The 72089-nt window shown below is 37.2% G+C and overlaps 1 protein-coding gene across 1 annotated transcript; it reads right to left on the reverse strand.

Annotated features, from left to right (window-relative positions):
• Window positions 1-24064: 24064 nt before the first annotated feature.
• On the reverse strand, window positions 24065-54509 carry LOC141505765 (lipopolysaccharide-binding protein-like). The gene is made up of 15 exons (XM_074211905.1): window positions 54203-54509; window positions 50837-50951; window positions 49776-49904; window positions 47795-47950; window positions 46306-46369; window positions 43924-43987; window positions 42782-42873; window positions 38967-39143; window positions 36619-36678; window positions 35182-35349; window positions 33715-33782; window positions 30440-30485; window positions 27012-27075; window positions 26480-26556; window positions 24065-24521 (listed from the first exon to the last, which is right to left on the reverse strand). The coding sequence occupies exons 1-15, from the start codon at window positions 54327-54329 to the stop codon at window positions 24477-24479; spliced, it is 1452 nt and encodes a 483-aa protein (XP_074068006.1). The 5' UTR covers window positions 54330-54509; the 3' UTR covers window positions 24065-24476.
• Between the last annotated feature and the right edge of the window lie 17580 nt (window positions 54510-72089).

The raw sequence follows: 72089 nt of genomic DNA on the forward strand, positions 1-72089 counted from the left end.
CTCCCAATTTAGTGTATGTGTGACTTGAATCTAAGGACCACATGGTATAAGGCTAACAGTGAAAAGGCTTATAAGCTCTTGACCTGACCTCAAGAGTTGATTATAATAGGCCATAAGTTTGCCAAATATATAGTTTTTATTATCTATTTATATATTCATTTATTTGTTTGTTTGTGTTTTGGTCTCAAGAAGAGAACATTCTTAGAATTGGCACCATATGTTAAAAGTCAATCAGTAACCAGAACTTAAGAGATAGATAATTCTTGCTCCTGCCAACTTATCCATGGAGGGAGCACTCCCTAAGGAGATTAGCAAGAATCCTCTCCTTTTTTCCCCTATGATTGGTGTGGTTATAAAAAGATTCTTTTATTGATTAAGAAATCTGGGTTTTTAAGGAGTTTGGTTTGTTTTCTAGTCTCTCCCCTTATCTCTGGAATAAGAACCACTTATCTATTATATTCCCTGTCTTCATTTGGCTAATCTGTTCTGCCTTCCTTTTCCTCCCCTCAAAGAAGTGACTTCTTAGAATCTCTCTCAGAAGCAGAAAGTCTAGGTGCCATGGATTACATCAATTCAGTGACTGCAGTCTTAAGGGGAAGGAGTCTTTGGCCACACTGTCACTCTCTGTCTCCTATCTCTCTCCTTTTTTCTCCTCTCTCTCTCTCTCTCTCTCTCTCTCTCTCTCTCTCTCTCTCAGGAGAAATGGAACGTTTCTTTTTACAAAACTCTCTCCCCCTCCATTGCATTGATCCCATCCTGGAACTGTGGTAAAGAGAAGGAGGGTCCATGCCCTAGGACACCAGAGGCTCTAATCTTTGCCCCAACTGAAATGACATCCTGGTAGCACTTCTCCAATACCTAGAGTAAGGTCTTCAAGCCTTCCCTAAGCTACATGGCTGTCTGAGGGAACATACCCCTTAATTACCCATGGTCAAAAGGTATTGATCTTTTCCCTGGTTTGGGGGTGCAACCTTTCCCAGGTCTACCCACATGGTCACTCAACCCCCCACTGCCCATCTCTGTGGACTTACAGTAAGCCTACTCACATGATTAGGAATTCAAGTTGGATGAGAATACCATCCTTGGGGAAGGGGGTATAGTCAACCTAATGGTAAAACCTATGAATGTCAGAAAGGTTTTCTACGAGTTACCAGTTTATCATTTGACAACAGAATTTGACTAAAAGCATAAATTCTGTTTTGAAAGCCTTCTAACTTTATTTTTTAAATAAATGAAAAGGACAATATGGGAACTGATAATCTATGGACTCATTCTAGGACTGGGGGATTCAAGTTTGAACTCAATTAAATTGTATTCTATTATGAATTGAGGCAAAGCTAAATCCTAACATCAGACTGCTATATTTGCAAATTCTATCAGTGAATAAGAATAATGAAATAAATGTTTTAAAATGTGAAGCATGAAAGCATTTGTTATATGAGTGTTAATATTTTTATATTTTCTCTGCAATTAGATAACTGGGTTTGATATTCTATGAAAGGCAACTTAAGAGTACATTTAACTACATCAAGGATTTTTAAAATTACTGATTGGCTATTTAAAATCTTAATATACAATATGAGGTACCTCAAGAAATTATTTTTCTGATTGTTCTTAATTAGCATGATTCAAAATAAGAAAAATTACATATATATTATAAACACATGTGTATGTGTGTGTGTCTATTTTTTAAATCAGGGATCTCTGTGTGTTGCTTCCAGCAGCCCTTCTCTTCTTTTCACTAGCCTGAAGAATTAAGAAGAGGTCACTAGACTTTTCTTAGGTTTAAGGGGCTGGTCTGAACTCCTAGATCTCATAGTAAACCAATGCGCAATCTTTTGTTTTACTGAGTATTGTGTCTGCGTGTGTGTGTACATGTATGTAAATCAAAAGATAAGTAACAAAACCTTCTGGGTATCTTTTGACGTTCACAAGTTTTTGCTGGTTATTCTATCTACTCTTGTAACTGCCTTAATTTCCTTAATTTACCTAAGGTTCAGAGCTATTGCACCTACAATTAATTATTTGGCTATCATTTGTGAAAATGTAAGTAATTTGGAGTTACTGTAATAATTTTGAATCCTGAAATTAGTAATTGGTTACATTGTAGAGGCAATGAAGGGTATCAAAGGTCATGACCCCTCTTTGGGTCCCTGAAATTTCTAAACAATGAACTTAACTTGCTGTACATCTTTAGGTCTATGTATAAGATCCTAATGAAAAGATTATGTTTAGCATAATCTAATCATTCTAAAATTCTGAGATCATCTAAGTATGGACAATAAAGTAAAGTAAGGGAATTCATGTGAGATTAGGATCTCTTTCACAGGGAAGAAGCTGAAACAAATGATCAAAATGAAGAAGGGGAGGAAAGGTCATCTATAGAACATGAAAGCCCTGTAGAGAAAAACTTAACTGGGAAAGAATGAGAATCCAAGTCCCTAAATCAGGAGTCTTTAGCAAATATTCCCATTCCCCAAGTGCATCATGTCATCTCATCCAGAATCTCCATTTAGATTCCTCTTCTAGTCTTGCTTTCTTGAGAAATAAAAGGACTTTATTCTACCCATCTTTGATAGTAAGGAAATTTGGGCTCTGTTCTCTTCCCTTCCATTGACTGACTATACTCCCTTGGATTAGTCACTTTCTTTATCTCTGCCTCAGCTTTTCTTCTCTATGAAATAAAGGGTTGAAGTAGATGACCAATGCTCCTGAACATTTTAAGCAAATGATTTCAAAACTATTACTGACTAATTTTCAAATGGAAGAATTTTAAGTATGAGAGTAGGCCAGTATGAGAGAGATTTTTGAAGTCAATGGAGTTTTTCATCAGATCACATTGAATAGGCAACAATCTTTTCCTCCCTAAAACCAAGAAAATCTTGCATACTAAATTGATTAGGAACACACTCCTCTGGGGTGTCTAGAAATTGTATTTCCATAGGGGTGGTGGAAGGTCCATTTTTTTTATCAAAGGTAAATGACTGACACACTGTTCTAAGATTTAATAGAAAAACCAATGGATTTATAGTTAATTAAAAATGATTTAGAACTGGAAGAGATCTTAGAAGGCATATAGTCCAATAAGTGGCTTGTCCAAAGTCGTCAAAGTCAAATTCTGACTTACTATTTATGTAACCTTAGACTTAAATAACATCTCTGGATCTTAGTTTTCTGCCTCCCCCTTCTGTAAATTGAGGGTATTGGATTAGACAATCTCCCAGTTTTGAAATTTATAAATACAGATGAAAAGCCTGGGGAGGACCTCTTTAGTTGGCCTGAATAACTGATCTCCCCGCCACAGTCTCTCCTTCCACTCATTGACCAAAGTGATTTTCTTAAAGTTCCAGTTCAAATTTGTCACATACATACACAAACACACACACACACACACACACACACACACACACACATATTCTCAATAAGTAATAATGACTCCAGGATAAAATATATAAATCCTCCATTTTTCTCTTTCTAATCTGCCCCCTACAATATTTCCAGTTTTCTTATATTTTACTCCCTATGTACACTTCAGTGACATGGGCCTCTTTTCTGTTTCCCAAACAAGAAATTCTATCTCTGGTTTCATTATTTTCACTGGCTATTCCCCATGCTGGAATGCTTTCCCTTCTTATCTCTGCCCTCCTTGACTCATTCCATGTCCCAAGTAAAATTCCATTTTCTACAAAAAGTCTTTCCCAATTCTTCTATAATATAGCTAATTTGTATTTATTTGTTTGCATTTTATCTCCTCCCATTAGATTGTGGGTTCCTTGAGTACAAGGACTGGTTTTTTTGCCTCTTTTTGTATTCCCAGCACTAAGAGCAGTATTTAGCACATAATGAATGCTAGATGCCTTCTAAGGTCCCTCTAGTTCTATATATTTGACTCTATATATAAATGTAAATCCAGTCTCAAATGGTATGGGACTCTTTCCTTATTGGTGGAGATGAATGCCCTACCCTACATGAGGATGGAGCAGAGTTGACAAGAGAGAGAGAGAAGACTACAATTTTTCTTCCATTCTTTTAAATTTTTTTGATGCTTCAAGCACTTCTGGTTTTCAACTTGAGAGAGAATATGGAAAAGGTCCTTCAAGTGGCTGAAGGAAAAGTCACTGGAAAGAAGCTGATGGGAGAGAGTCAAGCAGTCTCCATCATGTTCCTATTCCTAGTTACTCCATAAAGATTTCAAGGAACTTTCCCTTGAATGATATCTGGGACTCTTTCTTTGTTGAACTGAGTTACCTCTCTTCCAATGAAAGGTTACTTTTATTATTTTGCCTGATATGTATTTTCTCCAAGATATACCTTCTGATTTCTGTTCTGATTTGGGTTTTCTTTGATAATTGCTCTGTGTGTTCATTGTGGACAAGTATTGAATGACAAAGGGATCGAGTATTTAGATGGAGAGCTTGGAGTTTTCTTTCTCTCCAGTAATGAATCAGCAATCAGAAATTAGCTTGAACCTTATCACATCCCCTAAAGTCTAACAATATTTAGGGAAGCAAATGGATATAATTCTAGGTAAATCCTTAGAAGAGAGTAAAGTGGTGAGCTTGGGCCCCAATTTCCTACATCCTGCCATCCACATCTAAGGAAAAACCTGTGGAGTCTGAATGCAGAGCAGACCACTATGTTCACTTTTTAAAACTTCTTTTATATATTTTTTTCTTTTTCTTTTTGTCTTTTCCCCCTTTAGTTCTAGTTCTTCTTTCACAACATGTGCATGGGTATGTTTGTGGCTCAGAGGGAGGCAGGACATGAATCTCCACCATCTTCTCCCCTCACCCCCTTTCTCTAAGGGAGGCTTCCATCCTGTCAGGAGCAGATGTTGGAAATTGGGGCCCAAGGTCACAACTCTGCTCTCTTCAAAGGACTTACAAGCTAGAATTGTATCTATTTGCTCCCTTAATTTGGAAATATGTTAAACATGATTGTACATGACCAGCCTTGAACATGGGGAGCGGGGAGGGAAAAGACAGTGGTAGAAAACTGTGAAACTCAAAAGCTTGCAAAAGGATGAGTGTTGAAAACTATCTTTGCAGGCAATTGGTAACAAAGTAAAAATAAAAATAACAAAAATAAGACTGTGAGTTCTTACTGAATTGTCTAAATTTTGTTCCTTTCTTACCTTCCAGAACATACCCTGCATACAATAAATGTTTCTGTTGTTCAGTTGTTTCAGTTAAAGAAGTATCTGAGCTCAGATTTGAACTCAAGTCTTCCTAACTCCATGCCTGGCCATCTATCCCCTATGCCACCTAGATGTTCCTGATACAAAATTACTTAATAAATACACAGGTAACTAAACAGCACAGAGGGAGGGACTTGAAGTCAGGAAGACCTGAATTCAAAATCCTGTTACACTGTGTGACTGTGAATGTCTAAATTCTCTCAGTTTCCCTCTCTCATTTTTCTCACCTGTAAAATAAGGACACTAGTAACCCTACTTCACTGGGTTATTGTCAAGACAAAATAGGACAGTATACATTGAGTGCTTTGTAAATCTTAAAATACTATATAGATAGCTATTATTAATCACAAATAAATTCTGAATAAACAAACCTATCCTTCCCAATCAGTCAATCATGATACTATACATAGGCACTATGTTAGACAACATATAACTATTTTAAAAATGGAGCAATCCCTATTAACAATGAACATACCTTTTAATGGAGGAGACATTAATTTTGCCCCCTGGGATAAGCAGCACAAAAAGGGTTTTCAAATTCACTTTGTAACTGAAAATAATTCAAGTAATTAGGATAAATTCAGTTGAACATAAAGAAAAAGTGTTCACTGTTGTAGCCTTAGATAGATTATTAGCAAATTAAACCATCTGGTAGCTTACCATTTTAACTAATTATTCTTGGTAATTAGATGGTATTCTTAGTTGCTAAAGAAATGTGCTGTCAACATGTAAATGTAGCAAAATTTTTAATCAAACAATGATTTTAATTTTTTTGTAAACTCTGAATTTCAGAGCCCTGGGTGCCTGATTATAACTTTAATCTTTTTGCTCTGTATCCCTTTCAAAAAGATGTCACTCAAAAAAAAACTTAAAAAAAAAGATGCCACTGTCTAGGGTCGGGGAGAAGAAGGGAGACAAATAGAGACAGACCAACAGTTGAGGTTTTTCCCCCTCCCCACCTAGAAGAGCCAAACCAGCTGTCAAATGCTACTCTAACATAAGATCTTTTCTGATCTGCACCAGTTAGTGTCTCTACCCCAAATTACATTTCATAGCTTTTATTCTTCTTTCAGTGAGCAGCTAGGTGGCACAGGGGATAGAGGAAAGGATCTGGAGTCCAGAAAACTCATCTTCCTGAGTCCTTACTTACAAACTGTGTGACCCTAGACAAGTCATGAATCCTGTGTGCCTAGGTTTTCTCATCTATAATATGAGCTGGAGAAGGAATGTCAAATCAATCCAGTATCTTTGTCAAGAAAACCCCAGAAGTGAGGGGAGAGAATCATAAAGAGTCAGATATGACTGAACAACACAAGAAATTATTATCACCATTTTACACATAAGGAAACTGAGCTGAGAATGATTAAGAGACAAGCCCAGGGTCGCATAAAGATCTGAGGTAGGGGGCGGCTAGGTAGCACAGTGGATAGAGCACTGGCCCTGGAGTCAGGGGTACCTGAGTTCAAATCTGGCCTCAGATACTTAATAATTACCTAGATGTGTGACCTTGGGCAAGCCACTTAACCCCATTGGTCTTGCAAAAACCGAGAGAGAGAGAGAGAGAGAGAGAGAGAGAGAGAGAGAGAGAGAGAGAGATCTGAGGTAGGATTCATATTCATTTCTTACTAACTCTAAAGTCATCTATCCTACCCATTATTCCATCTAAAGGCAAAAGTTATGTTTATCATGATGTTTGTCCTTTGTTCTCAAAGAAGACCATGGCATCAGGAGAGATGATTCCATAACAAGCAAATGAATTGGATCTAAATGAGAGAGTGCTACGCTAAGTCACCAGTCTCACTCTCCTCCAGAGTCATCTGGGTCCAGTGGCCAGATATGAATCAGGGCCACTGCAGATGCAAAGCAATAAGAGTTAAGTGACTTGCCCAAAGTAGCACAGCTTGTAAGTATCTGAGGCTGGATTAGAACTCCAACCTTTTGACTCCAAGGTCAATGCTCTATCCACTGTATTACCTATGTTTATCAAATTTGTAGATGAGAGATACCTGGGAGCAGGCAGCATGATGACCTGAATAGAGACAGCCGGTCTCAAAAACCAGGAAGCTCTAAGTTCAAGCCCTGCCTCTAAGCCCTATTGATTGTGAGACCTTGTGTGTTGTAGTGAAGATGTCCACTTGCATTTAGTGGAGGGAGTTTCCTCATATGGGAGTTCCCTATTCCACTTAAAACAAAGGTATTGTCTCTGTACCTAACAAAGCCAGGAGGGATAGATAGCTGACACATTAAATGATGGGATGCTTGTGGTACTGTTTGGAAGGCAAAGAAATAACAGATTTCTCCTTAGCTAGGAAAAAAGTAAACTGAAGAGCTCTAAGGGATTATTAAAAACTCATATGCTATTTCTAAATTCCCTTACAGTTCTGGTAGTCTCTGTTCTATGACCCTCTAAGTATCCCTACCCTGGAATAATTTAAGCAATAACAAAAACATTTTAAAAAGGAACTTTGAAAGACCTAAGATTTGATTAATTCAACAACCAACCATGGTTCCAGGGGACTGATGGTGAAGAATACTCCCTTCCTCTTGACTGAGCAGAAATGAACTCAAAAAGCAGAATGAGACATGTTTTGGAGCATGGACAATTTTGAGAATTTGTTTCACTGAACGACACATATTTTGATTTTTATTTTCCTTTTTTCAATAGTGTTGGGGGAGGAAGAGAAAATAAATGATTATTAATTGAGAGGATTAAAAAAAAAGATATTTGTCTGCAGGAGCTTATACAATAAACTGGAGAAAGCAGGTACTCAGAGCCAACACTTGGCCATCTAAGGCCAGGATTCTTTATCCAGGATCCAGATATTTGAGATTTTTTTTAAAAAATATTTTGATAATTATAATTGATCCCCTTATAATCCTATGCATTTTATTTGTACATCTTAAAAACATTATTCTGAGAAAGGTTCCATAGGTTCAATAGACTGCCAAAGATGTCTATGACATAAGAGAAGTTAAGAATACCTAACCTAAGGCATTAACATAACTAAGTAGTATATCCTATTGACTCCTCTTGCCAAAGCACCAGCTAGATGATACAATGGTTAGAGTACTGAGACTAGAGACAGAAAAGCTTATCTCACTGAGTTCAAATCTATCTTAGATACTTGCTAGCTGGTAGCTCTAGGTAAGTCAGATAATCCTGTCTGCCCCAGTCTCCTCATCTGCAAAATAAACTGGAGAAGGAAATGGCAAACCACTACAGTATTTTTTTCTGGGAAAACTCTCATGAAGAGTTCAACTCAACTAAAACAATTCCTTCAGAGGGGTCACCTTGCAATACTCTCATAAGGCTCAAGATAATCATTTTGAATCCATCCCAAGGAAGTGATAGTGCTAGGAAAATAAACTGTGTGATCAATCATGAAAGGAAATGCTACATGGATGAACACAGATCATAGGAGAGCAGAATAAGAGTTCTTCCTACAACTAGAAAGTCTATGGCGTAACTAATAGAACTTGGGTGATTAGGGTGATGAGTGTAATAACAATCACTCACATTTCTATGGTATCTTAGTTATTATAATAGCTTAGCAATTGATCTCTGCCATAAGTCTCTACCTACTCAAAATATCTCCCATATAGGTCTTAAAGCAATTTTCCTAAAGTATACATCTACTAATGTCACTGCCACCTTCACTCAGTTAACTCCATTGGTTCCCTATTACTGTCAGGATCAAGCATGTGAAATCCTTTGTTTGATATTTAAAGTTCTTCCAAAAAAAGTCCCTTCCCACCTTTTCAGTCATCTTATATTAGCTCCTCTCCACATACTCTATGTTCCAGTCATGCTGATCTACTTGCTATTCCCCATGTTCCATCACAGTATCTGATCTAGCTCTTCCCCATGCCTGGGATATTGTCTATTTTCACCTTCACCTGATTTCTCTGGTTTTCCTCAAGAATCATCTCAAACAATACCTTCTTTAGGAAAGTAGGATATTTTTCAAACATTCTCCCCTAATCTTTCCTTTCTAATATTACCTTTCTTCCATCTACTCTGTATGTATCTATATAATTTTCATATAATCTATATCTTGCATGTAACTTTTTATATCAGAATTGTCTCCTCTATTAGAACATAAGTTTTTTGAGGAAAGATATTGCTTTTGCCTTGCTTTACCCTCTCTAGTTTACATAGCACCTGACAATAGTTAGTACTAAACAAATACTAATGGATTGCTTTCCAAGTTACAAAATGCTTTCACAACAACAAAATGTGGTGTAAGTAGTATATTATTGTCCCCATTTTATAGATGAGGAAACCCTACTCAGAGTAGGGTAGTAGCTTGATGATGACAAAGTCAGTACTGGGACTAAAACCCAGTTCTCTCAGACTCCATGTCTATTTCTTCTTCCATGAATGGTACCATTTTGCCTTAGAATAAGGGCAGTGAGCAACTACAGGAGAAAAGGAAGAACTTTCACACTTGTTTGCTCCCTACTTATCCCAGTGATCCTGAATTCCTGCGAGTCATCATTAAAGTCCTATTACTTATTCCTCCTCTACTTGATTCCTTATCCTTTTGTCTCAACCTTCATAGCCCACTTCCTGCAGAATACCTGTTCCTTAGGCACCTGTTCCTTTCATCCTAAGAGGTTTTTCCTTCTACTCCCTCCATCTTCTAGCTATTACTGAAATCTAATTTCCTCTGATGATACATTCTCCCAAACCATCCCTTCCAATACTAGTTGAATCTTTGTTCATTCCCCTCAGATCACCAGTTGAGACAAGGAAATCGAAATTCTCTGTTTCCCATTACAGCTTCTAGGTTCTCCCCTACTTCCATCACTCAGTAACCTTTTCTCCTTTGGAATTTATGCAATTCATACTTACCACACAATGGGAATGTTGGTAACTATTGTCTATAGACCTCTAGGTCACTTCTTTTTCTTCCTCATTGAATTTAGTATCTGGTTAAAATTTTCCTCTCTTCTCCAACTTCTGCCCTCATACATAAGGACTTCAACATACATATTGACTCACAGTTTCTCAGCTTACTTCCAATTACCTGCTCCTCTACCTCATCTCAGCCACATACAAAGATTGACATTTTCTTGATCTTGCCATCACTTGTAAATACACCACTTCCTTGTTCAAGAATTTTGAAATTCTCATCTCTGACAATAATTTATTATCTTTCCACCTCTTCCTCTACTTTCCTTTACTAAACCCTACACTTTGTCCATAGCATGACCTCCAATAACTAATCTCTTCACTTCTCTCCCAGGCCATCCCTTATACTAGTCACACTCTCTTCTTTTATCTATCTTAATCTCTTAATGAACCATTTCAACTCTATACTATTTTCTTCTCTTGAGTCTCTGGCCTCCTTATCATATCACCCATTGCTCCCTGCCAAACCTCAGCTTTAGAGATCTTCTACCATCCACTGCTTTCACCTTTTCACACATGATTGGATTCACAACAAATTTATGTTAGACAATCTTGACTGAACTCTTATTCCTGCTATAGTATATCCTATATAGTATACTATATCCTACTATGCCTTCCAAAATAAATTATTATCCCATTCTCCATAGTGACTCTCCAACTTTTTTATCCCTTCTCATATCTCCCCATCCTTTTACTCAGTTAATAAAACAGAAAAATTCTGGCCATTTAATGTGAACTTCTACTTCTCTCTCCCTTATCTTCAATCACTTATATGCTTTCTTTTTTTAGTATTTTACAAGACAGTGGGGTTAAGTGACTTACCCAAGGTCACACAAGTAGGTAATTATTATATGTCTGAGATCAGATTTGAACTCAGGTCCTCCTGACTCCAGGGCCAGTGCTCTATCCACTGCTTCACCTAGCTGCCCCACTTATATGCTTTCTACCACTATTCACTCCTTCATTTCTGTCTCACATGAAAAGGTGGCCTTACTCCTTTACCAAGGTTAATTCTTCTACCTACACAAACAATTCCATTTCATGTCTACTCTAACAGATTTCTCCAACTGCCATCCTATTCTATCATTCATTTCCAACTTCTCATCTATTGGCTCCTTTCTTATTGCCTACAGACTTAATATCTCTCCCTACTTCTCCCTCTATTAATTCTTTCATCAATATCTCTTCTGTCCTTTGTGGATATGTTCCTTAAAAAATCCATCTACAAGAGTGCCTCATCTTTCTCTCCTCTTACTCTCTTTTAAACCCATGGCTAGGTGGCACAATGCATAAGCAATGGAGTCAGAAGGACCTTAGTTCAAATCCAACCCCAGCCACTTGACACATACTGTGTGACCTCAGGCAAATCCCTTAACCCTGATTTCCTTGCATTCAGGGCCTTCTCCAGTAGTTTTGATCCATATCTGGGCAATGAATCCAGATGGCTCTGGGGGAGAAAGTGAGGCTGGTGACTTGGCACAACACCCAGTCACTCAAATTCAATTCACATGAATGTCATTACATCACCTCCTTGATGTCATGATTTTCTTCAAGAACAAAGGACAATCAACAACAAACCTCTTACTCCAGTTTCTGAGCTCATCATTCCATTAAAGTTGGTCTCTCCAGAAGTACCAATGGATCTCCTAAATGTAAACCCAATAGTGGACCTTTTTAAAATCATTGTTCTCCTTGAACTTTGAAGCCTTTAACAACATTGACCAAACTAGTCTCTTTGATCATCTCTTCTCTCACGGGTTTCAGGACATTACTCTCTTTTGATTCTTTTCCTGACTGCTTCTTTTTTGCTGGGTCTTCATTCAGAGATCCCTTCTCATCTCCCTCTAAACTAAATCTTAGTGATCTTATTGGCGTCCATAGATTTAATTATACCTTTAAGCTGCTGATTTCAAATCTACCATCCTGTCCCAACCTCTCTGCTGACCTTTAATTTCACATCTCCAATTCCCTTTCAGTTATCCCAAACTGGATATTTGACAGATATCTTAAACAAAATATGTTCAAAATAGAACTCATAATCTTTTCCTTTGAAGCTTCCCCTTCTCCTATCTTTCCTATTACTGTAGAAGGTAACAGCATCCCTAGACTTGTGTACTAGTTATCTTCTTCAAATCCTCATTATCTCTCAGCTTTCACATATCCAATCTATTACCAAGGGCTGTCAACTTCACATTTGTATTATCTCTCTAATTAAAGTCCCTTTCTCTCTTCTAACACTACCTAGTGCAGTCCCTCAATTACCTCACACCACACCTCCAAGTCATCTGCAAATAATACTGTCTCAAGGTCCTTGTCCTTCTTAGCAGTGCTTGTTTAGACACTCTTCACTTTGCTGATGACCTTCCCAAATGTAAAAACCAGAATGAACACATATTCTAGAAGTGAGCTGACCAGAGTAGAGTACAATATAGTAGACCCCAGGATGATGAGTCCCTCAGAAGCTGAAATGCCTGCTTTCAATGTAAAGACAAAGGTGTGTTCAATCTCTTACTAGAGAAATACCACCAGGAAAAAAAAATGTCTCCTTCAAAGTGAAGGGCATGGAAGGAAAGAAAAGAAATTACAACTCAGCTTTATGCCAGTTGAGCAACAACTTGTCACATAACTGGGAACTCATGTGTGCTTTACTTTTCCCATGAGGAAGCTGGTTTGTTCCCTGGAAAAGAGCTGTCTAGCCAGCAGACAAGTCCATCTGCTCCTCAGTCTAGTTCCACAATTGATTCCCTACATGCCTTCACATTCTAGTTCCCTGGGGATCCAAATGGACCTTGGAAATGATGTCTTAGTGTATATGAGATGGAATGAATCCTCTGCTTGATAATTAGCAAATTAGTCTCATCTCAGAGACTTCAAGGCCCATAAATGTCCCTAGGGATCAGCACTGTTTTTCAGTAATGCTCTGCAAATGAAACTCCAAAACCAAACATCTCCTAATTTATTCCCCAGAAACTCCTAATTTTCAGGGTATTCAATCAGAGAACACTAGATTTATATCTTACTCCAAGAAACTCATTTGTTCTCATTTTGGTAGCTATTGAGAAGGGAAAGGATAAGAATCCTTCACTATAATATTATTAACTCCCTATTCAATAATGCTTTAAAGAATTATTTTTAAAAAGTGCTTTCCTCATAACTATCTCAACAATCATCTTTATTTTACAAATAGGATGGAGGTTATAGTTAAAAAAGACCTTAGTGATCGAGCCTAACACCCACATTTTACAGATGAGGAAACTAAATTCAGAGGTAGTAAATAGATTGCTTAAAATCACAAAAATAGTTGGGTAGAAGAGTCAACATTTAACCTCAGGTCCTCTGAGTGCCACAGGAAGCAGCATCGTACTTTAGAAATGAACCTTGGCTCTTGTCCTGGCTTCAAATCTTACTGATGTTAAGTATGATAACATTTGAAAAGTGCTTAGCATGATATCTTGAATATAAAAAGTGCTTAATAAATGCCTATTCCTTTCCCTTGTTTCATACTACCTGTATAACTTTAGCCAAGTCTCTTTACTTTCATGTACCTCTACAAAAAAAAAGAGAACTGAAGCAGCTGACTCATTTTCAGATCCATTTTTTTCATCCACCATTCTCCTTGGTCCTCCTTTTATTATCACCAGATATATAGTCCCTCCCATTATATCAACAGTCTTCCTCTGCTGCTCCTTATAATCTTTTAGGTTGTCACAACAAGACACCAAAAGATCACTTTCCTTTCAATAGGAAGCCTCTTATGACACTTCTCCCCCTTATTCAATTGATTAGTTGCTGTATTGATTAGTTTTGCTGAATTACTTTTTCTTCTATTTCTTTTTTTAAAAAACTTATTTGTTATTAAGTGCTGGCTGTTTGGGTAAAGAAAAAGGGGCTGATATGTTAAGGCATGAAGGTAATATTTTTTAAAAGTTTGATTGAAGAAAATGCCTTGTAAAAGAACCATAGGCACTCAGTTGTAACCCTTGGAAAGCTGGCCTTGGCTCTCCTTTTTGTCTGCTTTGAAGACTCAAAGGGAAAAATGATGAGTCAAAAGAGTTTTTCTACAGTCTCTGTGATTAATAACTTTAGGGAAAAGAGAAGGGAAATGAACAAAGATGGTAGGGAATTGGGATGAGGAAATAAAGATAGTGAGAGGAAGGAGTGAGGAAGGAACGAGAATGGATGGAGAGAGAACAGGAAGAGAACAAAGAGAGGGAAAGAAGAGAAGAATAAAGGAGAAGTAGGAGGAAGAAAAGAATAGAACAAGATTAAGGACATTGAAATCCTTTTAGTAACCTTGGGTTAAAAATAATCATCTTTTACTTTTTCTCTCCTTTACTATCCCTCCCATCCAACTTGTTAATGAAATCAAGTCAATGAAGCTTCCCTTCACAGTTTCTATCATGACAGTCCTTTCATCTCTATTCACACAGCCACCAGCCTAGTTTAAGTCCCAATCACTTTTATATAGACTACTGATGTAGACAGCTGGATGGCACAATGAAACCCCAAACCCAAACATCTGCTAATTTATTCCCCAGCAACTCCTAATTTGCAGGAATAGAGTGCCAGACCTGAGGTCAAATCCAACTTTAAACATTTAGTGGCTCTTTGACCCTGAGTAAGACACTTAACCCTGTTTGCCTCAGTTCCTCATCTGTAAAATGAACTGGAGAAGGAAATAGCAAACCATTCCAGTAGCTTTGTCAAGGAAACCCCAAATAGTCTCTCAAAGAATAACTAAATATGACTGAGAAACAACTAAACAGTAACAAATTGATTGCAATGGATTCCTTATGAATTATATTCCTCCAATTTTTTTTCTGCTAATTCATTTTCACACAGATGCCATCAAATTCTTTCCAAAGCACAAGTCTAATGAAACTTCTTAATCGACTCCCTGCTGTTGCTAGGATGAAATACTCTATATGCCAAGCTAAATTAACTTATTTTTACTCCAACTCCCCAGGCCATCTCTTGCACCTGTACATGATTACAAGCCATTTCCCCCTTTCCCCATCCTACAAGTAAACACCTTTCTTATCTCAGATTTTTTAAGTTATTTTCCAAAAAAGAGCATTTCCAAATACATAATACATTTTCCAAACAATTCTTTAAGAAATGTAAATCTCATTTCATATCACTAATTTTTTAAGTATATATTAAATTCTACTTGTTACTTTCTTTTTTTAACTTGTTACTTTCAAAACTGCCCTATTGGTTGGTGCTTCCTTCTGGACTTTCTTCTGTTCTCTGCCCTTATTTTAATAAATGTTGTAAATGACTTTAAAAATGCATTTCCCCTCATTCCACAAAAAATCCCTCAATTAACAGATTAAAAAGTGAGGGAAAAAGGCATGGTGTAATAATATTCTATTCATATAACACCTTATATTTGGTCTGGGATTGAAGACCTTCCTTGCTCTGGTTTCAACTATCTTTCTTTTTCTAACTAAAACGACCCAATACACATATTTTTACAGGACCTCTGCACAAAAGACTGATGTCATTAAAGTCACAGAGCATCATACATTGAGATATAGTATTCAAATGGAACCATTGCGCTAAGTATCATCTGGTAAAGATACTAATGCCCTTCATTTCTGTATTATGGAGGCAATGTTTCAGAACCAATTACTTCTAGATTAGATACTTAACTCCTAACAAAATAGCACTTAGTGTAGTAAAAAAACACATTGAATTTGGAGTCAAAGAACCTGGAACCAAATCCCAACTGTCTTTTACAGCCTGTGTGATCTTGAATAAATCATTTAACTTCTCCCAGACTCATCAGTCAATGAAGGGGCTAGACCAGATGACCTCAAAGGTCAACTCTAACTACGATTCTGTCATTCTTGAGAACAGCTAGCTCAAGTTCAAGGGGGGGAAAAGATGTGAAATTAGACTTCAAACTGTGCATTAGCTAGGGTAGATTAACAGGCTACCTATTTCTTTGAAAAAATGTATCAACAAATATTTTACTTTTTTCTTTTTTTTGCAGGGCAGTGGGGTTAAGTGACTTGCCCAAAGTCACACAGCTAGGTAATTATTAAGTGTCTGAGGTTGGATTTGAACTCAGGTCCTCCTGACTCCAGAGCTATGCTCTAACCACTGTGCCACCTAGCTGCCCTTACAATAAACATTTTAAATACATGTTGGAGTGCCATCTAGCTGCCCCTACAACAAACATTTTAAATACATGTTGTATGGTTGGTAGCTCAGACTTACAAATTAACATTTTGGTCTGTTTTAAATATGCTGAAATTTTCATTGACAGAGGACTTTCTTCTATATTCTCTTCATAACTGAAATCACACTACTAGTTGTTAGGGATTCAAAGTCAAAGACTAAAAAAATGAAGATTGCATCCTTCTGTTCCCTATCTGCCAGTCAAAATCAGTCACTTGCTATTGTCCCAATTCCACATGCCATCTTTTTGCAATTGTACATGATTATAAACCACCCCCCCTCATAATAGGAATTGAACACCTTCCTTATATCAGATATTTTAACAGTATTTTCTTAGCATAACATAAAAAGTGAATTCTTTAAGAAATCTAAATCTCACCACCTCACACCTCTCAGACTGGTTGATATGATCAGAAAGGGCAATGATCAATGTTGGAAGGGATGCAGGAAATCTGGGACACTAATACATTGTTGGTGGAGCTGTGAACTCATCCAACCTTTCTGGAGAGCAATTTGGGATTATGCCCAAAGGGCAACAAAAATATGCATACCCTTTGACCCAGCAATACTACTACTGGGTCTATACCCTGAAGAGATTATGAAAAAGGGTAAAAACATCACTTGTACAAAAATATTTATAGCAGCCCTGTTTGCGGTGGCAAAAAATTGGAAATTAAGTAAATATCCTTCAAATGGGGAATGGCTTAATATACTGTGTTATATGTATGTCATGGAACACTATTGTTCTATTAGAAACCAGGAGGGATGGGAATTCAGGGAAGCCTGGAGGGATTTGCATGAACTGATGCTGAGTGAGATGAGCAGAACCAGAAAAATATTGTACACCCTAACAGCAACATGAGGGTGATGATCAACACTGATGGACTTGCTCATCCCTTCAGTGCAACAACCAGGGACAATTTGGGGCTATCTGCAATGGAGAATACCATCTGTATACAGAAAAATAATTATGGACTTTGAACAAAGACCAAAGACTATTACCGTCACATTAGAAAAAAAAGCATTTATATTATTATTATGTAATTTTACTATCTCATACTTTATTTTTCTTCCTTAAGGATATGATTTCTCTATCAACACATTCATCTAAGATCAATATATAACATGGAACCAATGTAAACACTAACAGAATGCCTTCTGTGGGGGGTGGAGGAGGGAAGCAAGAATGGGGGAGAAATTGTAAAACTCAAAATAAATAAAAATCTTTCTTTAAAAAAAGAAATCTAAATCTCCATTTTATATCATTTGCTTCTTGAAACAAAAATTACATAGTATTTTCTATTTGTTACTTTCAAAAGTTGATCTTTGCTTCCTTTTGAACTTCCACCTTTTCTCTGCACTCATTAAAAAAAAGCTGAATGTTTTTTTTAATACCCTTCTCTCATTCCCACAAAGAATTCTTAATTACCAGAGAAAAAGTGTAGGGAAATAGAATCTTGAAACAAATAAGCACAACAAGGCAAAATTAATCCAATACCCAATTTTTCCTTCTGCATCTGGAGTTCATTAACTTTTTATTAGGAGACAGGTAACATACTTCACCAAAAGTCGTCTTCTAGTCAGAAGAATTTTATCTTTACACTATTGTAAAATTGTACTCATGGTTCTGCATTCTTCACTCTGCTTTAATTCATCTGTCTAGGAGTCTCTGAAATTATTTCTTTTTTTATTTCTTATGTAGAAATAATATTCTATTCACATACCACAATTTGTTCAGTCATTCCCTAATTGTCTAAGAGGTAATATCCAGGGACAGCTAGGAGGTGCAGTGGATGGAGTACCAGCCCTGGAGTCAAGAGAACCTGAGTGCAAATGTAGCCTCAGACACTTAATACTAAGTTAGCTGTGTGACCTTGGGCAAGTCACTTAACCCCATTGCTTTGCAAAAACAAAACAAAAAAGAGATAATATCCACTTAGCTTCTACTTCTTTTTTTATGCTTTCCCTTGTTCCCACTTTCAACTTTTTCCCCCCAAGACCAGACTATTCCCTTTCTGGTATTGTTTTTCCTATCAAAAAAAAAAACCCTCCTTTCTATCTTTGATTGTTTCGTTTTTGAAATTCAATGTATTTCTTCATCATACTCTTGATGTGTTGTTGTTGATGTTATTGTTTGTCTTTCATTCTTGAAAAAAAACACGATATCATAGAGGTGATATCATGACATGCACCTGAAGTAGATTTGAGTGAGAGAAAGGAGCTATGCTAAGTCACCAACCTCACTTTCTCTTCCAGAATCATCTGAATCCAGAGGCCAGATATGAATCAGGATGACTGAGTTGACCCTTAATGCCAGGCAATTGTGTTTAAATGATTTGCCCAGGGTCACACAACTAGTAAGATTCAAGTGTCTGAGGCCAGTTTTGATCTCAGTTCCTCCTGATTCCAGGGCTGATTGCTCTACCCACTGGAGCACATATACAATAGACATATAACTTCTTCATATATTTCAGACAAGATTGAGGTTCATCTGATGTCCATTCATGCCCCTTCCTCCATGCTTGTATGAACCCCAAATATGAGAAATATTCATCCTCTTCTTCCTCCTTATGATACCAGTATATTCCTTCCTCTGCTTTCCTTTCATCAAACCCTCAGAACAAAAACAATCTAGCCCTTGAGACCTTTGCTTTTTTTATTTAACTCTCCTGGTATCCTGTACATTAAGGTTTTGTAAGTACACATTTTATTTTCCCCTATTAAAATGTTAGCACTAATTATCACATAGATCCTTCTCATTTGTCAAATAAATTTGCTTTTCTAGATTTCTTTAGACTCTTATGTTTGTATTGGTTTTTTTGATCAAATATAACTGAAAATCTTTTCTTTAAGTTCTATTTTTTCCTTGTTATGGCTAATTTCAGCTTAAGTTTTCTTTGGTTGTAAACTATACCTTTTGCATTTTAAAAATAGTATATTCTAAGATCTTTTCTCATTTAATAAAAGCAGGCATATCAGTTTCTCTTGAGATGAACTGAATCTTTTTGAATACTTAAGTATTTTTTACTTAGGGAATTAGATATACTATGTTTTCTTCTATTTTTCCATCTTTTATTTTTGTTCTAATATTTCTTATTATTTCATAGAATCATTGATTTCTGTTTGGTCCTTGGATAAAGTTTGCTACTTTTTATTCTGTAGTAAGTTACTCTGACTCTCTTTCCCAGATTCAGGCTTTCACACTTAGCCTTTTGAGGTTCTAGAGGAGTCTGAGTAGTTTATGAAATGTCTTTTCTCTAATACTACAACTTCAAGCTCCCACTTGACTCTAGTCGATAGAAACAACAGTTCCATTAAACCTAATATTAATTAATTTTTGTCAAGGAATACTTACTTCAAAGATACAGAAAAAACAGGGGGTGGCTAGGTGGCACAGTAGATAGAGCACTGGCCTTGGAGTCAGGAGTACCTGGGTTCAAATCCGGTCTCAGACACTTAATAATTACCTAGCTGTGTGGCCTTGGGCAAACCACTTAACCCCATTTGCCTTAAAAAACCCAAAAAACATATAAATATTTTTCCATAACACCTTGGAAAGGTACTCTCCCCTACACTTCCTTGGTCTCTGGACAGAGAACATTTGAAACTTAGCTCACTTCTCACACTTCCCACCAAGTCCATGTCCAAGATAAGGGCCAAGATTATAGAGTTAAATTTGCAATAGTTTTTTTATTTAATACTAGTTAACTCTTTTTTTTTTTAATTGCTCATTTTTCCTGTTTTAGTTTCTAATTTGACCCTTTGTAGCAAGTCCAGAATTTTTCTTTGACTGATTTGTCTTTGTTAATCTCTTATATGGTACAGTAAGCACTGATTAGTTTCTCTCTAAATTCTCTGAATTTTTTGTGCTGATCTCCCACTTCCATTTTTTATTCTAAATTTTATTTAAGGCAATGGGATTAAGTGACTTTCCCAAGGTCACACAGCTAGGCAATTATTAAGTGTCTGAGGTCAGATTTGAACTCAGGTTCTCCTCACTCCAGGACCAGGATTCTGAGCTCTACTGAACCACCTAGCTGCCCCTCCCACTCCCATTCTTAATCCCATCCCTTTGTCCTTACCTTCCACCTCCTGGTTACTGTTGAGATTGAAAACACTCGATTTTCAGGAACTTTTCTGAAGTCTCATTTCAATATCAGTAAAATCAGAGTACCTAGATCTCGACTTTTGAACTCTAAGCCCTGAGCCAATTTCAGCCACACTGGTCACTGACCAATACAACTTCTAAGGTCTTCATTCTGGTCTTTTCTCACCTCATACATATAGAAAATAGGTAATCCAGCACTTCATCTTAGTAGAAAGTTCAGTTTACAGATTTCTTATCTTATTTTTAAGACTCAATTCAATTTCTGCTTCTTTGCTATAGCCTTCTCTGATTATGACAGCTGTTATTCCTAAAGACCTATATCTGATTCTAAATAGGATAATAATTCCAGAACTGGAAGAACTTCAGGAGTTATAACCTACAACTCCTTCATTTTTCACATGAATAAACTGAGGGAAAGAAAAGAAAAGAAAAGAAAAGAAAAGAAAAGAAAAGAAAAGAAAAGAAAAGAAAAGAAGAGAAGAGAAGAGAAGAGAAGAGAAGAGAAGAGAAGAGAAGAGAAGAGAAGAGAAGAGAAGAGAAGAGAAGAGAAGAGAAGAGAAGAGACGAGACGAGACGAGAAGAGAAGAGAAGAGAAGAGAAGAGAAGAGAAAAGAAAAGAAAAGAAAAGAAAAGAAAAGAAAAGAAAAGAAAAGAAAAGAAAAGAAAAAGGGGTGGCTAGGTGGTGTAGTGGATAAAGCACCAGCCTTGGAGTCAGGAGTACCTGGGTTCAAATCCGGTCTCAGACACTTAATAATTACCTAGCTGTGTGGCCTTGGGCAAGCCACTTAACCCCATTTGCCTTGCAAAAAAAAAAAAAGAAAAGAAGAACATATTAATTAGTTTCTTATTGTGGGTTGATGGTGATTACTCAATTAGATGGGGAAAAGTCATCACTTGGCATATATAAAAATATTAGAAGCTGTTGATAAGATTATGAGAGATTAGTAAGTAAATACTAAATTAGCAAGTAAATACTAAAAGTCTTTAAGTGGATTGTGTATATATCTTGGGAACGTCTGGCAATTTGGGGGTGAGTTTTAGGATGTCTTAGAATATTGGTTATTCCCCTAGGACAAATCTTCCTTTAGAGAAAGTAAGCAGAGTGAGATTAAGATGCTTCCAAAGACAATAAATACTCTAATTTGTCAGCTAGCCAGAAAAGTTGAGTATGGTTCAAGTTAGTTAATCAATAAACAAGTATTTATGAATTAATTACTATATTCCAGGGACTTTGCTACACTGAAGCTACAATGAAAAGTAAGAGTCCCTACCCTCAAGAAACTCACAATCTAATAGAGGAGACAATATGTAAATACTTATGAGCATCCAAGAGATAGAGGCTAATATGTACAGGTAAATTGGAGGTCATTTCAAAAGGGAGTCCACTCAGAACCAAGATGGACTAAGAAAGACTTCTGGTAGAAAATGAGATTTTAGCTGAGACTTGAAAGAAGCCAAGGAATCCAGAGGTGAAAATGGAAGAGCAGAACAGGTATGAGAAAGATTCAGTGAAAATTCTTAGAAACAGGAAACAGAGGGTCTTGTGTAAGGAAGAAGGTCCATGTCACACTATTGTAGAATATGTGGAAAGGAGCAAAATATAAGACTAGGAAGGTATAAAGAAGCCAGATTGTGGAGAGTTAAAAGTCAGAGGATTTCATATTTTATCCTGGAGTTATTAAGGAATACTGAATCTGATTGCCCTTCCCATAAAGACATTTAGTGTTCTAGGCTCAGTGATAAAAATGACATGAAGTGGGACCCTGCTATTAATGCCACCAACTAAAACTTTGGTAGGTAAGATGGATGATTCTGAGTAATTGATTCAACCAAGAAGTGTACTGCCATCCAATATCATATGTGAATTATAAAACCTACACAAAGCATAGAAATTTCAAAAGAATTAAATATTTTTTACTTACAGTAAAGAAGACCTTTTTTCCTCCCACCAAAAATGTTACTTTTTTTAGTGAAAGCAACATTATTGAGTATGCTTCATCATTTAAAAATATCATATATAATATTACCTGGGTATAATAAAAACTTATATATAATAATTTTGTTAGTATATTGAAGGTTGGATTGGAGTACAGCACATGAAGCATGAACTCTGATCACTTCCAGGGAGAAATGTCCTTAATGATGAGACAGTGGAGTTTTGAGAAAATGAAGCAACCCCTGGTCCCTGGGCTTAAAACAAAAAGATGTATCAAAAATAATAATCATTGACTGAGAAAAAACTGCCCACTTTAGCCACTGAATTTTAAAGGGAAGAATAAATTTTGCTCTTGTTTTCTTTCTTTCTGTCTGGACTTCTCTGGGCTTCCCAAGAAGGAGAGGAAAGAGGCTCAAACTGAATTACTGAGTATAGAAAAGAGGATGGATGTGACTTGTTTTAATTTTCGAGACAGAAATAACCTAATTTGGCCATAGGTAAAATATGAGGATGAAAGTGAAAAGTTGAAGTTGACTCCAAAGTTATGAATCTAGGTGACTGAAAGGTTAACAGTGGTCCAAAGAAAAATGAAGATGTTTGGAAGGAGTTATATTGGGGAAGGAGAAAGGGGGAAGATTAGATCTCTTATATAGATTTCAATTTATCCATGTGTGTTCATCCTGATGGAATAAGAAGTGTGGGACAAATGTGTATGTACAATATTCACCTGACTGTTCGCTGCTAAGAGGAAGAGGGTGGGAAGAGTGGAAGGAAATTATGTAACTGAAAAATATGTGGATGCATGTGGATGAATATTGAAAAACTTTCATAACATGTAATTGGAAAAATCAAATATCAATTAAAAAATAAGAAGTGTGGGAGAAGGTAATTGTCTTAGCAATAACTTTCCTTGAGATCAGATGCACCTTCCCCTTCCAAATTGGGACAACTATAGCTAGAAGGTGGTCCTATAGAGTGGAGTGGAAAGGGGCAGTATTTCCCAATGGCACCTGCATAAATGTAGGTGGTGCATAGGTACCAATTTCCTTATAGTTTCCCTGAGGGGACAACAAATCCCCATGCAGAAGGGATATTGGAAATTTGTTGTTGCTATTGTTTGTCCTTCATTCTTAAAGAGAACCATTATATCAGGGAGGTGATGCCATGATATGCACATAAATTGGATTTAAGTAAGAGACAGCTGTGCAAAGTCACTATATTCACTTCATCCAGAGTCATTTAGGTCTAGTCACCAGGTGAGGATCAGTACAACTAGAGATGGCCCTGGATGCAGTGGGAGAGCTGGACCTTTTTAAGCTAAAGTCTTTAACAAGTCTCACTTTGAGTGCCTAGAAGCTTGAACAGCAGCATGAGAGGGAGGGGTAGGAAAATGTTGACCAAGAATGGAAGAAGGAGATGTAGGGTTATGTTCTCAACATGAATCTCTGATTCGGTAATCACACACCTGTGGGGTCATAACAGAGCTCCCTTTGGAGGATACTGCTCTAATACAACCCCTTCATTTTCTGGATAAAGGAATAGAAGCCCAGAGGTTGTTCTAGGTCATAAGGGATCAAGTAACAGAGTAGGATTCAAACTCAGCATCCTCCAACTCCAAATCTAGTATTCCCTCTGTGATGCATCAAATCAAGAAACAGGCATACTTGAAATGTGTTTTCTAAGGACAAGGTGGACCAAGACAAAGGTGACAAAGTCATTCAGTCTTTTGGGAGTGGTGTGTGTGGGGGGGGAGTATTTATTGGATATACACAAGGAAAGAAGAAGAATACATGGGGTTTGGAGAAGAGGAAGGAGTGGAACCAAAATATAAGCAACAGTATGCAAACTCCAAGAAAAGATGGTAGTCACAGAGATCAATGGGTATTATCAAAAAAGTCAATTCATACAGAGAAGGGCATACCAGTCCTATGGGGGAGTTTGGAATTCACAGGCTGTGCTCCATAGTGACACACTGGTCTTCAGCAGATCCAAGCCATAGAACAGAACCAGAGAGTTTCAGACATTGGGAGAGAAAGTCCAGAGATATTCTTTAACTCTCCTCTGAAATGAAATCTTGCCTGCAGAAAATAGCCATCCAATCTCCAGATGACTTTACAGTCAGTTCTCTCCCTCTTCAGTTTTTAGCATACAGGACATTGGCTCCCAGAAGCAGAAAGTTCTAGAGATAAAAGTACAAAGAAGACAGGAACGATCATCCTCTGCTTTCCAAAAAGACAACTTTAATTTAAGGAGAGACAAGTCATTTCCTTTGGGAACCCTCAGAAAATGGAAAGTTCCATTTTAAATAAAATAAAATCAACCCACAGCAGTCATAAATATTTCCTAGACCCTGTGATCTTAGTAAAACACAACCTGTGTCAGCTGCTTCTCGATCATTTCACAATCAGATGCCTTTCTGGAGGACCAATATAAATGTCATTTTCTGTCATCTAAATTTTCTTTCTGAAGTGCACAATAGCAAAATGGTGAGCTGCCTGGCATGACATTACCCTTCACCCAGAAGAGAATCTATTTCTAAAACTCAAGAACAATGTCAGCTGTGATTCACGGTTGCCCTGTGGTGACCATTTTCATCTTCATCAGCTTCATCATCATAAATATCATTATCATGATGATTTGGTTCTATGGAAAGAATTTTGGCTCTAGAAATCAGAGAACCAGTTTTTAAAGCTGTATGACCTTGGATAATCAATCAACAAGCATTTATCAAGTACCAGTTATATGACAGAGTGAGGTATTGTCATAAAGAAAAAAAGTGATAATCTCTGCTTCCAAGGTTTTTGTAGTCCATCAGAAAACCTTCTTGGGCTCAGCATTAATAACATGAAGGCTTTGGACTAATTGGTCTACAAGATCTCTTCAGCTTTAATATCATCACCACCCTGAGTATGCATCCTAAGATTCTATAAATATCATCCTTCCAAGTAGTGTTTCTAACACAAGAGAAAAATGCCAGTGTTACCTGACTTTTGCAGATAAGAAGTGAGAAAGATTTTTGCTGAATTTTCTTTGGGTACTGGGCTCATATTGCCATTTCTCCATAGTGAGTCAGACTATTTTAATAGTGGTTACATGGCATGGAGAATCAGTATTTTAATTCTTTTTTGGAACTGAATTATATGGACTGGTTGTTTATATGTTCCACATTCTTCATATCACTTCTTGTTCATTCTGACAGTAGAAGAATCCAGATAGTAAAAAAAAAGCTGAAAAAATGCACTTCCCTCCCTTCTTTGCAGAACTGACAGATTATGAGTATAGGATGTTTTATATATAAACTATATATACATATATATATATATATATATATATATATACATATAAAATATGGTCAGATTCAAGTTACGTCTTTGGTTTGCTGAAGTGCCTTTATTTCCTTTACCATTTGTAATGATAAATAGGGGAGGAATATTCTGAAAAATAAAGTGAAAATAAAAAATTAAAGAAACATTTTATTTGACTCCCAGGTACCTCCTCTGAATCTTTTATACAGAATAGAATAGGAATATGGAATGTTGTATAGAATATTGTATATAATGGGGCCTTCCTTTGCTGTCTATCCTTCCTCCTTGTCCCTCCCTTTTTTATTCTTTACTATAAGGGATAGTTCACCAGGAGAGAGAAGAGAGAGGGAAACACAGGTGATGTTAACAACAACTACAAAAGATGCTGGTAAGTTTTAAGAGTCCAAGGACCCTGCTTTACAATGAATTTCTGAAGGGATTTCAGTTTCTATTCCTGTTTTTACTTACTGGCCCAATTCAGTTTTGGATTCTTTTGCTAGTCCAGAATTTTCATCAACTAAATTCTTGTTACCCGTGGGAGCTCAAGGAAAATATGTCTCTGAATCTGAACCATTTGCTAGCTTCCAAAAGACAAACAACATAATGGGACATGACTATGCAAATGCAATCAGATCAGTTCCATAATCTCTCTTAACAGCAGCCTAAACATCTGAACCTAATTCTTCTTTGAGATGTCTTTTGTGGACATCCCTGTCACCATCAGACACCTGTTTTTCATTCTCATGACTCAGCCCATAGCCCTGGAAAGGGACCCCATAAACCATATCCCTACACATTTTTCCTTCTTAGGGTCCAGCATCTTCTTACTGACCTTAGAAGGTTGGACAATTAGGTCTTTCAGTTGAATATCTCTTGGCAACGGGAGAGGAAAACCTATCTCCAGATTTTCTGAAAATTATCACAGAAGAGAGAGAGCTGTTAAACAGAGAATTCAGGAAGGGTAGAGAGATAATCAAGTGTTACATTTGTTTATAAGGTAAATAGAGTCAACCTCCCACCCACTTCCTTAGTTCAATATTTAAGAAGTTGTAAGATTTTTATAAATGTAGATATTAGTCCTTCTACCAGTGCTGATCACAACCCCTCCAAATTAGACATTAGGTCCCTTCCCCATTTCCCTTGTGGCTCTTAGTACTTCTCAAAAGCATTCAATATTCATAGTTGTGACAGTCACAAATTTTCTGAGGGGAAAGCAAGGCAGGAAGGGTTCCTAAATGCATTTTACAGATGGAGAAAGTGATGCTTTGTTCAGAGTAAAATAAGAAGCAGAACAGGGAATCCCCTTTCCACTTCCTTCACCCAAAAGCAATGAATGAAAAGATGTCTTCTCATCTGTCTCTTACCATTGACTGCAGGTAACAGTGTGTTCAGAGCATAGTAATTCAGGATTGCTTGGATTAAAGGTACCTGGGGGTGGCAGGGGATATAGAATGAGCACATATACAGTGTATGAATTGAGGCAAAGGGAATAAGAAATTTGGAAAATGATATCAACAATGATAATAAAAACATAAACAAAAATAAACAAAAAACCCAAAATGGAACACAATGAAATTACAATAATTAAATTTGGTCATGAAAAAGGGATGATAAAATTTTCCTCCCTCCATTGTAGAGCTGTGATATGAAACATAGTCTCAGTTAATATGTTGGTTAGTTTTGCTGAACTTCTTTTCTTCTCTTTTGTTTTTCTTATTCCAGAGTTCAAATCTGACCTCAGATATGTATTATCTATATGACCTGGGTAAGTCACTTAATGTCTGTTTGCTTCAGTTTCCTTAATGGCACTTATCACCCAAAATTATTTTGAGAATCACATAAGATAATTATGAGTAAAGGGCTTAGTACAATGTGGGGCACTTTGTAGGAACTATATAAATGTTAGCTATAATTATCACCATCATCATCATCATTATTCTTTCTTACAATTTTCTCTGGTAACAGAAAAAAGTTCATACAAGTGGCCCAAAAACAAAAGATAACAAAAAAGTCAAAAAGAAAAGTTGTTTTAAAGAAAACACAAATAAAAAAATAAAATCATAATCCATAATGCAAGAACTTCATAATTAGCTGGAATGACTTTTGGATATCTTCTCATCCAGAGGCGTTAAACTCAGAAATGTGGGTCAACAAACAATACATAAGTATCCCTGCCATTGAACACTGACCTAGAAAACCACATATTAATATATCTAGGTTCTGTTGTGTTTTTATTTATTTTATTAAGTATTTTCTGATTATATTTTTCCTAAATTTAGTATCATATTTTCCCCAATTACATATAAAAAATTTTCAACATTAATTTTTAAAATTGATTTCCAAATTTTTTCCCTTCCCTTCTCATACCCCTCATTGAGAAGGCAGGCAATTTGGTATAGATTATACATATATAGTCATGTAAAACAACCCAATATTAATCTGGTTCTAGGAACATTCTGAAGTGTTGCAGACACATTGGCCCAGATCAATAAGTTGATCACCTCTGCTCTAGTCTAACCCTTTCATTTTACAGAAAGAGGGAACTGATGACCAGAGTGGGAAAATGACCCTTATGAATGCCATATTATCTATATCAGTGGAAGGGATATCCCCACCTACCAAATCACTTATTTTTAATTATTGAATTCTTGGAAATATTCACGTCATTTTGGGGGGGGAAGGAAAAGAAAAATGACTTGCAAAACTTCTCTTTTTGGAAGGCACTCACCCCTTCTGGGGCAGCTAGGTGGCAGAGTGAACTGAGCCTAGAGTCATGAAGACCTGAGTTCAAATCCAGTCTCAGTCATTTAATAGCTTTGTGACCTTGGGAAAGTCACTTAACCTTGCTTGCCTCAGTTTCCTGACCTGCAAAATAAGTAGGAAAAGGAAATGGCAAACCATTCCAATATTTTTGCCAAGAAAACCCCAAAAGGGTTACAAAGAATCAGACATGACTGAAACTCAATAACAACAGCAAGGCCTCTGACCACTCCAAAACCTTCTGATTACTTTCTCCTCTGTATCAGGCTGCCCTTCTCTCCTTCTCCCTCTAGGGATCTGGGGCAATGACAGCATGGCCAGGCAAAGAATAATAGGGAGCTGAGAGCTTGGATTTGCTTAAAGTTGAGAATGTGTAGGGTGCCATAGGTTTTCATTGAGCATGCATACATACATACATACATCAGTGGTTTCTTTTTGACCTGATTTCCTCACTTGGATGAAACCCTTGGCATCCTTCAATAGTTGGCAAACTACTCTATGCTTCTGGAACATTATTCTTTGCCCTGAGGGATCTCAGAATTTTGTTTCAGTTGATTTTTAGTCATGCCTCTTTGTGGCCCCATTTGGAGTTTTCTTAGCAAAGAGACTGGAGTGGTTTGCCATTCCCTTCTCCAACTCATTTTGCAGTTAGGGAAACTGAGGATTAAGTGACTTGGCCAGGTTCCCACAGTTATTAATAAGTGACTGAGGCCAGATTTGAATTCAAGAAGATGTCTTCCTGACTCCAGGCCCATTCACCATGCCACCTAACTGTCTCAATATAGTGAAGATTTAATTTGTTGACAATGCAAGATTGATTAGGCTTCTGCTCCAGAGCCATCACTTGGGTCTTGGAATTTGTTTATCTCTCCTTCCTCTTCTACTTTGTTTTCCTTTATTTCCATTACCTGGGTAGAATTCATATGGGAAGAGGAGGCTTTGTACCTTACAAAGCATACCAGCCCAGAACAGGCAGCAAGCTGCAGTTTGTTACAGAGGCTTATGGATGTAGAATTTTCTGGGTGTGGGGTGCTGTAGTATATTCTTTTGAGAACCACTAATATTGTTTAATCAAAAATAACTTATCAAGTTACTCGTGACCAAGAATGTTCTAGAACCAACTTGAATTTATTAAATTTTAGGTATGAGCAACAAAATCAGTAAACCCCACAAATTAGGCTTGATTGTTTTGTTGATTGTCTAGACTTAAAAATTGATAGAGTTTAGCTATGTGGCAAAATGGATAATGCACAAGCCTTGCAGTCAGGAGAATCTGAATTCAAATTCTGCCTCAGATACTTACTAGCTGTGTGACCTTGGACAACTCACTTAACAACAATTGCTTCCCCTCCCCCCCAAAAAATGTTAATAGAACAGATGCTGATGTGGACATTTTTTATATAGTCAGTTGATAAATAGCCACCAGCAAAATCCTGCTTATGACCCATTCAAGCCCTGCCCTCTCCCACAAGCCTTCCGAAATTCCTCCACCACATTCTAATTTACTTTGAGCTCCCAAAATATTGATTATCTGCTCCTTCACAAGGCCTTTCCTAGTCTCTTTAATCAGCAATGACTACCTTCCAACCCCAGACCTCCCACAGCAATTTGTTCCCATATTTCTAAGATTTATTACTAATGTTGTATATTGTAGTTCTCTGCATTTATATTTTGTACCTGCTTAAACTGAGAAGCTCACTGTGAGCAGGGACCAAACATGTCCTAAATTCGTCCCCACCCTTTTGTATTAATGTGCATGCAGCAAGCATTTATAAATGTTTACTGAATAATTATATGTGTTCATCTATTCATTTTTATCTCTCTACTCTATACTAATTTATGCTATTACTTAACTTCTTCTCACTTGTATATATTCTATCTCCCCAAACAGAACAAAAAGTTGTGGACCAAGAAAAAAGAGTAAACCTCTTCCTTCTGGCTTCCCCCTCCCATAACCCAGAACAGAAGGAGGCACTGAAGGGAGTTCAAGAAAGAAGGATAGAGTGAATGACAAAGAAAGAAAATAACTTACATTAATTGGACCAATGTATGAGTGTTTTAGTTCCATGGTCAATGAACTATGTGAGGAAAGAGAAAACGAAATGAGTTCCTTCACAATGTAGGTTTTGCTACTATGTGGACAGCAGTAGCTATCCAAGGTAATCTCCCTGCCTCCACCCCATCCCATCTCTGTCTAGTGCCTGGTAGGGTTATGTCTGACATGACCAGATCCGAATGAGTAGAGTCCTAGGAATAAAACTTTCTTGCTTATGTTAATTCCAGACTGTAGGACTCTCTGTTTTTGAGAGTCGACTCACCAACATTTGAGGATAGAGCAAAATAAGAAATGCATCAAGCAAAATTAATGTTTACTTAGAAAAACCTAAAGAGAACTAAAAATTAATTGAAACAAACATCTTCAGCAAAGTTGTAGGATATAAAATAAACTTATACAAATCATCTACATTTCTGTATGTTACCAATAAAATCCCACATGAAGAATGATAAATTCCATTTAAAATAACAACAGATGGCTTAAAATACTTGAAATTCTACTGCCAAGACAAACATAGGCATTATATGAACATAATTACAAACACTCTTTATGTTAATAGAGACAGATCTAAATAACTGGAAAAATATTTATTTCTCACGAGTAGGGCCAAGTCAATATAGTTAAAATTGAAATATTACCTAGATTAATTTACTTATTTAGTGCTATGACAATAAAACTATTAAAAAGCACTTCATAGAGAAAAAAATTCTTTTAGAAGAACAAAAGGTCAAGAATCTGGAGGGAACCCATGAAAACAAAAGTGCAAAGTAGACCTAGTAGTACAAGGTTTCAAACTATGATACAAAGCTGTAATTATCAAAATGATTTGAAACTCAGTAAGAAATAGAGAGGTTGATAAGTGGAGGACATTAGTACACAAGGAATGAGCACAGTAACCTAGTCCTTGATAAACCCAAAGATTCTAGCTATTGGGACAAATACTATTTGACAAACAAAAAACCCTTCTAGGAAAACTGGAAAGTAAACTGGCAGAAACTAGGCAGACTAACATCTCAGACCATATACCAAAGATAAGTTTAAAATGGTTACAAGATTTATATATAAAGAGTGATCACATAAGCAAATTGGTGTAGAACAGAAGACATTTTCTGTCAAATCTATGAACAGGAGAAAAATTAATAACCAAATATGGGTGAGCTTATCTGAGCAACTCCTAACTATACAATGTCCTATATCAGGGAGCAAAATTCGAAGGTAATGAGACATAGCACGTTGGATAGGATGAAGGTTGAGAAAAAGCTAAATAAGTCATGGTACTTTCAAAATATTGCCATGGAGTATTTGTGGCAAATTACAGGGCTATTAAAAAACAATGGCTACAATGTATATAGAAAAACATGAAGAAACGTTTAAGAACTGATATAAAATGAAGTAACAGAATCAGAAAAATAATGTACACAATGACATAAATTGTAATGTAAATTTATTATGATTAAATTGAAAAAAGAACAACAAAAATCAAAATTGAATACTGTGAAATTACAATAAGTAGACTCAGACCCAAAGAAAAGTTATGAAAAATCTATCCCCCTCTGATTTGGTTGATTGCATTGCTTATTTTGATAAATTGTTATTTTCTCTTTTTAAAAAAAATCTTTATTATAGGCTCTCTGGGGAGGAATACTATTTGAAAAGAAGATATAATATAAAGAGTTGCCATTAAAAACATTTTGATGTAGATCAAGGTCAAGAAGAGTCAAAGGATGAGGGAGGAAAAGCAAGTTCTACCCCTGCATCAAAAGATCAAACAAGGTAAGAAGCCATAGTAATGGCCACCCTGATGAAGGTTCTAAGTATCATGACATATATGGATGGGTTAGAAAAACTGGAAACTGATCCAGCCAATCTTAAAAGAGATAAAAGAAATAAAAGGAAAAGAATGCAAATGTACAAAATATTTATAGCATCTCTTTTTGTGCTGTCAATGAAAAGGAAACTAAAGAGTTGCCCAACAAATGGGAAATGACTGAATAGTTTATGCCATTGAATTTGATGGAATACTCTTCCTTCAAAGAAACCAGGAAATACTTGGATGAACTGATGTAGAGTGAAGAGAGCAAAAATAAAAATAACATTGTGGAAACAATTCTGAAAAACTTAAGAACTTTGATCAATCAATGACTAACCAGTAGACCCAGTTTGAAACAAGCCACCCACTTTTTGACAGAGTGATAATAGATTCATGGTATAAAATGAGACATATATTTGGGAGTATGGAATGCTATGCATATTTGATAATACAGTTTTATTTTTATTTTTCTCCCAAATGAAATGAAAAGGGGGAGGGAGATAAAATAGATTTTTGTTCATTGGAAAAATTCAGTTAATTTTTTGTTAAAGCACTTAAAAGAATAAGAGATGTTTACTCCAAAATATAACCTAGGAGAAAAGGAAGTTAACCTATATATTTGAAGGCCTGTCAGATGGGAGAAATTGAGCTTGTTTTTTAGTACTAGAGGATAAAATTAGGAGCACAGGGTAAAATTATAGATAGACAAACAGATTTATACTCAATAAAAGGAAAAACTTTCTAACAATCATTTCTGTCAAAAAATAGAATGGTTACCTCATAATATTCATAATACTTTTCTTTTTCTTATTTGTATCTTCAAAGCTCAATCTACCTCATAGTAGGTACTAATAAATGTTCCCTGATTATTGACTAGCTTCTCCTTGCTAGGGGTCCTCAAAAGGAGGTCTAGTAGCCACTTATCAAGAATGCTATAAAGGAGATTCCTGTACAGGTACAGCTTGGATTGGTTGCCATGTGAGGTCCCTTACAAACTAAAATTAGGATTTAGAGTGGTGGAATGAACCCAAATAACTTAAATTTAATTAAGCTTTTGCAGGGACTGAACTTGTCCATTCCCCCAGAGCAAATTTTGCCTGTTATGAAGTCTTATTGAAAATACACTTTTTTTTAATAGGACTGTCCCAGAAAATCTAGTATTTATGATTGGTAAACCTTCCTCTTACTGTCCATCTAACCCATTAATACTAGAAGAGATTGAGTTTGAAAATCCCAGAAAGAGCACAGAGGCTGGTAAGAGAGAAGGAAAGAAGGAAGATTACACTTCTGAAGGGATCAGAAAGATGCAACTTTTTCTTTCCTACAATGGGTTGACAACAATAACAAAATGGAACTATTTATACTGTCAAGTCGCCAATTGAAATAACAAAATTAGGAATAAAACAAGAGTACCTTGAACAAACCAGGTCTTGTTTCTTACCTTCCTGCATTTACAGACGAGACAAGTCTACTGCCATTCACGCCCATAGTAGCCCAAACAGTGGTTTCCTAGGAATGAGGAGCAATATCATTAGCACTTACATTTAGCTGGTGATAAGAAAGGTGGAACAAGGATCTGGTGAGTACTCTGGAAATTGAACTTGGAAAATAAGTGAAGAGGATGAGGGGCAGATAGTAAAGTAACATCCATATAAATCTAGAAGGTTGGAACTGAAAGGAACCTTAGAATATATCAGATATATAATAGAAATAAATAGCTCTATAGACACAAATGATATAGATATATAGAAAAATGGATTTTGCTGATCTTGGAACATAGAAAATCAGGCTAAAAAGGATAATAGAACATGAAGTTCATTTTTTATTTATTTTTCACTAATCTTTAACTGAAATTTAGTATTTTCTTCAATTTCTAATTTTTTTTAAAAAAGCATGATTCTGAGAAAAGGTCCATAGCCTTCACACACTGCCAAAGGGATCCATAGCACAAAATAAGTTAAGAACACACAATCTAGTGTTTTCACATTTTATAATGTTTATCTTACAATATGTTTTATAATATCTTCAGAGACTACCTTGCTTGAGGTGTCAGAGTAAATTAGAGTTGGAGTTTGGAACTTAAACCTAGGTCGGAAGCACTAGATTAGGAATGATGGGAAATGGGTTAGAATACTGGTTTGGCAACTTCAGATAGGATCTTGGACAAATAACTTGACTTCCTTGAAATTCAATTTCTTCATTTTTTGGGGAATGCTGAATTAGATGATTTATAATGTCCCTTAACATTCTAAATCTTGCCAGTAGAAGTCTTGGATACCTATCTTCTCTGCTGTTTGGGGAGGCTAAGGCTGCTGAATCACAGAAGCAGAGGAGTTCTGAACTTCAGGAAGGCTAAAATTGATGAGGTGCCCACTATAAGGCTGTTTCTAATATGTTGACCCTGACTGGGCATCTCCTCCTGTGTCCAAGGAGCATTGAACTAACCCCAGTAAAAAAAAAAATGAGCAGGTTAAAGGCTCCACATTAATCAATAGTGATGGTATTCCATTAGTGGCTACTACACTTTCAGACTTAGATAAGGAAAGCCAATTTCAAAACAGACAAAAATTCCTCTAAATTCCATGATCTTATATATACCAGACCAATGTCTTTTTTTCCTCTATCAAGCTATATGCATATTAGTAATTGTGGAAAAACTCTTTTTAATACAGAAATATTTTGAGACTTTTTCAACAAATCATAATTGCTTTTAACTACATGTACGGAAACCAGATAATTTAGACAATAAGGATAAAAATTAGGTGGCAGCTTCCCAAACCAAAGGAGAGATGTCTAGAAGAAAACCTTCTCTAGTCAGCAACTTTGCAAACTCAAATCAGAGACAGCTGTCCTCCATCTAAGAGATTTTTGAACCAACCCTTCCCATGTTAACTAGTCCCAGACTGACCACACTAAGCGAGAAAAGAGGTGCCCGGAGGGAATTGGGTAGGATGACAAAGGCCTGGAGGTCCATCACTGGTGAGAGGGTCACTTTCCCTGGATTGAAGACCATGATGGGAGGAGAAGAAGTTGATAGCTGAAGTTCCATTTGCATATTGGGATACAGTTTGCCCAACTGTAGAGGTAAGAAGATACATTAAGAGTGGATAAGATCAAGCATAAAGGGAAAGGGATGCATTGCATACCTCAGACAGATTCAAGTTCTCTAGACAAGTAAGTCTTCATTTTTCACAGTCTTTTTTAAATTAATTAATTTATTTGTTTGTTTGTTGGGTGAGGCAATGGTATTAAATGACTTGCCCAAGGTCACACAGCTAGGCAATTATTAAATGTCTGAGGTCAGATTTGAACTCAGGTTCTCCTGACTACAGGACCAATGCTCCATCTACTGTGCCACCTTAGCTGCCCTCTCATTTTTCATAATCTTTTAAAGCAAAATAATAATAATAACATACCTTTAACTATATCAGCCCATATCCCAGGATTAAGCTACTGGTATTGGGAAGGTAAAGAAAAAGGCAATTGACATTTATATAGTGACTACTTTGTGTCAGATACTTTACTAGATGCTTTATAAATATTATTTCAATAAATCCTTTTAAAATAAACAGTTATTTTCATCATTTTACAATTGAGTAAACTGAGGCAGACATTGAGTGACTTGCCAAGGGCCACACAACTGAATTTGAATTCAGAATTTCCTTCTTCCAGGCCCAGCTCTCTATCTACTCTAGCACCTGCCTGCTTGTTCTTAGTAGTAGACAGTGAGAAACATTTAGAATTAAGATTTTCATAATACTGTTAATGTCTATCTATTCCTAAAGTCAGCCTTCACCACATTACTGGAGAGAAATTATTAAGTTTGCTCTTGACTAAAGCTCTGCATTCAGATCCCAGCTCTGCTCTTTACTATCTAGGTGATCTTAGGTAAGCCACTTAATTTCCCAGGTCCTCATGTTCCTCATGTGAATGAAAGGTTGTTTCTAGCTCTATCTCTCTAAACTTTTCTACTGGAAATGAATTCTTTTCAACAATAGCTGATTCCCACAGAATTATAATGCTCAAGAGGCACTAGATCATCATGAGACTTGGAATCAGGAAGACTCATATTCTGACCTCAGACACTTGCTAGCTGTGTGACCATGGGTAGGTCACTTAACTCTGCCTCAGTTCCTTATCTATAAAAAGGGGCAAACCCCTCTAGTATCTCTGTTAAGGAAAAACCCCAAATTATGGTCTGAAGAGTCAGAACATGACTGAAAATGGAGGCTAAAGGCATTTCTTAGAGTTTCTGGATCACCAAAGGGTTGAGAGGAAATGTAATTGTTTTGAGATTGCATGAGTTAGTCTCACTCTTTCTGAAAGCTGGGAGAAGGGGTCTTACCTGAGGGACCAGTGCTCGGAAGGAGGAGGTGAACAGTCGAATGTGAAAATCCGATGGTATCTGGACCAAAAGAAGCATAAATGAATTTAGAATTGATGCAGAAATCAGAACACTTCTGCTAAGAAGAAGGGACTGTCAGTTGGCTAGAATAGAAGGAGTTGGAATGGGCTGATGGTTATCAGTCTTCCTGTCTCCCCCAACCAGTGAGTGTTGCTATGATAACTGGAGAAGAGCACTGAGATTACTACTGGGCTAAGAGAAGGGACTTGCCACCAAAATCCAACACATTTCTACTTCTACCTTGGCCTTCTGGTTGACTTTCTTAAAAGGGATAGATGATCCAGATTAGAGAGAGACATCTTTCCATAAGTATATAGGCACTTTCTTTTGCCATTGACATATGGCTCTGGAATTTATTGTAAACAATAAAACCTTAGAGGGAGTCTTTATCAGACCCTGCTTCCAAGAATCCCTAAAGCCAAGACACCAGAGGTATTCCTCTAGTCTATCATCCTCTAGTCTATTTCATCCTTGGGAAGCAGGATATGGTCTTATTTTTTTGTGTGGAAAAAAATAGAAGTCCCTTAGGCTACTACCGCATTCTTAGGAAAATGTTGGGAATAATTTCCTAGAGATAAAGAATCTATTCTAGTATTTTGACAAGCCAGGTTCAACACATCTTGAGGGTTCCCATAGCCCCTACCCCAACTCAAATTCTTCTTACCCCTACTAATAATAATCACAGAATCCTAGAAACTCTAGGAGATAAAGGAATTTCATTAACTTTAACCCATACCTGATACATGCATTTATGTACATACAGGTATCTATTTATCTCTCTGTCTTCTCTCCCCCCATTTCTCTACTTTTCTCTCTTCTTTTCTCTTTCTTTGTTTTCTATCTGTTCCTCTCTGTTTCTCCCCTTTCTCTCTCTCTTCTTTCCATCCCTCTCCCTTCTCTACCACTTTCTTCTTCTTCTTCTTCTTCTTCTTCTTCTTCTTCTTCTTCTTCTTCTTCTTCTTCTTCTTCTTCTTCTTCTTCTTCTTCTTCTCTCTCTCTCTCTCTCTCTCTCTCTCTCTCTCTCTCTCTCTCTCTCTCTCTCTCTCTCTCTCTCTCTCTCCTAAGACAGTATGCAAGATTTAAGATCCAATTCACCCACAGTATAGAAATCATGAACCTAGATAAAGGGAAGAACTATCTTACCCTTTTTAAGTCACATGACCCTTAAAACTAGAACTGTGGTTTTGTTTAATTTAATTTGTCCTTTTCAATTCTAGCTGCAGGTTCCTAGGTCTATACTCAAGTCTTGGAGACAGGACATCAGAATGAGTATTGAAGCTGACCCAACAAGGAAGCCTGAAAAGCCAGGATTACAGGCCCAGGGAAAGTTTTAGAAATAGAATGTGGTGGGATTATGCTAGGTAGGAAATGAGGTTGAATTAGGTTAAATTGTTAACCTAATCTCTATCCCTGCTCAGAGTGAGGCAAGGTATACCCCCCACCATGTTGGGAGGGAAGTATGTGCATATTTGTTTTTATAATACTTTTGAAGTCAATATTCCTTTGTAAAAGTTAATCATATTGTTATGTGGTTAAATAGGGGCTTGGGACAATAGCAGAGAGACACTAGACTCCTTCCACCTCTTTAACAATCTAAGAGAACCACAGGGAAGGAGTGAAAGGTAATATACCTGGTCTTCAGGAGGGAGGTCCACCATTATTTATATTTCGCATGTTGTTTACTTATTATCTTCTCCATTAGAATGGGAGTGCTTCATGGGCTCTATCCCTCCAGAACTTAGGAAAATGACTCATAAGTGCTTATTGACCAATTGATTTTTATACCTTCCTTTCCCCCTTAAACTATAAGCTCCTTGTACAATTTATACTACAACATTAAGATTATAAAAAATGAGCAATCTTGAAAGACTTAAAGGACTCTGGACAAGGCAATGACCAACCATGATTCCAGAGAGTTAGTGATGGAGAATGCTAACCACCTTCTGACACAGAGGTGATGGACTCAAGTTTAAAAATGTTGCCGTTTTTCATGGTTAATATAGGGATATGTTTTCCTTGGATTGGAAAAGGAGGGCAAGTGGGAGGGAGAAAATATAAATTCCTAATAACTGGAAAAGAAAAAAAACCAGAAACTAAGAATATCAAGTACTTAAAAAGCAATGTCCTAGCTATTTTTGTTCCTTCCAGATCTGGAACTCTAGGAATTCTATGTATATGCTGTCTTCTGGTCTTAGGGGATATATAACTAGACTTTAATCCCAATACAATCAAGCTCTGATTGTACTTTCTGACCCCAGAGGTCACTTCCTCCAAACCTCCTTCCTTACCATGTCATCTGTGATGGTATAATTCATGATGCCTGCCTCCCAGTAAACCTGGCTGGCTGTATTGAAGACACTATCAGAAATTCCAAAGTAAACCATGAGGTAATTGTCATCAGGGAGATTTATGGCAAGAGGTTCAAAGGGAGCAAGAGATTGATGACTTTGCCTGAAAAACTCACCCTGCAAAGAGAAAGAAATATCATTAGTCAAGGACTCTCACCTTAAAACAGAATGTACCTAAATCAAGTCCAAGGATTAGTTTTCTAAGATCCTCGGAATACCCAGAGAAGGGTGTGATACAAACGTTGCCTTAAATGATTGCCAATCTCTCCATACTCCAAAATCTCCCTTCCCAGTAGTTTAGAACTCCATCCATTAGAGATTCATTAAAGAAAATACATTAAAGTGTAGTTTTTCTGATTCAAAGCCTCAGCTTTCTAAAAAATGGAATTTGAACTGTCTAATTCACAGAGTTGCAGCAAGAAAAAAATGTTCATAAAGTGCTACAGAAATGTGAGTTATATTGCTCTACCCTGTATGAATGAATGCAACCATCCCTAGTGATCATTATATGCACAGAGATAGACACTTTCTCATACTATCTGGAAAATAATTCATTTATATAGTGCTTTGAGACTTATAAAGCCTTTTTTTACAACAATCCTTTGAAACAAATAGTGTTAGAATTCTTATAATCTTTTGTACATATGAGGAAACTGAGGCTAGCAGAAACTGATTTCCTTTCTCATCCCATAGCTAGTAAGTTCTAGAGCTAGGACAAAACCAGTCTTCCAACAACACTTCCAGTGCCGTTTCCACAACACCTCAGCTTCTGAGACCCTGAAGATGAGAAAAGCCTGGGGTTACAAATGATAACTAAGTGGCCACCAAGGATCTTGATCTTTTCTGATCTCATGATCATGGAAGAAGTCAGTGAGAAAGCAAGTAAGTCTATAATTAAGGTCTCCTGACATTTAAGGTGGTTCTACACTTCAAAGGTTCTGATATACCCTGAGGCAGAACCAATGAGAGATACTCTTTTTTTTTTTTTTTGCTTGCCCAAGACCACACAGCTAGGTAATTATTAAGTGTCTGAGACAGGATTTGAACCCAGGTACTCCTGACTCCAGGGCCAGTGCTTTATCCACTTCACCACCTGACTGCCCCCCTTCATCATTCCTAACAGACATATGATTTGCAAAACTTATTCTATTTCTTTTGTTTTGATTCAACTGACATTAAAGGTTACATGTAAATATAAAAAATTCAATTCAAAAAACATTTTAAATTCAATGTAAACATGTAAATTTCAATTCAACAATTATTTGTGTGCAAGATTTCCTTGTGAGATGTTGGGGATAAATCAAAAACTTATTGGTCCTTGCCTTCAAGGAACTTATTTTTTATTGGGGGATGGGAGAGAAAAGATGCCACATAAACATAGGTAAATACGTGAGTGAAAGAGACACCCAGGTGGCACAATGAATAGAATACTGGTTTTGGAATCAACAACACTCCTTTTCAGGAGTTCAAATCCACTTAATGCACTTAATAGCTGTATGACCCTAGACAAGTCACTTAATACTATTTGCCTAGGTTTCCTCATCTGTAAAATGAGCTGTAGAAAACAATTGACAAATCACTCCAGTATCTTTTCTAAGAAAACCCCCAAAATGGAATCACAGATAGTCAGCCGAAATTGAAATGCTTGAATAACAATAATGAGAGAGTGGTTAGATCAAGAGCCCTAGGAATATTTAAGAGCACCAAAGGTCAGGTGGAATAATAAAGGTTTTATATGCATGTGTACACAAGCACACACAAGCACATAAAATATTTCTGAGTTTTGACTTTAAGGAAAATGCTATGATTTAAAGCAGCAATAATAAAAGAAGGAAGGCATTATAAGAAGAAAGAATGGCTTATATAAATACATTTGGAGAGAAGATGAAATGGTTTGGGCAATAGCCAAGAGTCTAGTTTGGCTAAAGTGTAGAATGTATGAAAAGGAATAATAATATAAAGTAAAGCTGGAGGACCAGTTTGTGTCTAAATTTCAGAGATTCTTATATGCCAAGTTAAAAATTTTATATTTATTGTGGGATAATAGAACCTGAACTAAAAGGGACCCCAGATGTTATCTTGTGCAAAGCCTTAATTTTACAGATCAGGAAACAGATCCAGGGAGGTTAAGTGCTTTGTCCAAGGTCACAAAGCTAGTAAGCATCAGATGAGGGTTTTTGAATCCAGAGTCTCTGACTTCAAAGTTCAGGATTTTTTTTTTTTACATTGTAATTTTGTTAATTGAATACTTAAATCTCTAACTTTAAAATGGGTTTATTTTATAGACAAAGACATTTCTGACTCATTTCTTATTTATTCACATCTGAGAACACAAAAACAAAAATAGTCATAGCTAACATTTATATATTGTCAAAATGCTTCATATACATTATCTCATTTGAGTCTTACCCCAATCTTAAGAGGAAAGTAGTACAGATACTATTAAGCCCATTTTATAGATGAGGAAACAGAACAATTAAGTGACTTGATTATGATCACATAGCAAGGGAGGATAAAGAATAAAATTCAAACTTTAAGCTATTTTTATTTTTTTATTCCAAATCCAGCATGTATAGATCTTGTGCTACCCTACTCAGACACCACTGTCTGCCTATTTGGCAGAAAATTAGAACTGAATTTGAACTCCAGCTACCTATTAATTATATTGTATAACTTGGACAAGTCACTTACTGGCAACTAGATTGTTACCCCCATGTCTTGAACAGGTTTTTCCTCCATCACCATCCTGCTGTTCTCCTTAACATCTTCTCCAAGTCCTTCTTATGTTTGTACTAGGTGTAGGTGTCACCTCTTCCATACCTTCCCCAACTCACCTCGTTTGACCTTTCTTATGTATGTATGTAATCACCATCTGCTGTATTCTGGTTATATAGGTCTCATCTCCCTACTAGTCAAGTTGTGGGCTAGTTTCCAGTTTTCCAAGCCTAACTCACATCCTGGGAGCTCCCCAACACCTGCTTGTGCCTGCTCTAGGCTCATAGTAGATATCTGTGTGTGTTCTCTAGGAAAAAGACTCACAGTGAAGCAAGTCTCTGATCCCCTCAGTATTATGGGCATAGAATGAAGGATACTTTTAAAGCCCTGACAACTGTTCTTATTTCTTATGAGATGGGTGGCACAATGGACCTGCTGTCAAGAAGATCTGAATTCAAATCCAGGTCCCCTTACTATCTAGGTACTAAATTTGCTCAAATGAGCTAATATTTGTAAAGTGTTCAGCATAGTGTCTGCCACACACATAGTGTTTTTGCCCTTTCATTATTCATTGTGTGACCCTGGACAAGTCATTTATCCTCTGTCTAACTTTCCATAAAATAGGAATAATAATAGCACCTACTTTCCATGGTTATTATGATTATTAAATGAGATAATATTTACAGTGTTTTATAAATCTTAAGTACTATATAAATGCTACCATCTTCATTTTGGAGAGTGTGGTAAATTGTTAAGATGTAAAAAAACGTATATCAATAAAATCTTTTTAAAGAAAGTGGGAAACAGTAAAGAGATCTTGAAAAGTATGGTGGTGAGGCATGAAGACTGTGTCTCATGTTTCCCCAGGCTCTGCATACTGTAAGTCCTTGGTCAATGATTCAAACTAAGGGATAGATGGCAAGACAGCCTAGTAACTGGGAATTTCCCCAGACATGCTCTTTGAGGAGAAGAGATTCAATCTTTAGGAGGATTCTACCTCCACTTTAACTTCAGAAAGTCTGCTAAATGAGATTCCTCACCTTAAAGGGTGTATCCAAGCTGTGAGATGTGGCCTGGGGTGATCCAGACAAGCTGTAATCCATGCCAGCAATTGAGTCAATTTTGGCTATGACTAGAAACCAAGAAAGAAAAACATAATTAGGGTCTTTCTCATTCTCTCAATATTCCAGAGAGCTGTATCTGACCTGTGTGTACAAGAAGTTTCACCTAGAACTTAGATGATACCTGTTGGACCAAAAATCTCCAATGCATCATCAACATTCTACTCCCTCATTCTATATGTTACCCCTGGAAACTTTGTAAGCCTGATAGATTTGTATGTTGTCTAAACTAGTCACCTCAAAATATCTGCTCCTCCAGGCCTAGTTGCTCAGGAGATGATGATTCTGTCTGAGGCCATATGATGGAGGAGTCCCTCCTTGAAGCCTTCCCTGACTCCTCTTGGGAAAAGTGACTTTGCTACCAGAATTGAGGGTATGCCTTTCTATCCCTTCAATGAAAGTTTGGGGAACTATGGCTATGGAATATTGCATATGCTGTCAAATGTGGTCAATTTTGCCAAACTATTTTTTCTTTATTTTTTCTTTTTAAATTTTTATATATTTGTATAGAGAAGAAATATAGAAAATTTGACAGGCATCTAGTCTTGAAGCCAAGAAAGTCTAGGTGTGAGTCTTGCCTCTTATACATACTGGTTATGTGTCTCCAAGAAAGTCACTTAACCTGTCATTGATCTAGGCAATTCTCTAACCCTAAGTTTTAAAGAAGATGCTGACCTTCACTGAGAGAGGGAGTTTCTTCATTCAGGAGTCTCCTAGAAGAATGAAATCATAGGTCCAATTCTTGTCTCTATTTTAGAGGCCTAGATCCCATGAAGCATAACCATTTACAAGAACCTCCCTTCCTACATCAAAAGATGTAATCAGTGAGTTTTCAATCAATGAGCTGGAGAATTGAGCTCATTATTTAAGCCAAACATAAGTAGAGAAATCTGGTATAATTTAATTCTCAAATCCTTTACAAATGAGATCTGGTATCCTTCATGATTTGTTTCTTCTGTTACCCAACTTCCATTGCTATGGAGAAATTGAAGCTTGGAACGTAACTTCCACCTCTCACACAAAATTCAAATATTAGTCATGGAACTAAGTGGGATCCATACCTGGGAGAGTTTGAAGATAGGGTTGAAGGTCTGAAGCAAGTGACTTCTTGACTATCTCACAGATCTAAGGAAAGGAAAATAGGTTACAGAGTCATAAGCAGCTGTGGAGAAGCATTTTGAGGACTTGCTTGGGGGACAGTGGATCAGACACATGTTGACTATGTGCCCTATAAGTTAGACAACCTCTCAGAATTCCACCATAAATTGAAGAGAAGGGGCCAGCCTGCATCAGTAGAGGGACTTTCCTCTTCTAGGTCTTCCATATAACAATGAAATCAAAGATCCAAGTCTGAGTCATAGAGTCAAAGAAGAAAGGACATTAGTCCATTGGACCTAGTCCAAATTCTTCACTTTATAAATATGGTAAATGAGACTCAGAGAGGAAAGGAATTTACCCAAGTTCATTCACATAGCATCTTATCTGCATAACCGGTACTGGAATTCGAGTTTTCTTACTTCTTTTTCAAAATTCTTTTACAACTCTGATCCACCCTTTTCAACCCTTTGATCTTCCTAGTGGTATTTTCTTTCTTCTTTTGAAAATAGTATTTTTTTTCTTTAGATAGTATTTTTCTTTTCAACATTCATTTTTTAAAATTTTGGTTATTTTCTTAAATGTTGAGGACACAATGATGGAGGATTAGTCCCCAGTCCTATTGGGTGGATTAAAGAATTTTGGCCTGATCCCACTCATAACCCTGCTCATCTCTGTCCTTTCCAGTAGTGGAGAGGAGAGCTTGTAGCAAATGTGGAGGAAGAGGGTTCAAAGGTCATCAGCACCATCAAGACACGGAATAGTACAGGGAAAAGAACAATGACTTGGGTGTTGGGAGACCTCGATTCAAATCTCAGTTGTGACATTTACTACCTGGGCAACTTTGGGCAACTCACAGACTTGAGCAAGGTAGACAAGACTGTGCCTGAGGTCCCTTCCTGTACTGGGACTGTGATCCTCTGACCTTGATATTTTGCCATCCTATCCTGGTCACAGTTTGGGTCATCTCAGTGTACATGGACAGTAAGACAAAGAATCCCTGCTCTTTCAATACAAGTGTGTTCCTAGAAACTACATCATAAAGGATACTGTCTTAAGATAAAATGTCAGTCAGTGGTACCAGTGATGATAAAATGAGATGTTATTTGCAAAATACAATCTTTTTCTCCTTGATGCAGTCTCCTGGCTTCCTTTAAGTCCCAGCCTTCGTAAGAAGTCTTTCCTGATATCCCTTCACATGAAACCTTCCCTCTGTAGGTTTTCTCCAATTTATCTTGCTTTTATCTTGTTTGTACGTAGTTGCTTGGATACTGTCTGCCCAGTTAGATAGTAAGCTCCTTGGGAGCAGGAACTGTTCTTGCTTTTCTTGCTATCCCCAACTCTTAAGTACATTATCTGGCAGGTCTTGTTCCTTGGTCATTTCAAGCATATCTGACTCTTCAAGACCCCTTTGGGGTTTTCTTGGCTGAGATACTGGAGTGGTTTGACAAATCCTTCTCCAGCTCATTTTAAAGATGAGGAAATTGAGGTAAACAGGGTTAAATGACTTCCCTGGGGACTCTCTGCTAAAAAGTGTCTGAGCCCAGATTTGAATTCAGGGAGAAGTCTTACTCATTCCAGGCCCAGTGCACTGTGGCATATGGTACTATCTAGTGCATATCTGACATGGTAAGCACACACAATGAAAGACTGTTGACTTTACATGATTTTACCCTATTAGGAAAAGCTCAGCAAATGCCAAAGGAAAGGATTCTACCTCCTTTCCATAGATGGGGTCTTGAATCTAGGCTTCAGAGTATCAAAGAGAGTAAAAACATATATCACTTCAAGCACTACAAGTTATGCTAGCATGATTGCTCCATTTTATAAATGAGGAAAGTGAGGTTCAGAGGGAATAATAGAAAAGTATATTTTACTTAGCCTCTTAAAGATTGCAAAAACTGTAATGGAGACAATATGAGAATCCTTCTGAAGCTTTGCCCATATTCATAAACAATGGCACAGATGGAACCTCAGCCCAGTTCTGTCCTTTGTTCTTTCCACCTCAGCTCAGTAGATAGAGTGCTGAGTCTAGAGTCAGGAAGATCCAAATTCAGATGCCACCTTGGCAAGTCACTTAAGCTCTGCCACAGTTTTCTCAACTATACACTGGGGAAAATAGCACCTACCTCCCAGCATTGTTGTGAGACACTTTGCAAACTTTAAGGTACTAAATATATATATAATTGCTAGGTGTTTCCATGAGGCAATGAGGGAGATCGGAAAAACCTAGCACTCATTTGTAATTATAGTGCCCTGAGGTACAATTTTGTAATTGCAACAATGGACTATGTAAGAAAGGGTTTGAAAGAGCCTTATTATGGTCCAGAGCTTATACTTCTTGTTACCTTATCTCCCAAGACCCTTCTGAATTTGGACTCAATTTGGCTTTGGAAAAGGTTCAGCAACCACCTGAGGTGATGAAAACAAAGAACATCTAGTCAAACACAGATCAAAAAGACCTACCTTGACTGGAGCTGTCTTGGGTACCAAACCATCCCCTAGCGTGACCAAGACCTCTCTGAAGGAGAAGGGCATCTAAAACAGTTTCCCCAAATGAGACAAGGATTTGGAGAGGTACACAACAGTTCAAATAGAACTCTTTAGTTATTCAGAACTTCCTGTAGAATATAGCAGTGACAGTTGAATTAGCTTGTAATACCTGAAGAGGAGGAGGAGAAGGAGGAGGAGTTCTACAGGCATAGGCAGGGTAATAAAAGAGCACTAAAAACTACAACTGCAGGCCAAAGACAGTCCCTTCTACCCTGGAAATCTAACTGACATTTTTCTGAGAAGTCCAAAGTGACTGTGTGATCCCAACCCTGGCCTAGACAGAAGCTACATTAGTTCCCAGAGGGGTCATTCTGATGCTATGGATCCACATAGGATTTAGAGTCAGAGAAGATCTTGGAGAGCATCTAATTCAATCTTCTTACTTTTCTTAAATGGAAATTGAAACCCACAGAGAATAATTAACAGAATAGGGGAAGATCCATATAGACTTTAATTGGCAGTGTCCAGAGGATTGCAACCCAGGCCCTCTAATTCCAAACCTAACATTTTTTTCCACTAGAAGGTTCTAAAAAATCATTCTTAATTTTTTCTTTTCTTTGAGGAGATGAAAAAAAAAATCTGTGAATTGATTTCCCACTGATTCAATTCCCACAAACCTTCAAGGAACACAATACTGGTCAGCCTATACAACCATACCCCTCTTCAACACCATCAATAAATGACCATTCAGCCTTTGTGTGGAGAGCCTCCCACATCACAAGGTAGTTCAATTTTAAACAGCATTCAGGAGGTTCCCCCACCCCAGACATTCAATCTCAATTTGATTCCTTGAAACTTCATCATCCTGGTTGCTCTCCTTTTGAGCCTAACATTATTCTTAAAATGGCATGCTCAGAATAGAGCACAGTACTCCAGATGTAATCTGAATAGGGCAGAATACAAATGGACTACCATCCCCAGCAGCTTTGCCTCTGTTAATGCAATAAATTCATTTTATTTTGAGTTAGTCTATCAAAACTTCCATACCTTTTCCAAAAAAATTACTATCCAGCTATGCTATTTCAGTCTTTTATATATGAGGTTGATTTTTTGGAAACCAAATTTAATACTTTAAATTTATATTCAATTTACCGTTTTAAAATTGGTTCAATATTTTATTCTATCGAGATCTTTTTGGATTCTAACAGCTATTATCTTAGCCAACAATATCAAAGAGGAGAATCAGAGTTGACCTTTATACCCCATTAGAGGAAGAATTATTAAGTGATTAGACCATGGCATTGACCCAAAGAATAATTTTAGAAAATCTTAAGAATTACCTACCCATCTCTTCCAGAAATGTCGATATCAACATCATCAATCTCGCTGCTACATTGTGTGTTGGTGACTGTGGGTCTCCCAGCACTATCACTGCTCAATCCCAGAGATACTGAAATGGAAATACCTTTAACTCTGCAGTCAAAGGAACCACTTAGTCTCCTAGTAGGAAAAAAAAGAACTAATGATTGGTACCAGGAATGGTTCTGCCTAGAGAGAGAGAGAGAATATACTTGTGCATATTATGTTTTGAGCCTTGCCCAAGAAAAGAAAATACCTTTTAATGGTAAAATTTTACTAAATTCTTCAGGGCATGGAAATAACTGTTGGATTTTCAAAAGTCATTCTAGTGAAATGCAAGGAAGACTTCTGACAGGACCTATCAAACTGGAAATTAAGTGCAAGCCCAGCAATGATCTTTTATAAGTTTGGAGGTATTCTTTGCCAGCTTTGTCACCCCAGAATGATTTTTAAGTATAGAGGGATTGATATCTTCATTAGTAGAGATATCATGCAGCCTTGAAATATTCCCAGGGGCAAAATTATAATAGACCCACTGGCACTTTAGCCAGGATATCATCAAAGATATCCTTCTTCATTACTGAAGACAAGCCAGGCAATATGGCGATGATTAATAAAGGATCTCCCTGAGAGAGAGCCATTGGTTACTCCCTAATCACCACCTCCAGCTTCACTAATCCTAAGGGTCCTTTCATCATTTTGTTTGTCTTCCATAATCACCTTTCCCCATTGCCATGGCAGTGTAATGCACCCTGAGAATATTGATGATGGTAGGGTGCTTTAAAGTTTCTGCTCTTTCCTATTCTTTTTCCCTCCAAGATAAATTTGACTGAGATGCCGCGAATTTTTAGTTTTGGATTAGTATAGAAAGCTTCTTTGTTACCCCATTCTTTATTTTTTGCTTTTTGAGGGTTTTTTTTGGCTTTTTGCAAGGCAATGTGTTTAAGTGACTTTGCCTAAGGTCGCACAGTTAAGTTAGTATTAAGTGTCTGAGGTCCGATTTGAACTCAGGTCCTCCTGACTCCAGGGCTAGTGCTCTATCCACTGCACCACCAAGCTGTGTTTCCCAATTTCTGTTTCAGAAAATATGGTTATTATAAAATCTAGCAATTCCACATACTTCCCTACCTTGGCAGTCTGCCATAATTGCTTTTCCTCTCTTCCTTGGTTTGAAAGTACTAGGTTGCAAGGGGTAAAAGGTTGGTAGGGGAATGAGAGGGGGGTTATGGGCAGGAGGAAGAAAAGGAGAGAACTGGTCTTGTAGGCATAGAAAAAGTGAGTTGATGACTGAGATAAACTCCATTGATGAGTATTTTGAGGGCCTAAGATGCCAATCCTGAAGCAAAGGCCTAGAGAAATAAATGGTAAACTGAAGGTAAGCTACAAGGCCAGGAGGAAAATAAGATGGAAGAGAAGGGGACATAATGAAGATCAATTTTATGGTTTTGCTGTGGGTAGGCCCTAACTGCAATCTGACAATTTGTAGCCATAGCACCCCATCAGGAATAATGGATCTTATTCAGGAAAGCATTAACCCTAGGAAATGGAGTTGGGCCTGAGCATTTTTAGGGTTGGGAGCATGCTAAGTGCTCATGTGATATTTTTTTGGTTCTTTTTCCATCCTGAGAAGAGAAAATTATTATAGTATAATAAAGTTGAGAGTTCAGAATTCTGGTCCAAGCTCTGTAGTTTGTTGAATGATCTTGGAGATTTTTTTTGCATCTATTTTCTTAGCTATTAAATAAGGGAACTATAAAATGTGCTCAAAGTTCACTTCCAATTCTGACATTCTGTTCCTAGATCCCTTCCAACTCTGATGTTCTCTGTTCTATTTTCTAAAGTTGTTACCAGCTCTGACATATTAGAATTCTGTGGCTATGAATCCTTACCTCAGAGAAGAAAGAAAGGATGACTAGAATAGAAAAACCACTGTGAAATTAGAAGCTTGCAACAACATCCAACTTACACAAAATACTTGCGTGCTCCCCAGTTCCCATCTACATGGATAAAGGCATCGGAGATAGATGCCTTTAAGCCTTCACCAGGCTCCAGGTCCAATATGGAGTTCTTTATCTCAACACTTAGTATCCTAAGCCTAGAAAAGAAAATTACATGTGGTAAAGTTGAGGAAACCAAGTACCTGAACATGGGGTCTGAGCAGGAATATCAAGATCCTGATCTGGAGATTCATTCTGATGGTCTTTTTTCCTTACAGGGCTTTCCTTAAGGGTTATAGAGCCACAGCTAAGTTAGCTTAAATTTTTTAATAGTTTTAAAGTTTATGAAATGAATTCTATCTTAAACGGTATTATCATTATCATTACCATTTGACTCATGAGGAAAATTAGGTTAGGTGATGGGAAATGACTTTCCCATTGTGCAATGAAGGTCAGAGCCAAGAATGAACCCGGGTCAACTAAATCCAAGGTCCATCCTGACCAATTTTCCCTTCATTTGCCTCCATTGTTATCTCTTTGAAATCAGGTATGAATGAACATCTCTTAATGTAAGAAATAAGAAAATAACTCATAATAGTAATGAGGACAGTTCACATTTCTATAGCATTCTAATACTACAATACTTAAAATTGTAATCCCCTTGAGTAAAAGTAAAAGGGGAATCATCTCATTTCATTAACTCTGGTTCTAGACCTGTAATTAATAGGAGGTATCTGAGCTGAATACTTTTTATAAAACCCTTCCATCCACTATTTTTTAGATTCTTCTTATTCTTCAGTAACTGCTTTATAAATCTCTATTTTGCTACCAGTAGAACTCTTGAAATGAGGGCAGATGATTATTCTCATTCACCATATCTAAGGATGACTCTGCAGTTCAGACCCCAACCTCCCTGAGTTGGGAATTAGTTACTCTGGAAAGATAAGCACTCAGACAGTAACTCTAGAGAACTCACTGCTCTATCGCAGCAGAATCTTTAGAACGCTCTTCCCATAGCTTCCTATGACTGTCCAATACTAGTCCCACAGGTCTGTATTCTCAACTCCAGGTTCCAGGCTTACCACCTCACCTCTTGAAATTATACTCTCCACGTCCTAAGTGCTTAATCTTAAAATTCCCTTTGAAATCAGGCAGATTGATTGTCAGCAGTTCCTTTTCCAAGGTGACCACTAGTTCAGAAATAGCTGCAGAAAGAAAGAAAAAGTAAAATGTTATAGGAGGATGGGTAGAGGAGAGTTGTGAAGAAATCGAAGTGCCAAAGAGAAGATTTTATATTTAATTCTAGAGGTAAAAGAAAGTTATTGTAGAATTATGTGTATCTGTAAGGATATGTTTACAAACAAAAGTAAAAGTGTGTGTGTGTGTGTTTTGTGTGTGTGTGTGTATGTGTGTGTGTAAATGACATCTTTGAACCTAACTGAGCTTTAGGGAAATCACTTTAGTGGTTATGATTTGGAATCCAGGCAAACTTGAGGGAGGGAGACAAATTGGGAGGCTACTAGAAGAATCTTCACAAAAGGTGCTGAGGATCTTAATGTATGTGGTGGCTTCCAGAGTAGAGGGAAGAGGACATATCTGCTTGGATAGACAGGATGCAGAAGAATGAGGAGGTTATAGATACAGGTGACTAGAAGGATGATGATCTTGAACAGTAACAGGAGGGGTTGGGAGAAAGACATAAAGACGAGCTGGAGATATATAGATAGATAGATATAGAGAGAGAGAGAGAGAGAGAGAGAGAGAGAGAGAGAGAGAGATAGAGAGAGAGATAAAAGTGTATATGTACATATATTATACATATAATATTCATACAGAGAGAAACTAGGTAGGAATATATATACATATATTTATGAGAGTGTGTATGCACATAGGCATTATGTATACATAGTAAATATACATATATTACATTTTTTAGATAGATAGATGGATGGATGGATGGACAGATGGATAGATAGATCCTCTTTCCCCTCCCCGCCAAGAATTACTTTGTACTTGCTTTGTATTTAATTATGTATGCATATGTAGATTTCTTCCAGTAGAATGAAAGCTCCTTGGAGGCAGGGACTGTTTCTCTTCTATCTTTATATCCTCAGCATCTAGCACAATACTTTACACATAGTAAACACTAAATGAACATTTACTGATTGAATCAGAATAAAGATTCTGTTCATATTTGCCCTAGAGTTGAGAACTGGGTTGGAGGAAATGAAAAAGGAATTTTGAATCAAACATCTACTGACAAGCAGTTCTTGTTTTCAAGGTGCTTAAGTTCTTATTGGGAAGATATCTAGTAATGAAAATAGCATAGACCTAACATGAGGAAACCTGGATTCTAGTTTAGGTATTGCCATTTATTAATTATGTACACTTGACTTCTCTATGCCTCAGTTTTTCCAGCTTTACAATGGTATTAGATAATGATACTTAGACTATTTCCCCTTACATTTGGAAAATTGTACAGGACTATGGAAATGTAAGCCCTTTTCATTGCTGTCATAACAAGAATAATAACTCATTTTATAAAATGCTTTAAGATGATTCTGAGCAAGGAACCCAATGACTTTATCCATCCTGAAAATAAGGATGTGCCATCTACCATCAGTAAAGAGAAAAAATAGGAGAGAAATAAAAGGTTCAGAACAACCCATAATAGTGGTATGGCAAAGGGGGCATCTGTGTTCAGCTCCCTGGCTGATTGCTAAGCAAATTTCACCCTGTCTTCCTTCACCATTGGATTGTTGTCCTACAAGGCTAATGTGTCTTCCCTGCTTAACCCACACACATTTTTGTTTCCTAGAGTTGTGATCCAAAGTATCCTGTACCTTTGACATTCTAAATTCATGTTCACTCAGAGCTCAGGGTAGAAGACAGAATCTGGATGCTAATCCTACCTCTGACACTAACTCAAGTATGGGACTTTGAACAAATCTCTTCTCTTCTCTGAGCAAAGTTTCCTCTTCTGTAAAATGAGCAATTAGACTACAATGAATTCTAGAGACTGTTCAAGCTCTGATAGTCTGTGATCTAAAGGTGGGAAAGACAAAATGACAGCAATTGGGAGAAACTATGTTATTGCTGGAGATATTGCTCAAGGACTGCCTTCTCCTCATCTTCATCCATCCCTCTGTCCTTCTCTTTCTCTGTTTCTGGTTGACCATCTTTCTCATCAAACTCTTTTCTTTTTCTCTCCCTTCACCTGTACACATCCTTTATTTCAACAAAATTCTCTGGGAGGGTTAATCCTAGATTTTCCAATGATCTCTAATGTTCCTTCAGCCTCTAACAGTCTGTGTTCTGAGGTGGGAAAGACAAATTACTAGCTAGTAATTGGGAGTAATAGGTCATTGCCTATGGGCAATGTTGGATGTTGTCCAACTACTAGGTAAATAGAGCAGTGGATAGGGCACTGGCCCTGAAGACAGGAGTACCTGAGTTCAAATCCAGCTTCAGATACTTAACGTGAACTAGTTGTTTGGGCAAGTTACTTAACTCTGATTACTTCACAACCAGGATCATTTCCAGTTGTCCTGATTCATATCTGAATCAGACAGTAACCACTATGTTGGAAGAGGAAGGAAAAAGCCAAGATCTGTTATGGAAAGGAAAGGAAATTATGAAACTACACAAGCAGAGAAGAATGTGGAAGGCAAAATGAACAAAGTAAAAAAAAGGTGCTGAAGAAGCACAGGCTGCTGGGTGAGTCCAATAAAGTCTATCCTCTATGGCAACTGGATTCCTGGCTTCTCCTTCTATCCCTCTTTCCAGGGCCTCCATCAAAGGAAGTAGTTCTCTGGGGTGAGTGGCAGAGCTGGGATTCAAATCCAGCCCCTCTGATTCCACAGTCAAGACTCAGTCTGAGTAGCCCCTGCTGCCTTCTTAAGGTACTTCCTTAGGTGCACTGGGTTAAGTAGGGAAAGGAAAGAAACAAGCACTTATTTAGAGCTCCATGCTTTACAGATATTAAACCATTGGACATTCATAACAACCCTGGAAGTTAGCTGCTATTATTAACTCCACATAGCTAGAAATGCTTGAGGCCCAATTTGAACCCTTCCTGTCTACAGTCCTTTGTTCTACCCATTGCACCACCTACTTGGGAAGGCTCAAAGGAGAACTGACTAACTGCAATATCACACATATAATCAATGAGTCTGGAAGGAGCTTCTCCTGATAATTTGTTCAGTGAAGTAGCCCCAGAAATTTTCAATATATTTGTACAAGATTGCAGAGGCAGGCATTATAACCCCCATTTTATAGATGAAGAAACTGAGGTTCTCAGAAGGCAAGTGATCTATTTTAATCTTATGATGAATCAAACTAGCAAAGCTGGGGCTAGAACCCAGGTTCTCCTGATGACTACCCTCCCACATCCTTTAACAGGACTAACTGTAGAAATTAGATGTGGAAAACCCTGGAAGATGATCCAGTTCCTTACCATAGTTCAGGCCCTTCTGGGTGATCCTGACCATGATTCCTGGATTGCTAGCATCAGTCCTTGAACACAAAAGCTCCAAGAACAGTAATGAAGACACCAACACCCAGACCTGGGTCTTCCTCATCATTTCAAGGTGCTTCCTTATGAAAAAAGAAGCTAATAGACTGCTTCTGTTGCTCTCAGTGTAAGGTGAAGCAAAAGAGGAGTGATATTTATAGCAGGGTAAAGGAGGAATCCAAGAGAAGGAGGGACCTTCCCAAATGGCTCTGGAAATTCCAAAGTTCTGAAAGGGAAAGGGTGAGAAGAGGAGGGAGAATAAGGGGGGAAGTAAAGGGAAAGTGTGTGCTTTTGCTTTGGGAGTTTACTTAGCACCTTGCTAGTTTGGTCCAGGGAACAGAGGCTATGTTTGCTTTGGCAAAAAATAATTCCCATAATCCTTCTGTCTCTAGGTAATTTCCCGTTAGCAGCTGTCACTGGGGAGATAAATTGGAGAAGAAAGGAATGAAATTCAAAACTTTCCTGCAAGCATCAGAGACTCAGAACTGCAACCCAGACCCCCTGCTTTGGGAATCGGAGTCTCTGAATCTCTAAGAGGGATGGGATCTCTTCTGATCCCTCAACAGAATAACTAGTAAATTTGTCTTGCTGCCTTTGCCTGAAGACCTTCAGCCATGGGGAACTCATTTCTAGAAATCTATGATAGCCCATTGTATTTGAATAGTTTTAATATTCAAGGATTTTATTTGACTCTATTAAGTCTAAACCTGTTTCCTCCCTCTTTTCCATCTCCTATAAAATAGAAATAATAACACTTAACTTCCAAGGAAGTTATGAAGATCCATTGAGATAATATGTACAGTTAAAAAGTATATAAAATACTATTATCAGCATGTATATGTATAAACATTATCTCTGTTTCCTTACAACAAACCTGGGAGTTAGGTAACTGAGGTAGATAGGTTAAATAACTTGCCCTCTTCACACAACAATGAAGGCTCAAAGTCTGCTTTGAAACCCTCCTCCCTCCCTGCCACCTCCACTCACATGTCCATTGGTCCCCATTCTGAATTGTGCCCAAGCTTAACAGCTCTTAACACTCAGGTCCTTCAAAATCTTGGAACACAACTGGGAACCCCAGTCCCTTCAACTGTTTCTCCTTTGGCATGGACTCTTAGTCCTTCAGACCTTTTTTGTTCTGAACAGAAATTCTGAGGATCTTCCCCTCCCACGTTGTTGAGATTTTGTTTTGTTGTTGTTGTTTTCCATTAGGTAAAAGTGGTCATTTTTTGCCCCATTTCTTACCTAGCCTCAATCACTGAATGGGCATTGTCTCAAACTGAAACCTGTTAAAAAGCTTCAAAAGCTTTATTAGCTTAAAAAGGCCTAAGTCTCCCACTGCAAAGCAAGCCAAGACCCAGAAGGAGAAAGTGAGTTCTCCCTCACTTAAGCCCAATTCATTTGCATGTCATGACAACACCTCCTTGATGTCTTGGTGCTCTTCTAGAAGGAAGGACAAACAACAGCAATGTCCTCCTCTAGATAGCAATAATAGCAACAATAATTTTAATAATAAATTAATAATAAAAACTAATATCTACATAGCTATTAAATTGCAAAATGCGTTCTGTGGGTCATCTCCTTTGATGCTTACAACTCTGCAAGTAAGATACTGTTCTTATACTCATCTTACAGTTAAGGAACCAGAGGCTGGGAGAGATTCAGAGACTTGTCCAAGGTCATCCCGATAGCAAATGTCTGAGACATTTGAACTCAAGTCTTTTGGGCTCAAAGTATAGCACTCTGTGAACTCTGCTGCCTAATAGCTTCAATAATAATAGCAGTTGCTAGCCTCATTGCTCTAGAGATTCCTGACTTTTTGTTTATCCATATGGATTTTGTAATGGAAAAGAGGGAAGGAGGAAACATATTTAGACTTAATAGAGTCAAATAAAATCTTGAAAATTAAAACTATTCAAAGTAGACTGAATAAGTAAATTAATTTAGACAGTATTGTCATTTTCATTATATTGGTATATCAACTAATGTTTCACCAGTTACATAGTTCTTCACTGTTGTAGTACTTTATAGCTAGATTTATATAATTCTTGATCAATTTTCAAAGATACAGTCTCAAATACTTTATAGCTTCATGTTATTTTGAATGAAATTTCTCTTTCTAGATTTTTCTACTTGGTTTTGTTGGGTTTTTTTATAAGAATGTTGATATTTATATGGATTTATTTTATATACTAACAACTTTGTTGAAGCTATTATTTCAATTAATTTTAGTTACCTTTTAAGAGTTCTCCAAATATATCATGTCACCAATAATGACAATAACATTTATATAGTACTTTAAGATTGGGAAGGGGGACAGCTAGGTGGCACAGTAGATAGCACACCAACCCTGGAGTCAAAAGAACATGAGTTCAAATCCAGCCTCAGACACTTAATAATTACCTAGCTGTGTGACCTTGGGCAAGTCACTTAACCCCATTTCCTTGCAAAAAAAAATTGGTCAAGTACTGAAATTGGCCAAGTACTGACTATCTCATCTTATTGAATAATATCAAATTTTTCATTTTATAGGTGAAGAACTGAGGTAGAGAGAAGTTAAGTGACTTGTCCAGGGACATAAATCTGCTATTCATTTAAAGCAGAATTTTAGGTATTCATATAGTTCCAAATCCACTCAACTACATTATTGTCCAACCCACATCCTTTGACCTTGTCCACAAGAATAAGACAAATATTTCTTGTAAATGCTTTACTAAAATCCAGATAAATCCTATCCAGCCTGCACCAAAAAAAAGGTCTTCTATTGCATTGTAACAAGTGGTCATCTAGCACTTACTCAAAAACCTTTAGTGAAGGAGAACATCTGTTAACTTCCAATGACCTTAATTCTACTTCTGGACAGATCTCCTTATTCTGAAGTTTTTCCTTTAACCTGTAACCTCCTCCTCCCTACTACCCGCCCCCCCCAATTTTCACTTAAAGGTTGGTTTCTAGAAAGGTAACTACTTGAGATTCAGGGAATTCTATAGGTCCATACTCTAGTTTATGAGCTTCTATCAACTATCTTTTACTAGTCAGTCAGTGAACACAACCTAAATCAAAGGAATTTACTGAACCAGCACCATAAGAATAATTAGGAAATGAACATTCCCTATCGCTCCAATAAACCAGAGCATACTGTCCCCCAAATACCCTCAGAATAAGTGGAAAGAAAAGACAAACATTTAAATATCATCTTAGTGGAGTACATACATACATACATAGGGAACATATGTACCCCTCAGGGTAATTCACATCTATCACCGTAAGACCCTAAGGTCTTTCTTCTTTGGAGGCAATCCTCATGTGGCTTCCTCTAGGAATGCATCTCCACTGGGAAGGTCCTTTGCTCAACTCTCAGGGCTGACTCTCTTAATTCACTCAAGAAGAGAAGTCACAGCCCTCAGATGTGACTCCTGCCTTGAATTTGGGGTTGCTCCCTGCTGGGTGAAGTGTCTCCTATTGGCATTGAGTCCTTTGTCCTTAGTCCTTTGTAGTCTTCTTATGCCTTGATTACTGCTACATAATCTACTCACACTGGAGAGCAACTCTCATTATTCCTCTAAGAATACATTCCAATTCCCAGTTCAAAGCATTTTCATTGGTTGTCTGCTATCTCCTCTTCCTAGATTCTGGGGATTCCTTCAAGTGTCCCTTAAACTCCCACCTTCATCAAGAAGTATTTCTCTGTCCTCTTTAATGTTAATGCTTTCCCTCCGAGGTTACCCCAATATATCATGTGTATGTATCCTATTTGTTTGTAAATATCTCCTCCATTAGACTCTGATACCCTTAAGAGTAGAGAATTTTTTTAGCATTTTTTTGTATTCCTAAAGGCACATAGTAGGAACCTAATAAATGTTAGTTGACTGACAAAAATGATAAAAATATCATTTTGTTATTATGATTGAATATTTTTGTTAACTAAAAATGTTATTATCCCTATTTTAAAGATGAAGAAACTGAAGTTCAAAAGATATTGTCAGCTGTCTAATGAGTGACAGAGCCAGATTCAGATCTGTTTTTGTTGTACCAGGCTGCTTCTTCAAAAAGATAACAATCTTAATTAGCTTTATAAAACTCTTAAGTTTTGCAAAATACTTTATCTGTAATCTTTTTGTGTTCTCAAAACAACTCTGTGAAATAGGTTTTATTAACCCCATTTTACAGATAAGGAAACAGAATCTGAGAGATATTAAGTCTTTTGTAAACATTTTTTTTTGTCCTTCATTCTTGAAGAAGGTCATGACATTAGGGGAGGTGATGTAATGACAAACACAGGGATTGGATTTGAGTGAGGGGGTGCCCACCAACCTCACTTTCTCCTCCAGAGTCATCTGGGTCCAGAGGCTAGATACAAATCTGTATGAGTGGATTTGACCCTGGATGAGAGGAAATGGGGTTAAGTGATTTACCCAAGCTCACACAGCAAATAAATGGCAAGTGTCTGAGGCTGGATTCAAATCCCTTCCTCCTGACTCCAAGTCCAGTGCTCTATCCACTGTATCAACCTAGCAGCCCACTTTGTAAACCTATACAGGAAGGGAGGTCTTTGCAAGTTTACTGGCTCCTCATCTAACTTTCCATCAGAGGAGATGAATTTTTCAGATCAGTTCAATACCCCCTGTTTAAACGCTGATAATCACACAAGTTGGGCCTGGCCAGAGGCAGAGGAATAGTCTTTGGTCTCTGAACTGGTTTGAAGCCAAGGAATCTGCACAGGAACAAAACCTATGGCCTTGCCTTGTTTTTCACAGACTGACTAAGGAACTGGTCAAACAGCTATTGAGAAATATCTCAGATAATGCCTGGATGTCTTAGAGTTTCACTTGGTCCCAGATGGTACTTAGGGAGTCAGTCAACCTTTTCCAACTTTTGTCTTGAAATCAGTCTCTTCTTTTCATTAATATGTATAATTGCTCCTATTTTCAGGCTCACAGGATGAATCCAAGACTATACTCATAGAGTCTATTGTGTCCATGTTGGGAAAGGACATAGAATTTTAGAGCTGGAAGGGCCATTGAATTAAGAATTACAGAGCATTAAAAAGTCATCAGAGATCCTTTAATCTTGTCCATTCCCCTCATTTTGAAGATGAGGAAAGGAAGCCTCACCTTTTAGAAGTGACTTTCCTTGATTCAGCAAGTCAACAACAAAGATAGACTAGGATCCCCCAACTCCAAACCCAGTGTTCTGTTACACCAAACTGCTAATTGCTCCCTTCTCTTTTGCCTCATCTCTCCTTCATCTAAAGCTTTCTATTCCTTCCCTATCACTGTCAATTCAAAGTACTTCATAAAATGGCCAGGACAGAGGTTCAGCAGAAATACAAAGCCTTCCAGGTCACAAAACCTCTTCAGAAACAAGCTCTGTCATCATATCTCTTGGCTAGGTCTGAATTCGGGTACAGAAAGCATGCTATTCCCATCTAGCCAGAAAAATGCTAAGATGCTTGGACCCAGAGGGAAGAGAGCAGTGAAGAGGAACAGTTTTTTCCTCCCCAATCTCCCATCTCCAATGCCTAGGTCCAGAGACCTGGGCAAGTGTCTCAGCAAATAAAGCTATGGTATGTCTCTCCCAGGCTTGCCTTTCTTCATATGTACAGCATGAGCACTACATTCTCTGGAAGCTAAATTAGCCTCTTCTCTGGTAAGATGATAGTCATCCTCCCTGAGACAGTCCTCTGAGATGGATGGCAGTACCCTCCTCAACATATTTTGCCCTAGATGAATTTTTAGTTACAACTTTGTTTAAACACAGAATGTTAAAACTGAAATGGACATTAGAAAATAAAATATCAGTTGTGGTAGAACACTTAGAAAATAGAACACAAAATATCAGAACTGGAAGAGAAGTAGTATATTAAGGATATTCTTAGGACAGAAAAGTAGAATGTTAGGCCTGGAGTTTTGTGGACAAGGCCAAAAGAACCTATTGAAATCATGAGCAGTGGTTATCTCTGATAAAGTAATAACTTTCTGGAAAGCAATTTGGAATAAAAGGAAGAGGGACTAAATTGTCATTTTACCTGGAAGAATACAACTGTGTGATCTATGCCCCAAAAAGATCAACTACAAAAAAGAAAGTCACTCTCTACTCCATAAGACATATTGGTCCTTTTTGAGGAAGCAAAAAACTAGAAACAAAGTAGGTGCCCACTGACTGAGAAATAGTTAAATAAACTGTTGCTATGTTAATATAATAGACTGTTACTATGCCATGAGAAATTGTAAAAATGATAACTATAGAGGAATATAGGAAAAATACATGAATCAAGAAAAGCAAAGTAAATGGAGCCAAGAAGATATGTACAAAATAACAGAAACAACATATATAGAAATAATAACCACCACAAAATTATAGAAGCTGAATGCTATGACATTATAATGATCCATCTTGGATCCAAAGAAAATATATTAGAAAGCAACTCCCTTAGCTTCTTTGTAAATTGGTATGGAACATGCAAATAATATCAAACTCTTTCAATATACTAATTAGTTTTGCTGAACTCTTTTTTTTCTTTTTTCATTTTTTCTTCCTTCATTATAAAAATGGATCTCTGAGAGCAGGAAAGACACTGGGAAATATACACAATAAAAAACAAAAGAGATCAACTATTTAAATATTAATATTAAGTGTTAATATCAAATGAATATAAACAAAAATAAAAATAGCCTGCTATGATTTGCCCTACTCAGACCACATTAAAAGTACTATGTCCTTTCTAGTACTTTTTGTGAAGGACATTCATAGACTGGAGGACATCCAAAGAAACACACCCAGATGATGCAAGACCTTGAGACCATGCCATATAAAAATGGATTGAAAACTGGAAAAGAAGAGTCAGAAGAGGATATATTTTTTTCTTCTCTTGCAAACTCCTATCTCAGTTAGATTCCTTGAAAAGGGACCATCTGTAATCAAACATAGACTTTCTCTGTTCTATCTCCTTTTTTGTTTGTTTTTTTTAGTTTTTTTAAATAATATTTTATTTTTTGTTATTTATTTTTATCTTAAATAACATTTTATTTTTCCTGTTACATGTAAAGATAATTTTTAACATTGAAGTGAACAGTTTTTAAAAAAATTTTAGTTCCAAATTTTCTCTCTCTTCCTTAACTCCCCCCTCTCTGAGACAGTAAGCAATTTGATATAGATTATACTTGTTCAGTCATGCAAAATATATTGCCATATTTCTTACAATCTATTTTTGTTTGTTTTTTCCAGGGCAATGGAGTTAAGTGACTTGCCCGTGGTCACACAACTAAGTAGGTATTAAGTGTCTGAGACTGGATTTGAGCCCTGACTCCAGGGCTGATACTGTATTCTCTATGCCACCTAGTTGTCTCCTTCTTATTATCTTCCTAATTTGCAACATCACTCAGTTCAAACTTTTCTCTTTGAAATTAGACCTAGACCAACATCTCCCATCCTTTACCAAGATAAGGTAAAAATGTGTACATGATTTAGACATAAAAGGTGATACCATAAGTCAGTTAGAAGAATAACTATAGAGAAAGGAGGAGTTTAATGACCAAACAAGAAATAGAGAACATTAATGCAAAATGGATATTCTTGATAACATTAAATTAAAAAGGATTTGATTCAAATAAAACCAATGCAAACAAAATTGGAAGAACAGAGAAAGCTGGGAAATAATTTTTACAGCTAGCTTTTCTGATAAAAGACTCATTTCTGTTTTTTTTTTTGCAAGGCAATGGGGTTAAATGACTTGACCAAGGTCACGCAGCTAAGTAATTATTAAGTGTCTGAGACAGGATTTGAACTCAGTTCCTCCTGATTCCAGATCCAGTGCTATCCACTGCACCACCCAGCTACTCCTGAAAAGACTTATTTCTAAAGAAATGAGTCAAATTTATAAGACAACAAGTCTTATCACCCAATTGATAAATGGTCAAAGGATATGAGCAAGCAGTTTTCAGATGAAGAAATTATAGGTATCTATAGTCATATGAAAAATGCTCTAAATCATTATTGATTAGAAAAATGCAAATTAAAACAACTGTGAGGTACCACCTCACACCTATCATATTGGTCAATATGACAAAAGGAAAAGATAAATGTTGAAGGGGGATGTAGGAGAACTAGAACATTAATGCTCTATTGGTGGAGTTGTGAACTGATTAAACCGCTCTGGAGAGTAATTTAGAATTGTGCCTAAAGGGCAATAAAATTGTATATACCCTTTGATCCAACAATACCACTTCTTGGTCTATATCCCAAAGAGATCATAAAAAAGGGAAAATACTGACATGTAAAATACTTATCACAGTTCTTTTTGTAGTTGCAAAGAACTGGAAATTGATGAAATGCTCATCAATTGGGAAATAGCTGAACAATTTGTGGTATATGAATGTGTTGGAAAACTATTGTCCTGTAAGAAATTGTGAGCTGGTGGATTTCAGAAAAACCTGGAAATACTGATTCTGAGTGCAATGAACAGAATCAGAATAGCAGAGCACATATTAACAGCAACTTGTATGATGATCAATTATGATAGTCTTAGCTTTTCTCAGCAGTATAATGATCAAAGACAATTCTAAAAGATTTGTGATGGATATACAGAGCAAGGCATACTATTTTTCACTTATTAAATTTTTTCTTATGTTTTTTCCCTTTTGTTCTGATTCTTCTTTCAGAACAGCATCACTAATGTGGAAATATGTTTAACATGATTTGCACATGTATAAGATATCATATTACTCACTGTCAAGGGGATGAAGGTGGGGAGGGAATGTGGAAGTCAAAAATCTTAGAAAAAAATGAATGTTGAAAACTATCTGAAATTGGAAAAAAATAACTTTCTCTTCAAAATTAACAATGATCTCTTCATTGCCCAGTGTAATGATCTCTTGTCATACATCTTGACCTTCTTTGGTACATAGTGCTTACAACCCTCCTCTCCTCATGTATACTTCATCACACAGGTTCTTCTACCTGTCTGATCACTCTTGGTTCTCCTTCCCTAATCCATCAACTATGTCTTTTCCTCTTATTGTGGATATACCACCCCCCCTTTGCCCCAAGGCTTTGACCCGAATCCTCTTCTCTCTCTACATTTGTCTCACTGTCTGTTGGTCTCTGTATTACTATCTCTTGCTTTGTCTCTGTCTCTTTTTCTCCCTCAAATATCTGATCTCATGTCTTCTGGACTCCACATGATAAGAGATATCTTCCAAAAATGCAAAATCCAAAAGAGTTTGGTTAATTGAAGAAGTGAAGAAGGATTTGTGTAGGATATCTTCCTGGTTTCATGCAAAATAAGGTTGAAAGTTTATAAGAACCCTGAATACTCCCCACCAGAAGCAGACTGGGGGAATGGTAAAAGGACAGGAATTGGAACCAGTAAGCTTAAATTTCTATCCTGCTTTTGACACTGGATAGTTATGAGACTGTGGACAAGTCCCTTTACCTGAATGACTTCATTTTTGTGAAGCAAAACAGATTAGATTGGAGTCAGGAAGGCCTCATAATAGTAACATTGAGCAATTCACTTATTTTTCTCAGTCTCAATTTCTTCATTTGTTAAATCAGAGGACTGGACTAGATGACATCTAAAATTCCTTCCAGTTCTGTCTATGATTCTATGGGGATAATAATATTGACACTACCTACGCCACAGGATGGTTTTGAGGAAAGTATTTTGTAATCCTTGTGGCTAAAGAAATATGAGATTATAATTATTTTTACACAGCACAGTGTAAAATTGATTGTGCTTTCAAATCATGACTCAGCAACCCATTTGACTCTCAGAGTAACAAACCTGATTCAGTGATTCCATCACAGGCTATAAAATAGATGAGGGAGGATCAAAGAATTTGATTCTTGAAAGGACCTAAGATATCTAATCCAACTCAGTTCATGCAATGAGGAATTTGAGAGCTATAGAGAAATGACTTACCTAAGGTCTCTCTGCTAGTAAGTGTCAAAGAGGTAAGTTTAAGCAGAATTCTCATTTGATTTCAGTCTTCAGACTTCAAAACCAGTGTTTGTTTGATTGTTTCTTCCACTAAGCACCATGCTGCCTCCTAAAGAAGTAGAGTATAAGAAAGAAAGAAAAAGGATTGTGGATCTATCTACTATTAACTAGCTATATGACCCTAAGCAAGTTATTTTCCCCCTTGTGCTTCGCTGTCCTTCTCTGCAAAATATTAAGTAGAGGCATGGTCCAAACTACTTAATCTATAAGTTTCATTACTTCTTTAAAAATCAGTTAGTCTGGGGAGTTATGTGGATAGAGCACCGCACTGGAGTTAGTAGTAGTAAGTATGACCTACTAACTTATTAGCTGGGTGAAGCTACCCAAGTTACTTCACCCTGATTATCTCAAAAAACAAAAAATCAATTAATCTATTACTCTTTTGTAAATTATAGTAATTCTCCTAAGAACATAAGTATTGTGTTTATCAAAACCAATGGTCGACTTCCGGCCAAAATGGTGGAGAGAAGACAGGCACAGTTCTAAAGTCTCCTGATCTCTTCCCCATCTATCACATGAAACAAGCCTCTTAAAAGAAATCAGATCCAGAAAACCCAGAAAGAAAAGCCAGAAGAGCAGCTACCTCAGGATTTGTCTCCCGCAGCAGCCTTAGACGAATCTGGGCGGATGAGTCTAGGCTCCAAGGGAGGATCTGCCTCGGATCAGCCAGATTAACAGCTGAATTGGAACTGGGAGTCTGAGGGCCCGAGAGCAGACCTGCTGGATCAGCGGTGGGCCTGGACAAAAGGGGCTTGGGTCTGCGGGGAAGCAGAGGCACTGGTGTTGGTGCTGTCCCTCTGGAGCTCAGGGACCAGGCTGGGGGAAGTATTCTGGTGCAGGAGAACGGCACACACGATCCCTAGGCTTCTCTGGTCTGAGAAACTCTGAGGGCACATCTCCATTGCACAGAGGCTTCTCCTCAAACAAAGGCAAATTACTTCGGCCTCAGGCCCAGGTGTGTGAGCAAAAGAATCAGGCCAGCTGAGGAATGACCTCAGGCCAGGGTAAAGCCCACCATTGTTTGAAGGCAAAAGAATTCAGTAGTTCCAACTCCTGCCTTCGGGCAAAGGGAGAAGGCCTCCCAACCAAGGCCACAGACACTCCAGAGAGGACAACCAGCACCTCCTACTGGCCAGCCAGAGAAACTGCACTCAGTAAAGCCTTCAGAGATCTCAAGCCCAGGTGAACCAGCCCCCCCCCCCAACTCAAGGTCTTAGCATAATGAAGAAGGGTCAGCGGAAAGGTGGATCCATAGAAAAATTCCTGGAAAGGAAAGACCCCAACTCAGAGAGACCTGGAACCTCTGAGGAGAATACAATCTGGTCTCCAGCACAGAAAGACTTCCTTGAAGAAATAAGGAAGGAGCTTAAAAATTGAGGGGAGACAATTAATACCTTAGAAAGTACAATTGGACAAACACAAAAGGCGAATAAATCTCTCAGATCATCAATTGGACAATTACAAAATGAGAATAATTCTCTCAGATCCTCAAACTAGCAAATGCAAGAAGAAATTAATTCTCTCAAAACCTCAACTGGTCAAATGGAAAGCTCTTTCAAAAGTAGAATTGACCAATTGGAAAAGGAGTTGCAAAAGATTAATGAAGAAAACTCCTCCCCCCCTACAAAAGAATGGAGTCTACAGAAACTAATGACTCCATGAGACAGCAAGAGTCAGATAAACAAAATCAAAAATAGAAAAAATAGAAGCAAATGTAAAATACCTCATAAACAAAACCACCAACCTCAAGAATAGATCGAGGAGGGGCAACCTGAAAATTATAGGACTTCCTGAAAACATTGAAGAGAAAAAAAGCCTGGAATTCATATTACAGGATCTAGTGATGGAAAACTGCCCTGATATCATGGAATTGGAGGGCAAAGTAGTTATTGAAAGAGTACATCGATCCCCACCAGAAAAAGATCCTAAAATGAAAACACCAAGGAATGTTCTGGCCGAACTCCAGAACTATCAGATAAAAGAAGAAATCCTGCAAGCAGCCAGAAAGAAACAATTTAAATATCAAGGAGCCACAGTAAGGATCATACAGGACCTGGCTGCATCTACTTTAAGGGATCGAAGGGCCTGGAATGAGATATTTCGAAGAGCATGGGAGCTAGGAATGCAGCCAAGAATCTACTTTCCTGCAAAGCTGAGCCTTCTCTTCCAGGGAAAAAGATGGACATTTAATGAAATGGAAGAATTCCAAAAATTTCTGATGAAAAGACCAGAGCTAAACAGGAAATCTGGACATCAAACAGGAGGTTCAAGAGACACATGAAAAGGTAAAAAAAAAAAAGTGGGGGGATGGCAGTAAAAGAAAAAAATACACCTAGCCAGAAATGATGGACATTCATGACCTATCCATGAGACTACTATCCAATGGGATGTAATTGGCTTTAACCCCACTTGGGAGAAAGACTCTAATAACTCTCAGGAATTTTGACTCTATTTGACAGAATGTACAGAACTAGAATGTACAGACACTCAGAATTTTCTATGACTTAGACAGAAGGATCTAAAAAAAAAAACACTACCGCCCTAAAAAGCAGGACAGGAAAGAGATGGGAGGAGGGAGGCGATTGAATGGGGTAAATCTCATTACACTAAGAGGTACAAAAAACCTATGGTAATAGTGGGGAAGAAGGGAGCAGAGGAGAAATACCTGAATCTTCTTCTCATAAGACTTGGCTTAAAGTCAACCTACACATACTCAGTTAACTTATAAAACATCTAACCTTTCAAGTATTAAAAGGGGAACAGGGGAGGGGGAATGGAGAAAGGGAAGGGGAGTGGGGGAAATAAGGGGAAATAACAAAAGGAAGGGAAGGGAAAAGGGAAAAAGGGAAAGGGGAAAGAAAGGGGAGGGTGTGATATAGGAGGGCAAAAACACTGAAGGGGGTGGTTTTCAGAAACAAAAGACTGGGGAATATGGATAAAAGGGGGGAGGGGGAAAAATACAAACAGAGGGAAGATAGCACAGAGGGCAATAAAGAATTAGTAATCACAACCTTAAATGTGAATGGGATGAATTCTCCCTTAAAACATAAATAGCAGAGTGGATTAAAAACCAGAATCCTACCATATGCTGCTTACAAGAAACTCATTTGAAGCAGAGAGATACATATAGAGTAAAGGTAAAAGGTTGGAGCAAAATATATTTTGCTTCAGCTGAAGTAAAAAAAGCAGGAGTAGCAATCCTTATCTCAGACAAAGCAGCAGCAAAAATAGATAGCCTTAAAAGAGATAAGGAAGGAAACTTTATCCTCCTAAAAGGTACCATAGACAATAAAGTCATTTCAATATTGAATATATATGCACCCAGTGGGACAGCACCCAAAGTCTTAGAGGAGAAGCTGAAAGAATTACAGGAAGACATAGACAGCAAAACTCTACTTCTGGGAGACCTCAACTTCCCGCTATCAGATCTAGATAAATCGAATCATAAAACAAACAAGAAAGAAATTAGGGAGGTAAATAGATTGTTAGAAAAATGAGATATGGTAGACTTATGGAGGAAACTGAATGGGGATAGGAAGGAATATACCTTTTTTCTGCAGTACATGGAACTTATACAAAAATTGACCATGTACTAGAACATAAAAACCTAATGATCAACTGCAGAAAGGCAGAAATAGTGAATACATCTTTCTCAGATCACAATGCAATAAAAGTTATATGCAACACAGGGCCAAGGAGATATAGACCCAGAACAAATTGGAAACTGAATAACCTCATTTTAAAAAATGAGTGGAACAAAAAACAAATTATGGAAAGAATTAACCATTTTATCCTAGATAATGATAATAATGAAACAACATACCAAAACCTATGAGATTCATTCAAAGAAACTCTCAGGGGATATATTAGAGCTCTAAATGCTTATATGAATAAATTGGAGAAAGAAGAAGTCAATGAACTAAACATGCAACTAAAAAATTAGAGAAAGAACAAATCAAAAATCCCCAATTAAGTACCAAATTAGAAATTCTAAAAATTAAAGGAGAAATTAATAAAATTGAAAGCAAAAAAACTATTGAATTAATAAATAAAACCAAAAGTTGGTATTATGAAAAAACCAATAAAATTGATAAACCTCTGGTCAATTTGATTAAAAAAAAGAAAGAAGAAAACCAAATTGCTAGTATCATAAATGAAAAAGGTGAACTCACCACCAATGAGGAGGAAATTAAAGTAATAATTCGAAATCATTTTGCCCAACTCTATGCCAATAAATATGATAATCTAAGTGAAATGGATGAATATTTACAAAAGTATAAGTCACCCAGGTTAAATGAACAAGGGATTAAATACCTAAACAACCCTATCTCAGAAAAAGAAATTCAACAAGCCATTACTGAACTCCCTAAAAAAAAATCTCCAGGGCCTGATGGATTCACAAGTGAATTCTACCAAACATTTAAGGAACAATTGGCTCCAATCCTATATAAACTCTTTAGAAAAATAGGGAAAGATGGAACTCTGCCTAACTCTTTCTACGAAACCAATATGGTACTGTTACCTAAACCAGGAAGAGTTAAAACAGAGAAAGAAAATTATAGAACTATCTCCCTGATGAATATAGATGCAAAAATCCTAAATAAAATCTTAGCAAAACAATTACAACAAGTCATCACTAGGATAATATATTATGATCAAGTAGGATTTATTCCAGGAATGCAGGGTTGGTTCAATATTAGGAAAACTGTTAGTATACTCAATTATATCAACAACAAACCTATCAGGAATCATATGATCATATCAATAGATGCTGAAAAAGCTTTTGACAAAATACAGCATCCATTCCTATTAAAAACAATAGAGAGTGTAGGAATAAATGGACTGTTCCTTAAAATAATTAGCAGTATCTATCTGAAACCATCAACAAGCATTATAGTCAATGGGGAGAGGCTAGAGGCATTCCCAATAAGATCAGGGGTGAAACAAGGATGCCCATTATCACCATTACTATTTAATATTGTATTAGAAATGTTAGCAGCAGCAATTAGAGAAGAAAAAGAAATTAAAGGAATTAGAATTGGGAAGGAAGAGACAAAACTCTCACTCTTTGCAGATGACATGATGGTCTACCTAGAGAATCCCAAGAAATCATCTAAAAAACTACTGGAAACAGTTAGCAATTTTAGCAAAGTTGCAGGTTATAAAATAAACCCTCATAAATCCTCAACTTTTCTATATATGTCTAGCAAGAAACAGCAGGAAAAGCTAGAAAGAGAAATCCCATTCAAAGTAACCTCAGACAATATAAAATATTTGGGAGTCTATTTGCCAAGACAGACTCACAATCTTTTTGAAAACAATTATAAAACACTACTCATACAAATTAAATTAGATTTAAATAACTGGGCAAATATCAACTGCTCATGAATAGGTAGAGCTAATATAATAAAAATGACAATTCTACCTAAACTAAACTATCTGTTTAGTGCCCTACCAATCAAAATTCCAAAAAACTACTTTAACGAGTTAGAAAAATTTGTAAATAAATTCATATGGAGAAATAAAAAGTCAAGAATTGCCAGGAGCTTAATGAAAGAAAGTGCAAAAGAAGGTGGCCTAGCCCTACCTGATCTAAAATTATGTTATAAAGCATCAGTCATCAAAACTGTTTGGTATTGGCTAAGAAATAGAGTGGTGGACCAGTGGAATAGACTAGGTGTAAAAGCAGGAGATGATTATAGTAATCTGCTGTTTGATAAACCCAAAGAGTCTGGCCATTGGGATAAAAACTCCCTCTGATAAAAATTGCTGGGAAAATTGGAAGTTAGTATGGAAGAAACTTAGATTAGACCAACACCTCACACCCTTTACCAAGATAAGATCCAAATGGTTACAGGACATAGACATAAAAAACAATACTATAAGCAAATTAGAAGATCAAGGACTAGTCTACCTGTCAGATCTATGGAAAGGGAAACAGTTTATGACTAAGGAAGAGTTGGAGAACATCACCAAAATCCAATTAGATGATTTCAATTACATTAAATTAAAAAGCTTTTGCACAGATAAAACCAATGTAACCAAGATCAAAAGAAATGTAGTAAATTGGGAAACAACCTTTACAACTAATGATTCTGACAAAGGACTCATTTCTAAAATATACAGAGAACTGAGTCATATTTTTAAAACAAAAAGCCACTCCCCAATTGACAAATGGTCAAAGGATATGCAAAGGCAATTTACAGATGAGGAGATCAAAGTAATCCATAGCCATATGAAAAAATGCTCTAAATCATTAATTATTAGAGAAATGCAATTTAAAGCTTCTCTGAGGTACCACCTCACACCTCTCAGATTGGCCAGTATGACCAGGAAGGATAATGATCATTGTTGGAAGGGATGTGGGAAATCTGGGACACTATTACACTGTTGGTGGAGCTGTGAACTCATCCAACCCTTCTGGAGAGCTATTTGGAACTATGCTTAAAGAGCAACAAAAATGTGCATACCCTTTGACCCAGCAATACCACTACTGGGTCTATACCCTGAAGAGATGAGGAAAAAGGGTAAAAACATTACTTGTACAAAAATATTTATAGCAGCCCTGTTTGTGGTGGCAAAGAATTGGAAATCAAGTAAATGTCCTTCAATTGGGGAATGGCTTAGCAAACTGTGGTATATGTATGTCATGGAACACTATTGTTCTATTAGAAACCAGGAGGGATGGGATTTCAGGAAAACCTGGAGGGATTTGCATGAACTGATGCTGAGTGAGATGAGCAGAACCAGAAAAACACCGTACACCCTAACAGCAACATGGAAGTGATGTTCAACCTTGAAGGACTTGCTCATTCCATCAGGGCAACAATCGGGAACAATTTTGGGCTGTCTGCAAAGGAGAGTACCATCTGTATCCAGATAAGGAGCTGTGGAGTTTGAACAAAGTGCAAAGACTATACCCTTTAATTTAGAAAAAAACAGATAGCTTATTGTCTGATCTTGTTACCTCTTAGACTTCTCTTCTCTTTAGGGATATGATTTCTCTCTCATCACACCCAATTTCAATCAAGGTACAGCATGGAAACAAAGTAAAGACTGACAGAGTGCTCTCGGTGGGGGGGAGGGGGGAGGGAAGCAAGATTGGGGGAAAATGTAAAACTCAAATAATATCTTTAATAAAAATAAATTTAAATTAAAAAAAAACCAATGGTCAGGGGCGGCTAGGTGGCGCAGTGGATAGAATACTGGCCTTGGAGTCAGGAGTACCTGAGTTCAAATCCGGCCTCCGACACTTAATAATTACCTAGCTGTGTGGCCTTGGGCAAGCCACTTAACCCCTTTGCCTTGGAAAAAAAAAACCAATGGTCACCAGTCTTTTCAGAGTTGTGATCCCCAGTAGCTTATGGATCAAAGGAGGAAAGGCAGGGTGGCTTCCCTTCACAATGGAGAGTAACCAGGGAATGGCAATGGTAAAACTTCCATTTATCATGGTCTGGCTTAGGTGCCATGTTCTGGTACCTATGGGACAGTGAAAAGAAAAGGAAAGAGTAGCTAGGGATTCATGATAGGCAACTTCCACAGGACATGAGAACTCAGTCAATTAGGAAGAAGCAGGTTGATCCTGGCTTCAAGAGTCAGATTCCATAAGAGTAAAATTGATTTTGGAGTCAACAGGTGATGAAGAGTCAATATGTTTTCAAAAATATAAAAATGAGCTGTATTCCCAGAAGTGGAGATGAACCACACTGAGTCATCCACATTCTCCCCCCACCTCTGCCCTATTCCCTTCCTTCTGTGACCCATGACAGTCATAAGATAGGCCCAGAAACAGACTGAAGTGACCTTATTCATCTCTTTAATATTTGTTCT

The sequence above is a fragment of the Macrotis lagotis genome, chromosome 1, assembly GCF_037893015.1.
Source record: "Macrotis lagotis isolate mMagLag1 chromosome 1, bilby.v1.9.chrom.fasta, whole genome shotgun sequence".
Lineage (NCBI taxonomy): Eukaryota > Metazoa > Chordata > Mammalia > Peramelemorphia > Peramelidae > Macrotis > Macrotis lagotis.

Bases quoted from the DNA above. Each gene is read 5' to 3' on its own strand.
- LOC141505765 (XM_074211905.1), bottom strand. From the start codon at position 54,329: ATGATGAGGAAGACCCAGGTCTGGGTGTTGGTGTCTTCATTACTGTTC. The intron at 26,557-27,011 runs GTAAGAGACAGA...GATAATTTTCAG, and splicing joins ACTGTTACCTGCAGTCAATG to AAAATCTGGAGATAGGTTTT. The intron at 24,522-26,479 runs GTCAGTAAGAAG...TTTTATCTCTAG, and splicing joins TAATTGTCCAACCTTCTAAG to AACTTTCTGCTTCTGGGAGC.